Source organism: Primulina huaijiensis, chromosome 11 (assembly GCF_012295235.1).
Source record: "Primulina huaijiensis isolate GDHJ02 chromosome 11, ASM1229523v2, whole genome shotgun sequence".
Lineage (NCBI taxonomy): Eukaryota > Viridiplantae > Streptophyta > Magnoliopsida > Lamiales > Gesneriaceae > Primulina > Primulina huaijiensis.
The window spans coordinates 17,945,473-18,017,561 of record NC_133316.1 but is presented as its reverse complement, the minus strand read 5'-3'; the positions used below and the strand labels follow the sequence as shown (position 1 = coordinate 18,017,561).

Below are 72,089 nucleotides of genomic sequence, written 5' to 3'. Positions count from 1 at the left end.
TCCTACTATTAAAATTGCTTTGACAGACAATGCATTTAGTATCTTGTCATCAAATTTATTTATTTCTATAGGTAGTGNTAATTTTCTTAGTTTTAAGTTTTTACATGAAATTGGACTAAAATTAGGGATTATATTTTGGGGTTTTGGGATTTTTTTGGTATGTCAAAAGACTTTTAACCGTTATTTTAACTATTAAACTGATGAAAGAACCAATTTGGTCAAAACTTTGAAACATTTATGATTAAATGGGGAATGCCAAGCATTTGGGATATAATCGAAAAAGATCCAAATACCTGGGATTAAACAAGGTCTTTTCCGAAAGCCACACTATTAAAAGTGGCAAAAATTTGTGTGAGACGGTCTCACGAGTCGTATTTTATGAGACATATTTCTTATTTGGATCATCCATGAAAAAATATTACTTTTTATGCTAAGAGTATTACTTTTTATTCTGAATCTCGGTAGGGTTGACTCGTCTCACAGATAAAGATTCGTGAGACCGTATCACAAGAGACCTACTCTTAAAAAGGTTAAATTTTCGATTGCAAATCTTTGATGATCAAGACATTATAATAATTGAAAAATATGAGAAAAATCGGGGTATTTACTCATAGATAAAGGCAAATAACCAAAAAAAAAAGGAAAGGCATACAAGTGACATTTTTTAAAAAGTAAAAATTTGTTTATTTTCAAAGTTAGTTAAATATGAATCACAAAAATAAAAGTAAATAAAAGAGGTACAAATCATTGATGTGCGAAATATAATAATTGAGATTGAATATGATAACAAAATATATGTATTCATTCAAAAAAGATAAAAAAAGACAAAATAAAAACATGCGAGCAAGAGGTAAAATATTTAAAATTTAGAGATGAAAACAAAAGGTTTAAAAACATGTTTCTTGTTCAAAATTAATATCGTAAAACATGTTTTTTGTTCAAAATTAAAAAAATTAAAAGTTTAAAAAATGTTTCTTGTAAAATATTTAAATTTAGTGATCTAAAATCCTAGATCCACACGTATCATACATGTCTTCTTTATGTAAAATAATTATTATACATTGTCAACCTTTAAAAATTTACACATTATGATAAGATGGATTACGAGATAGTTATTGAGCTACAATAACTCGTTTCTTGAAATATTGAGTACCGATGAATTAAATCGAGTTTGATTTTTAAACTAAGCAGAAGAGAATCAAAATAATCTTTCGTAGAAAACGATTAAGCATTTTGGTAAAATATTTAAAAAATTTGTAAGTTGAATGTGTAATAATATTTTTGGTTGAAGCATTTTATCGAACTTGATATGCAATTTTTGGTATTTAAAATACACATAAAATGATTCAACAACACATATTAAAAACAGTAACAAGAATAAATAAATGCGATAAATAAAGAGACATAAATTTGTTTAAGGATGTTCGCAGATTAACAACTCGTACATCATCTCGTCTTCTCATTGGAAAATATCTACTAGAAGACTTTGATTTATAAGACTCCTTGTACAAATCAATTTCAACTTAGAACTTATCTATTGCTTAATTAAAACTCCTAGCACACTCTCGATTGTAGGCCGCAATCTCACAATCCGCATAATGTTTATCTTATGTCAAGACTACAAAAACAATCTTAATTGTTTTTGTATGAAGACCCACTCATCTAAACTTTGAAGCTCAACTTTGGTGTATATGTGTGGGTAATTGTGTGAGAATTTTTAAAGTGTATGTATATATCAAATGTATCTTCACACTTGGGCTTGCTCTCATTCTAACTAATTTCTTCATGTAACCTGTCCATATTTCAAATCCCATTAAAAATCTTGTATTTTATCTTCAAGATATTATATTTTTTGCTCCAAGAATGATATATAAGTTAGACACAAGAATATGAACGTTTGGAAAATTTCTGTAGTGTTTCTGATATTGAAACGGTCATTTCTGCATTATTGGCCACTTTTCCCGAGCCTAACTTATTTTGATGTCCGATGCCAGTTGGTCTCTTCAGCTAGACTAATCATTCAGTTGGGCTCTTCAGCTAGATAGAACCAAACTGATGACGTCTGCTGAAATCAGATTGTGAAGAACTAATATCTTCATCATAATTTATCAGCATCTTAAACTCCGATTCAGACTTCGACTTATTAATATGATTTATAGATCATTGTCTTAGTTTCGTAACGCATACTAAATCGTTTTATTTGGATAATTGAGCTATTCAGCCTGACCAAAATACCGCAACAAATACCGCAACTGCTCATGCCCAATTTATCCTTGCTGATAAGCCAAACTGATGAGCCTTGATGTCATTAGTTTCCATAAATAGCTTTTGATTTAGTCCAACTGATGTAAAATACATATACCAAATAAGGTTTTCTCTTCAATAATTTGGGTGGTTGGTCGTTTGCATCAGAGATCTGTGAGATATCATCAAATCACTATAGCTCGCCAAATTTTCAGTTTGGCTAAATTCGAATTTCAACTTTCATCTTAAATTACCAACTTCACACTTGAGTAAATATGTTATAAACACAATAACAATTTTTTAAATCATCAAAATCAAAATTATTAAAGTTTCTAAACCCAACACGAAAAAAATAAATAATTCAAAGAAACTCGGGCACCGAAAATCCGAGATCAACCTTCAAAAAATTTTCAGTTCCCATAATCCCTCGTAGACAATGGTCCGCATGAAAGCATAGAAATATCAAAATCAGTTCAAATAAATGTCTATTATCACAGATTCTCCACCACAAAATCGCAATATGAAGATTAATTAACTTCACAACTAGCATCATCGACATGAATTCAACAAATTAACAGCTCATTATAGAACCAATTACTCAGAACACTCAGTCAAATAAACGATAAAAAAATATGCTAAGAAACACAAGATTAACATAAATATTTTTTCTCTAACAGAGAAGTAAAAAACGAAAAATAGTACTTGAAGAAGCAGAAGTAGCAGATTGGTTAAAGAAAAAAAATCTAAGATAATGACCGAGTGATGTTAATTTTAATGTAAAAATTAGATAACTAAGAAGGAAAAATATGCAATCTGACATCAGATTTGGAGCTGTAAAAAAAGCCTTGTCTTGCGGTTCCTTGACATGTATCAAAACAAAATATAATGATGTAAATGGGCAGATCTTGGTGCATAAACAAACTGCCTTAACTTGTTTACTATATCATCCACATAGATTAATAAAGCCAAAAACACATCACCATGTGTGCGAACAAAATTGTCCACATGGGATTGAACGAAACCAATCTTGAGAAGGGTGGAAGGAAGCTTAGCAACCATTGTCGAAAAGTTTTTTGAGCCCGTATAGAGATTTTTGTAGATTACAAACAACATTAGATTACAAAGATTCCCCCTTTCGTTTATACTCAGGAGGAAGTGACATATACACTTCTTCAAACAAGTCACCATGCAAAAAAGCATTGTTCACATCAAGTTGCATCAAAGACCATCCTCAAATGGCGGCTAAAGCTAACAAAGTTCGAACAGTAACTAACTTTGCAACTGGTCAAAAAGTTTCAAGGTAATTCACACCTTGTTGAGTATATCTTTTCGCTACTAATCATGCTTTGTATCGTTCTACAGTCCCATCCGCTAGGAACTTGGCTTTGTATACCCACTTACAACCCACTGCACGCTTCCCTGGTGGAAAAGGAATAGTGGATCAAGTCCCATTGCTTTCTAAAGCACGCAACTCATCGGTCATGGCCTGACGCTATTCCGAATGTTGGAAAGCCTGAGAAAAGGTGTGAAGCTCATGAATAAATGAAATTCTGTTAACAAAGGTCTGATAAGGAGGAGATAGCTTATGGGTGCTAAGAGCCAAAGATAGGGGTGGGCAGTAGATTGATTGATTGAGCATGAGAAAGTTGCAAAACAATGATAGTCACTTAAGTGGCTAGGCTTGGTGGATACTCTTTTGTAACAAGTTTGAAGAAGTTGATTGGAAGCAAAATCAAGAACTGGTAATGACAGATCAATATGAGTAGGAATAACGTTTTCAGAAGGAACAAAATGTAAAGAAGAATCAGGAGGAGAAGATTGGTCTGCAAAAGGAAAAAACTTTTTCATGAAAAACCACATCCCAAGATATATAAACTTCATTATTATCAATATCAAGGAGTTTATAAGCCTTATAACCCATGGGATATTCAAGGAATAAAGATTTGGTGGAACGAGGAGAGAATTTGAACGTTGACTCAAAAGAGTGGAAACATAACAAAGGCACACGAATGATTTAAGATGAAGATAAGAAGGGAGTTTCTTAAACGTTCAAGCTGCCATCAATCTCACTATGGAGCGAGTAAATCAAATCGCCATAAAAAAGATGGACGAGTTTGACAGTTGGGTCGATGATATGTGCCATTTTTGCGTGTTTTTATCTTATCATTTCGTCACATTCATGCACGTGTCATGAGATTTCGTGTAAATTTAGTTATTTTTATTATATATTTAGGAATAAAAATTGTTTTTCATGTGTTTGGGTTGATTTGCAGGTGATATAGGCAAGAAAAATGGATTAATTCGATAAAGACCGCTAGAGAGGAAGAAAAAGTCTGTCCCAGCAAGCATATGAAGAAAAATAGACAGGAAAGCCGAGACAGGCGCGCTGGGGCGAAGAAATCTAACCGCCTTAGCATGCCTAAGGAAAGTTTTCTGTGTCACAAGCGTGTTGGGGTGGGTAATTCCATTAGCCATAGTGCGCACAAGAAGGAATAAATTCTCTATCGATTTCTTTCCGCTTTTTTGATGTTAACTACTTGAATACAGCCCTAGCNAAAAAAAAAAAAAAAAAAAAAAAAAAAAAAAAAAGAGATCAGTTTTATCACAAGGGTAGCAACCGCACGCAAGGAGAAAACACCAGGAGTCAAGGGAACTTGAAGATTCCGGCATTTTCGAGCAGTGTATCTTCTGTTATTCAATTACACTAGTATTTTTAGTTTAAGAACATTTATTAAATTATTGTATTGCACAAGTCAGCATGAATTCTAGTAGCTAAACATCTTTTATTTGGGATTAAAAGGGATCCTACCCCAAATCGTTGTTTGAATTAATTAAATACTCGACTTGTGCTTCATTCTTGATTATATTATTTTTTTATTTTAATTATTAAAGTCTAGATAACTTTGATAATAATTTATATTTTGAGTGAGTTTGAGAGAATAATTTATATAATCCGTGAATTTACAATTTAAATAGGCACATGAAATTGAATACACGTTGATAGTTGTAGTCCAATAGGTCGAAAGCTAAAGGAGTCTGTCGATCGTCTATGCAATTCACCATTGATAAATAATTAAAGACATTTAGTTATTTCATTGTGAAGAATTAGTTTAATGTATCTTGATAAAAAGTGTTAATTATTTAGAGAATCCCGTCAAAAGAAATGAAAAATGGTCGAGAGTAATTATCAAAATAACTAGAGGTAAGTGAATTGAAATTCTCAACAAATTTACTTCGTATTTTATTTTAGTTATTCATTTTATTTTGCATATTTAACCTTTGGACAATTTAGTTAAATTCTAGTAGTTAAAAAATCAATTCAACATATCGTTTCTAAATAATAGAAAATTGACAATAATATTTGTGTAATACAGTCTAGGTAGAACGATATCCGTATTTTTATATACTATACTATAACTTGCATCATGCACTGAGCTTGAAATTTTCAATAATTTTTTCTGTAGATTCATAGTGCAAGAAAAGCTGGATAAAGTTTTTGGCAACTCTGCTGGGGATTGTTAATTCACGATTTTGTTTTTAGTTTCTTTCTTCATTATCATTTTAATTTCTTGATCTGATACCCATCATTTATTTCAGATATCTCTTCCAGTGCATGGCAGAAGAAGACAATAGTAGAAAATCAAAAAGATAGAATGAACATGAACGAGCATGAGGAAGAGCGTAATGAAGAGCGACGTCGAGGAGCCAAGGTATATACCCATGCTAGAGTATGCACAACCTTCTTTGGATGGAACACGCCCAAGCATAGTGAGATCAACTGTGCAGGAAAATCAATTCGAAATCAAGCCAACTATCATCCAAATGATTCAGAATACGGTCCAATTTGGGGGAAACACACTAGATGATCCCAACACTCACCATAACAGATTTTCTTGAAATTTGCGATAATTTTAAACACAATGGCGTTTCTGATGATGTTATACATTTACTCTTATTCTTTTTTTTTTACTCAGAGATAAAGCTAAGGCTTGGTTGAATTGTTTACTTGTAGGTTCAATCACGACTTGAGAAGACATGGCCAAAGTATTCCTATTTAAATATTTTCCTCCATCGAAGACTATGAGGTTGCGAGCTGACATAACCACTTTCGCCCAGTTTGAGCAAGAGTCACTCTATGAAGCATGAGAGCCTTACAAGGATTTACTGCGATGATGCCCTCATCATGAGTTGCCTCTTGAGTTAGTAGTACAAACTTTTCATTATGGCCTGATTACTTCTAATCGCACTATGATAGATATTGATGCCTGTGGAAATCTGTTGAGAAAGACTACTGAAGAGAGATACGAGTTGCTGGAGGAAATGACTGCTAGCAGTTATCATCCTCAATATGAGATAAACAATCAGAGTAAGAGTGTGGGATTGCACCAAGTAACTTAATTTCTACTGTTACTGCTCAACTTGAGGCATTGAACAGAAAGATAGATAGTCTGAATGTGGGTGTTATGGCGATGCGCCTTCAAGAGATATTTTGTGACAAATGTGGAGGTGAACATTTTGATAAGGAATGTCAAGATGGAAATCCTTTCTACAGGAAATATGAGGCACCAGCGAGTCATGTGAGGACTCAAAACCGTCCTAGGAACGACCCGTACTCGAACACATATAATCTTAGATGGAGGCAATACTCCAACTTCTCATGGGGTACACAAAACAGTCAGAGTCTTCCACAAGGAGGATAGCAATATGGAAAGCAACTGATGTATAGATTAAGCCTAGAGAGGAAAGTCTAGTTTGGAACAGATGATGTCAAAAGTCATCTCATCTACTGAAACTAGACTACAAACCCATAATGCATCGATAAAGGGACTGGAAAATCAAATAAGGTAGTTGGCCAAGATGATTGCGAGTAGAGAACCGGGAACCTTGCCAAACAACGCTGAAACAAATCAAAAAGAGCAAGTGAAGGCCGTTGAACTGAGAAATGGAAAAGTTCTAGAACAAGAAGAGAGCGAAAAGTGAATGAAAAAGGATGAAGAAGTTGAAAGCCAACAGGTAAGCCTCCTAACTCTTTACTTGCACTCAGACATAGTCAAAAATTGTTATTCTTCCACCTTTTCGTGCAGCACTAAAAAAAGGCAAAGATTGATGCTCAATTCGGTAAGTTTCTTGAAATTTGAAAAAATTTCATATTAATATTCCTTTTGCTGAAGCTTTGATTCAAATGCGTAGTTATACGAAATTTTTGAAGGATATCTTAGCCAATAACAGGAAATTAGATGATCATATGACTGTGAACTTAATTGAGAATTGATCCGCACTTGTACAGAACAAGATCTCACCTAAGCTAAAAGATCCAGGGAGTTTTTTTATATTCTTTGCATGATTGGTGATATCGTGTTTCAAAAAGCTCTATGTGACCTTGGTGCAAGTATTAATCTGATGTTCTTTTCTGTGTTTAGGAAACTTGGTCTGGCAGAGCCGAAGTCTACAAGGATGTCATTGTAGCTGGTAGACAGATCCGTCAAGTACCCACGTGGAGTGATCGAAGATGTCTTTGTCAAATTAGAGAAAATATGTTCACTGCAGACTTTGTAGTGCTTGACATGGAATACGACTTGGAGATGCCCTGATTTTAGGAAGGTCATTTCTTGCAAAAGGCAAGGCTCTCATTGACGTCCAAGAAGGGAAGTTGAGATTAAGAGTGAGAGAAAAAGATATTATTTTTAATGTATTTAATGCCCTTAAACACACCAATGATGATTGCTTTAGAATTCACGTTTTTGATTCACTAGTTTGCAACTTTGTGCAAGACGTTGTGAATGATCCACTTGAAGCCACACTCACGAGTAAGTTGCATGAAGAAGAGCTAGACGAGATACAATCTGATATTGTGGCACACTTGAATGGCAACCTCCATGGAAGAAACTAGTCAAACTGAGACTACAAGACTTGGGAGATCGACAAGACTTGGCCCCTCAGAAGTCAAGTATAGAGGAGCCTAGCCTTGAGCTCAAACCCCTCCCTCCATATCTAAAGTACATATATTTAGGTGAGAATATTAATTTTCCAGTTATTATTTCTTCTTCTTCGATATATGCGATGGAGGGGCAAATTGTTGCGAGTTCTCAAAGAGCACACGAGTGCATTTTATTGGAAGGTGGCTGACATCAAGGGAATAAATCCATCGATTTGCATGCATAAAATTTTGATGGAGGAGAAGTATACACCTTTGGTGCAACCTCAGCGGAGTCCAATATGTCGAAAGCTAAGGGATACCATCGATTGTGCATACAATTTACCGTTGATAAATAATTAAAGACATTTAATTATTTCATTTTGTAGAATTAGTTTAACATACATTGAGAAAGAGTGTTAATAATTTAGGGAATCCCGTCAAAAGAAATGAAAGATGGTCGAGAGTAATGATCAAAACAACGAGAGGTAGGTAAACCAAAATTCTCAACAAATTTACTTCATATTTTATTTTAATTATTCATTTTTTCCCATATTTAACCTTTGGACAATTTATTTACTCAAATTCTAGTAATTAACAAATCAATTCAACATATCGTTTGCCAAAGAATAGACAATTGACAATAATATTTATGTAATACAATCTCCATAAAACGATATTCATATTTTTATACACTATACTATAATTTACATCGTGCAATTGCAATCATTTTTAGCTTGAACTTTTCAATAATTTTTCTTGGAGATTCATAGTGCAAGAAAAGCCCAATCAGTCGACTATCGGACCGTTGTCCACTTTGCGGTAATTCATGAGGATAATAAATTCAAGGAAATGTCAGATCTTGAGCATAAGATGCTGCGATGGGCTAAAACAAAAGTTATTTCTGAACTTTTCCAACAACGAGAATTCACCGAGATGGAACTGAAGGAGAGTGCCTTGCGTTACTTTATTCAACAAAAAAAGAGATAACTTAGTTGTTCACGGTCCAACAATCAAAGATGATGCATTTGTAATCAGTCAGCTGAAAATTGATGATCTCTCTGTCTATGAGAGTAAAATTGATGAGACAAAAGTATGTACTTTCTGCTGTCGAGGAAGCAACATTCGAAGAATTTATGATCTTGGATAAAGTCAAACCGGGAACTAGCTCGAAGATATTCAAGTTGAAGCTCCTGAAGACCATACTCTTGTTGAGATTGTTATGCTTGATAAAGAGGTTAACCTCTCCATTCAAATAGACTCAGAGGTCGAGATACTCACTACTGTGGAATAACTCCCTGATAATCCGAACGTAGATGAATTTGTTCTTCAGACTTGTGGTCAAGTGGATCAGTCTGAACCATTGAATTAACAAGCTCTTCCATCCTTTACGCAAAAACAAGTGCCGTCAAAAGAACTCCAAGAGATTCCTCTAATCTCTTTATATGAAGTGTTCATATTCTTATCCCAATTCGAATTTGATTAAAGAAAGACGGACCCCTCCTCTCCCATGCTTGAAGTTTTCGCCGTCCAAAAAGAAGAAGGTTGATGAATATTTGAACCCGGAATCATTGGCAACCACTCCTGCCAGTGAAAAACAGATTGAAAATTCGGTGCTCTCTCTTGTGAACTTGTCTGGTAAAGAGTTTTCCATTCACGATGAAGAAACCGCGCATGTCAAATTACTTGAAAAAATGGAAGATATGGCTGATCTGCAGCCATAACAAGTTCTTTCCCGTCCATGCCATTATTAAAAGACCAACCAGCGGTACTATGGCACACCAAGTTGGTCCTTTCTCCCCTCATTTGGATGATTTTTTTAACCAAAAGAGACTCTCCAGCAAAGACTCCATTCGATCATCTCATGTCTCAACTTATCAACATCTCTCAATCGGTGAATGACATAGAAATCAAAAACTATGCTCATCGGGTGTAGTTCAATAGTTTCAAGTCTCAAGTAGTCAACAACTTAAATTCTATTGAATCTCAATTCAGACTGACCAACGCCAATCGAACCCAAATAAAGAATAGAGCTGTTACCATGAACACAAAACTATCAGCTTAGATCTCTCTAAGTCAAGATCATATGGACACTGAGTTGAAAGCTCAAGTTTCTCAAATCAGACAATATATGGATTAGAAGTTCGATACATTGGACGAACAGTTGCAAGAAATTCTTGATTATATGCAACGTGGTAATGTTAAAAAAGAGGAAGAGATGTATCACAAAAAGATAGAAGTGTAGAAACGTCGAGGTGAGAGAGCTAGATACGAAGAATCAAATAGAATGAACGAAAGAAAGAGAAAGTAAGAAGAAGAAAGAAGAAATAGAGGAAGAAACCATATAAATAAGTTTCTATTTCTTTGTAGGTGTATTAAGATTTAAATTTTTCTACATCTGTAAAATGACATTCATCCACTCGTTAAAATTCATTCTTTTCAATCATCTCATATATTGTTTAAATGTTAATTTCTATACAAAAAAACAGCTTGATTTTGTCATCGTCAAAAAAGGAGAAATTTTTAGAAATTTCTGTTACCCTAATTTTTGGTTATCAACAAATAACAATATCAAGTTGCTCATTAATTGCGATTTCAGGTTTTCAGATTGTTGGATCATTACAAGTAGTTCAGACAAGAATATCAGAATATCAAGCCGTTTTGGCAAGAATGTCAAGCCACGTATTATATGAACTCTACCTGCCAGACATCATTTATCAAACTGACCGGAAGTACATGTGTTCAAACTATTGAATCTCAACTACACTGCAATAAATTAGAATTGCGTAATTTCAAAAAGGATACTGCAAGTCAAGCTGTTCAACATCTGTTCTATTTAGAATAATTACACGGTATCTTACCAAATCTTGAATGACAGAAAGCTACATATTTCAGACATGGTATGTCGGCTTTATGAAAAGCAAGGAGCTTAAAGTCTCCAAAGCACGAGGAATATTAAATGAGCATTTAATGATAAGTACGGAGAATGAAAGTGACATGTCCATTTTTTCGGGTAACAATACATATTATTATTGAAAAGTGAATCTGACCGTTGGAGCTTTTCAACTATATATGCAGATTTCAAAGATAAAAGATAAACTGAAACTATTGAAATATTTATTATTCTTTCAAAGACTATATATTTTCATGAACTTCAAGTACGCTCAAACTTTCAATCTCAATCTGATCAATTAGCACACTCTTATTATAATATATCAAATCTTAAGAGATTATTTTGTACTACACTACCAACTCAAGCTGTCAAGTTGATCTTAAGATTATTTTATTTTGTTTTCTGGTGAACCAATGGTTCTTAAACATTCAAATATTGTAAAGTGATTACTAAGAGTTTCAAATTAGGTAGTGAAAAGTCTTAACTGAATGGGTTGTTACAAGTCGTTGTAAAACCAAAATATTTTAGTGAAAAATTTTGTAAGTGAAACGGTGACGTAGGAGTTTTATTTCTTAACATCCATAAAAATATTTGACTCATTTCATTACTCACTTATTCTCAAGGCGTTTCTTGTTAACTCTCAGTTGTATCATATAGTTCATCACTAATCAAGTCGGATGACTTCCACACTTATTATTTTTCAATTTACACTAAAATAAATCTTAACATTCTCTCATGGTTTACCACACACTCTCTCTCACACATATATATAATATCACTCGAATGGTGCAGGTTGATGTAACACACAATTTCCCTTCATAAGTGCATTTCTATAAAGTATTATAAATATTAATGAACTATAGTAATGACTTTAATTTATATAAGTAAAGTGCTAATATATTTTGATCGATCGGTTCGGGCACCTGAGAAGGTGCTTCAAACACAATATTCTCAATGAGCTTCAATAGCTCGTGTTCTATGAATGTAAACACCGATAAATTAAATCGAGTTTGATTTTAAACCAAGCGGAAAATACTCGAAATAATCATTCGTTAAGAAAGCTGATCAGTTTGAAAGCCTTTTAACTTATGTGAACTGAATAACTGAAATAAGGGGGATCAGTTCGAGCTTTTATCAGTTCAGTTATGAAAAGAACTGAACTGATATCAGCTGAACTGATCAAATCAGTTTTAAAACAATAGTTAAACAGTTAAGAACACAAAATATATTTATGGATGTTCGGAGAGTTCAACTGCTCCTACGTCATAATTTCTACCTCCTCGGGTAGAATCCACTCGAAGAATTTGATTTATACAATACTTTGTACAAACCCACTTAGCTTAGGACTTACCCTACTGCCTAACTGAACTCCTAGCCTAGACTGAAGGCAGCACCTTCCAGCCAACACTTGTTTTATGTCTATGTGTTAAATACTACATACACAAATTTATTGTCTTTGTGCAAGACTCACTCAACTTATCAATACGCTTTATTTTCTGTATATGTGAGTGATGGTGTGTGTTCGTGTGTGAGAATGAATACAACACGAAAGTGTTCTCACACACACTGAGGGAAAAATTCTTCTAAACTAAGCTGATAACACTTTGAAGTGTTCCCTCAAATCTGGGCTGATTGCTTCTGTAAGCATATATGAGTTGAGTGTACCCTTCTTCTTTCTTCTGTTTTTCACACCCCTGTATATTGACGATCTTGGTATGCTATTTATAGAAGCAATGTGACCGTACATCAAGACTCATAAAATATGTTCGTTGCAATTTGAATTCCTTCCTCGAAATATTTCTATACTTTCTAACAGCCATTTTGGAACGTTTTGGCTTTAAGCTCTGCTGCAACGTCCATTATTGTCCTTTTACTGGACAAAAGCTTTTCCTCAATGCGCACAACTAGATTCCATTTGAATAAGCTTGTCGTGTTCTGCAAACTGATTGATTTCTAACTGATGTTCTGAACTGGTCAGTTGAACTGATCTTGAACTGGTTTGGTGAAATCAGTTTGCTCGTCAGCTGAACTGTTTCGCTGCTTCAGTTGAACTAGTCAGCTGGGCTCTTAATCAGCTGACCGGGCTTCTGAAGGTTTTCTACTGAACTACCTATCAGCTCGTCAATCAGTTGAATTGGCCTTTTGATATATCAGTTGAACTGGTTCAGTGTGGGCAATCAGTTGACACTTTCAACTTGCGTCTCGGTAGCTTCAGTTTTGGCTCGATAACTGATCAGTTTTAGTTTCTGCGCACTTAGGTAAATTCATTAGAAAAAAAAATAACAAGTTTTGTTAACATCAAAATCAAGATTGCGAACATGAAATATTCCAACATATTTTTTTATTTCATTAAAAAATTATTTTTATATCCTTTTCTTCAACTATAAATACATGTGAGTTATGACAAAATATGTATGAGTAAGCTAATAAAAATTGATAATTGATCTTATTAAATTTGAAAGAAAGAGAGAAAAAAAGTTATAGGAATATTAGATAAAAATAAGGATAATTTATTAATTTGAGATTTAACTTAGAGAAGATGAGTTGAATTTTGGGGTAAAATGGAAAGATATTTTGGTGTGATTTGACACACCTAAATGATTAGTATAGATCTTTAACTATTATATAATATTAATATAGATTACTGGGTAAATTGGATATAAATTCTTAAACCTAAAAATAAATTTATCCTAACTCCCTACACCCAAAAAACTTTGTTTCAACTCCCTAAAATAATAATAATGACAAAAAAAACCCTTATATATGTTGATTTTAATTGATTTTTACTGGGCTAAAAATAGTATCAGATCCTAAGTAAAATTATTTCAAACATAAAAAATTATTATTACTATGTAATTAAATGTTTGAGGAAGAAAATTTTCATAAATAATATAGATCCAAATCGAGGTTCGAGATTAATTATTTGTAGGGTTTATTCCAAAACTTTGGAATATTTGAAACAAGAAGATCTAACAAATGTTAGATATCAAGAAACAAGTGGAACTAATCAGAGTCTTAATATAAACTTATGATTCAAAATAATAAATTCTTATAAATAGTACCAGATTCCTCTAAACTCTCCGAAGATCTTAGAGAAATTCAAAAACAGTACAAAATTATGACAATATGTTGTATTATGTATAAAAAATGTGGAGAAAATACTTGAAAAACAGGAATAAATTATTGGAACATTAAAGAAGATTCAAACAAGAATTCAAATCTTAGAACAATCAAGTTCTAGTAAAAAGACTTACGAAGGAAGGTTATCATTATCCTTTGGTACTGAACATTTATTACACCAAAGGGGGAAGGCCAAATTAATGCCAAAAATCTTTAACTGGCGAAGAAAAAATGATCTATCTAATTAAAACTGTCTCATAAAATAAATTAATCTGATGACAAGTTTAGAATGATTGGTCTCGATGATCTCCAAGACCTTGCAGAATCTTTTGCAAATCTCAAGGTCGTAGATCTAAAGATGAACTCAACTGGGGGTGAACCACCTGCAATAATCTAGTCATCTTCTCATGAACCACCTAGAGAAAGTGTGGATCTCAAAATACAAATATGAGAGGACACCAAACAAATTTTCAGACTGGTGGAGAATCACGGACGTGACTTCGGTCGAAACCAAAGAGTCGGTCATAGCCGTAAAATCTCTTAATGGGATAGCCGAAAAAATGGCTACCCTATATAAAGCACAATTTATAGGGATAGAATATTTTAACAGTCAAGACATAGAGGAGAAAAAAAAATATACTCAAGCTCCGTGTAGTATGGAATTACATGACATCTGTTTAGTGGATGAATATATTATGTTATTTACTAAATATAGATGAAATTTAGGAGTCGGAAAAAATATAGCAATGTAATTTTTCTTCGCCAAAATGTCAAGTGTCTGGAGAGAAATGCTAATTAGAGAATATGCTCCGGGCAATCCAGATATTTCGTGCCTCTTTTCTCAAAGAAAAATTAACAGAATGGTGTCATATGACATTATTACAAAGAATTACAAATGGCTAAAAGGTATTAACAAATGTCACAACTTTGATTGTTGCACTCCCAAGAGCAGGTTGACTACAAGTAGTATAATTCATTGAGCTCGAATGTCGTATCCAATGAGAAACTAAGGTAAATACAAGTCAACTATAATGTTTTTTTGTTTTTGTTTTTTTAAAAAAAATTATTTTAACCTTAGATGATGATTTTTATATGTTTAAATTAAATAGTTGATCACTCTAGGTATTTAAATAAAGTTAAAATAAATGAACATAATTAAAATCCACTTAATAAAATGGTTACAATATATTAAATAATCATTATTTATATTATTGTTATATATTATTCTCTTATTCATATATTATATACACCAAAACTTATTGCATCTTGCACTTCATCTTTGACAATTTTGTCAAAGGATTTGATTCTTCTACATAAAACAAATGTTGTTCATTATTGAGTTTTCTAAATTGTGGTAAATTTTCGTATTTTGTTACCAAGAATTTTGACATATATGGTTAAAATACTCAAGCTTTGTAAAATGGTAATTCCATTTGTACCACTTTTACTTGTTGCTCAATTTGACCTCAATTGTGAGAAGAATTTTAGTGGACATTGAAATCAACTTTATACAGGTTAAGTATAATCTTATTCTCATTTTTCTATCCAAAGTTGTTCTTATTTTTCGAACCTGTAAAAATAACAAAAATAATACAATTATACAACACATATATTTTTATACAAGTTATTATAAAACTTATAAAAGTTAAATATTTAATATACTTTAAACTATAAAATATTATATAAAACATTTAATAAAAATACATTTTTTATATATTAATTACACCCCCAACTAATTTATTGCTAGTCCCTAGCAATTTAAGCGTTAATAAAAAAAATAAATTGATTAATCTAAACATAAATGCAATAAAAAACTATCTAGGTGTTTAAAATCAATTTAATGAATGTTAAAGTTATATCAAAATTACTGTAATTATAATTTATGAAATAAAGGGAGTGATCAATCCAAAGAATATTTTATATTAATTAAATATACACGACCATCAGAAATTCCTAATAATAGTCTCAACTTCATGTCCTCACAGGTTAATAAATGTTTTGATGGGAACGATTCCTCTTGTAGAGTTGGAATACAAATAAACACTTAAGAAAATGGTTACGAAATGTAGACAGACAAACGAGTCAAATTAATCAAAATATAGAAAATCCATTAATTCAAAATCTAGTCATTTTAATTTTTTCCTGATTTTCGTTTGAGTTTTTTTTAATAACTCGGTCATACCGAGGTTACTCTCCTTGACCACATATTTATTCAATTTGTATAATATTTTTTTTTCTCTCTTTTTTTTCAATATTTTTTATGAGAGAGAAATTTCATAGCATACTTTCGAAATGACATTGATCCTTGACATTTTTTTCAGGATATATTAATATTTTCAAAATAAAAACTCAAGATTTAAACAATAAATAGCTTCTCTCATTATCAATAAAGGCTCGAAAGCTGTTTTCTCAATCTTTTCCACTCGATCACAAAATATGTGTGAGTTTAAAATTTAAGACACTCTTATAAAGTATATTTTTGGTCATATACTTTAATAACTAATCTACTCACAATATTAATCACTCAAAAAGATTTCATAAATTATATTTTTCTAAAGATTAAGATATTGAAATTGACTTTAATTAAATAAAAATTTAAAAATCCTCATATATATTAATAAATTTTTTAATTTAAATCCTTTCAATAATTTAAACAACCCCAGAACATCATATGCCTTATATTTGTAAAATAAAAAACATAGGCTCAAATATAATTTGCATGACATTTTCTAAGGATTTTCTAATAATCATTAAATCAGGGTTATTTTGAGCATTATTTGAAATATTTATGCTTGAAGGAACAAATTAAGAAAAAAAATTGAAAGATAAAGGATTAAGTTGAGAAAAAAATATTTGAATTGAGGTTTTGTTAAATATCAGTTTGAGTTTTTAACCCAATATATACCTTAAATCTAGTACTATAAGACGCAAAATTCACGATGTTGTCTATCCAACATCAAGTTTAATTTTGATTAAAATTAGGACAATATGTTATTTTCCTTGGAATGCATGGATCATTATTAATACTTTTCATAATTACATGTGATATCATAATCTTTATATCTGTTAAAAAAAAAAAAAAAAACCCCCCCAATAAATTTGCTATTTTTATTACCTTTTAATAATAAAATACAATTAATTAAGACAAATTTCCAAAATTATTGGTCAAATCACATCCCCATATATTTCAAATAGAAAAATGTTATACATACAATGAACGTTACTTGCATCTATTATATTGTTTTTTGAAATTTCAAAATGACCCCAAATGCACTTTAATTGAAATAACTCTTTTTAAAATACTTTTGGGTAGTTTATAATATTAAAAACCATTTGTTTAACTTTAATTGTACTTGTAACATAACTTTTTCAAATAATTTTGATCAATTAAATAACCACTTACAAAATCACTTCAAATATATAAACACAAGCAAGATTTCATTTTTTTTCATATTCATTTTCATCTATTCGCCATGGAAACCAAGAAAACCAATTTTCTTTTCGTTGAACTCTTTTGCATGGTCTTGTCATTCATCTCTGATAAAAAAAAATTTAAATTTTTTTTTTACAAATTTATTTAAATATTCAAATATATAAGAATCTTAATTAAATGAATGGCTTTTTAAATAGATTTTCCTTGACACAAGGATTGAACAAAAAGTTCAGTTTATATTTTCGGCAATTTACCCAAGTTATAATTCACATATTTTTTTATATTTATAGATATTATATATTTTTGAATTAATGAATTCACATATTTTTTTATATTTATATATATTATATATTTTTGAATTAATGAATTCACATATTTTTTTATATTTATATATATTATATATTTTTGAATTAATGAATTCACATATTTTTTTATATTTATATATATTATATATTTTTGAAGTAATGAATTCACATATTTTTTTATATTTATATATATTATATATTTTTGAATTAATGAACTTATTATATCAATTACAGTCAGTCTAAGATTCGAATTCTGACTTTCACCTTAAAATTCACCCGAGACCGCGTAAAATGTGCCGAATCGATGGTGTCTATCTGAATGCGTCGAATATAAGCCGCAGGATTTGAGGTTTGTGTGGCTGAAACGTGGAAGGCTGTTTATGCTGTAAATTGGTGACACATAACTTTGGTACAATTGTGAGCCAAGTGTTAGGGGCACCTGGCCAAATTAAAATTCTGGCTACTTCTCTCGGCATTTGTTTAATGGATGGAGGAGTGGTATATATGAGTTGTTTAAATTTAAATTTAAATTTAAATTTAAATTTATTTTTAGGTGAACTTTAAATATTATTTTGTATATATGTTTTTGTTTTAATTATTTCATAGATTTAATAAATTATATGATTCAGAATATTAGTTTCTTAGAAATAGTTTTGGACTCTTTTAAAATATTATGAGATAAATTCATAAGACGATACAAGATTATTACAATCAGTTAAATTACGTACCGCAACAAATTAAATATTTTAGGATCAGAAACATGTTTAGAGGGGGATATGAATAAACTTTTCTAAAATATTTGAAAACTTTAAAACGTATTTAGCAGTTTTTATAACTGTTAAATAATATTCTTGAATGACTAGATTTATTGGACTACTGTTAATGTAAAACAAGTGTGATAACGGTCCGATTAGGCTAGTAATAAACCCGATCGCTAGCAATTTAAACAAGTGTTTAGAAAGGTTTCACTAAAAGATTTTGGGTTTACAATGTATTGTAACTGGCCGCTTCGGTTAAGACTTATCACAATGCTAAACTTAAACTCTTAGTGATCACTTTACAATGCTTGGTTGTTTAAGAACTCTTGGTTAACCACAACACAACAAATAAAAATGATGACCCAACGATCAGCTTTGTAACGACTTGACTTTGTTGAGGTAGCATGGATTGATTCTTGAAGATCTGAAATATTCTGATAAACATGTGCTTTGGTTGAGCAGTGAGATATTAAGACTCTTAATTGTGCTAAAAAATCTTGAAAATATGCAAACTTAGACTTCTTGAAAGTTTCAGCGATTTGAAGTAGTTTTGGTAGTCTTTCTCTATGAAATGCATTGCCTATTTAAAGTTGAATGCTCAACGATCGAAATTTCTTTTCAACGATCATCTGTACTGTTTCTCGACAATATGGACATACTCAGTACTTATCATTAAATGTTCTCTACACTTTAATTCCATGATTTTGATAAAGCTTATACATCGTATCCAAATAGAGTGGCTTCCTGTCATTTCAGGATTTGGTAGGATGCTGTGTAATATTTCTATATTGAGCTTTCAACTGAACGGCTTGAAAAGCACCATTTTTTTGGGAATCCTTAATGCTGACCTTTCGGCAATGTGGTTGGAAAACAATGGTTTGAACTCATGCACTGGATTTAATAGTTTGGATTGATCCCTTGTCAAAGGATGTCTTGAAACCGGAGTTTAATGGAGTACGACAGTTGGATTTCTAGATAGAACGACTTGAATTCCTAAAAGGCTTGAAATAAACTATCGGTTTGAAAAATCCGTTACACATAAAGTGAACGACTAGATCCTGAAACAACGTGATGCTATTAATTTTTTCAATCACCAAAATTTAAGGGTAATAAAAAATATTTTAACAAAAGATATCCTTATGAAACAAAAAGAAATTCTTGAAGCTTTAAAAAATTCAAACAAGGATCCTGAGCATAGAACACCAATCTAGTTCAAGTAATAGGATCGATGGAGGAAGGTTATCATCCTATTTTGGTACCAAATCCTTATTACTTCAAAGATGGAATGCCAAAGTAGTGCAAAAACCTTTAATCGAACAAAATGATCAATCTTTTTAAGATAAATCATAAAAGAGAATAATATGATGACAACTGTAGAAATGATTGGTCTCAATGATCTTCAGGACCTTGCAGAATCTTTTACAAATCTCAAGGTTGTAAATTTGAAAATGAAAACAACTGGTGGCGACCAATCCTTGGTTAATAGGATACCTTCTCGATAATGACAGAGAGAAATTGTGACCTCCTATGGTACAAATATGGGAAGAACCCAAAGCGATTTCTAGCTAGTTCGGTAGAGAGGCACATCCAGTGGGAACAAGGTCAAGAAAGAATTAAATTCTCTAGCACCAAACACCTTATGTGAAGGCTATTTGAGAACCGATACTTCATAATGGGGTATATTTAACCTTGATGTACTAGACTTAAAAAATGGAAAAGATCTCAAAGATGATTAGACCTCATAGCTGAAACACTTAATCTCAACAGAGAATAATTTATTGAAATTTTAGAAATGAGTCGTATGAAATCAGTTAAAATCGCATGGGACATGACTTCGGCATAGACCAAAGGGTCGGTCCTAATCGGAGAATATTTTAATGAGATAGCCGCAAGAATGACTACCCTATTTAGAGCGCAATTTATAGAGATTGATTAGTCATGATACATAGAAGAAAAAGAAATATATTCAAGCTCTTTATAGTCTTGAATTAAATGAAATTTGTTTGGTGAATGAACATATTATGTTATTCACTAAATATTGATGGAATTTAGGAGTTGAAGAAAACAAAACAATGCAACTTTTCTTCTCAAAAATGTCAAGTAGTAAGGGAATACATCATTGGTAATCCAAATTCTTTGGCTAGAAAATGCCTCTTTGCTTAAAGAAAATTAGCAAAAAGGTGTCATTTGACAGCATTACAAAATAACTACAAAATATTAAGGGATATTCACAAATGTAATGTGGGGCCCAGGGTCCGATATCTAATACTAATAATTATAATTGTCCCACACCAAATGATTGAATAAAATACATAATTTGTTGTTCACAAACTTACATAAACATCGTCAAAATAATTTAATTGTCTCAAATGTTTGAAATATAAATTTTCAACATGCCAACATGAAGTAGTGAACCAAAGAAATCCAAACATCATCACATAGCTCCTAAGACCCGAGAATCCCACTCTAACTCGTATCTCCTCGCCTTGAGCTGGACTCTGGCATCCCAAGCCTCGCCTCACCTACCGTCAAGCACATGAAAACAAGAGGTACCGGACATGCCGGTGAGTATAAACCCAGTATGATACAATCAATCACAAATGAGAGTTAAATTTTCAAATATTTCATATAAATTCATAAAGATGCAATATAATGCAATGCATGATCAGAAGCTGTGGGCTATCAATAAATCTCAAGATCAAGTGAATCATCTGGTCATAGGGTACCCAAGGGAATAGAATCACCCAGCAACATCCACCGACTCATCCGCTCGGGGTGGGGTGCTGTGTTCTACAATCCCAGGACTATGGTGCGCCTATAGAGAGTGTTCAGGCCATAGCAGCGACCTCCGCATACACTATGCCAACTCAACTATAGCCCCATACGTCCAACAAATCAATATATCAAGGCGACCTCCGCCATATCAAATCTGAATCAACAAGTGGCTCAATATGCAATGTCATGATGCAAATCAATATCATCATCTCGATATCATAATCAACTCATCTCAATACAACAATCATCATCAAATCACCAATAGTTCATCAAGCCATAGAGTTTTCAATTTAAAATAAAAATGATACTTTTACCTCGTATGTTATCGACCGTAACATACCTTTCAAATATTACCAAAAGAAGATCGAAATGTGTAGATGAGAAGTCTTGAACCTTTGAATTCTACTATAACTCAAGGACTTTGATCATCTATCAAAACAGAGTAATTTCTGTTCAAAATTCATAATTAGTTCAATACTGTTTTGAATCAAGATCCGTAAAATTCTTAACCTTAATATGCCATAAAAACATTCATTGAATCATTTCATCAAACACATAGCATGCGTGCTAAAGAAATTAGCTCCTATACTTTGCCATTGGCTTCAATTCCATTTTAAATTCAAACCAACACAATTTCAACATCTCCAACATCTCAAATATCAACACAAATATCAATTCTAAACTTCATCCCATTTCCAAACTTGAATAAAAATATAACATACTTACACCATCTTGAAGATCTTGGAGAGAGGATCACAAATCTAACTTCATTTCATAATTTCCTTGAACAAATCTCCCATAGATTGAAGAAGAAATTAGAAGATGAAAGGAAAAATGAAGAACCCTAGCTCTAAACCGATGGAGTAGGAAAAAGAGAAGAGAAAATGATACAAAAATCATTCCCCAATCAAATATATACCATCCAAACCTCAAAACACGTTTTTTGTACAAGTGCTGGGCGCCATGGCGCGTGATTTTGGCGCAGCCGCGCGCCCCTTGCTGCCCAAACACCAAAATTTCAGCACTGCGCGCGCTAGGGCGCCGGATCCTGCGCAGGGGCGCGCAGTATTCTGCCAAGAACTCATTTTTAACTTCAGAATTTGCGAAAGTGGTAAACTACAAAGTTGTAGCCCTATGTCTTGGCTTGCATCTCCAATTAGTCTCATGTCATTTGGAGATCTGAGTAAAAAGTTATGATAAATCTCCCAACATGTGTCATTGTAGGAACGACGATACGCACGACACACTTCGGGGCGCTTTTGGCTCATCTTCCCAAATGATTTGAACAAAACTCAAAACATGAAAGTTATAGCCTTATGTCATATCTTTTTAATGAAAGTAGCCTCACATCAATTGGATCAATATACAAAACATTATGCTAAAAACCACAACTACTGCCACATTTTTCATACCGTTTCTGCACTTCCATCACCTATTTAGCCCAATTCAACCTTTGATTCTACCCATAAATTTTCTATTCCATTCTATAACATTCATTACCATTTATACCACAACGTAAAGTCATAAACCATCACAACTAATGCCACAATATTTCAAAATTCGGGCATTACATGTACTCTTTTATGTTATAGAGAAAATGATCTCCCAATAGTTATTGGAATTAAATCAGAAAGGTAGAAAATGAAGAATTTTATATCTCATCCTTATGTCTAAAGTGATAAAATGGAAGAAGTTATTAGAAAACAAGAACAATATGGTGTAAAAAAAGTCAGATGTTATAAATTTGGACAAGAAGTAGACCATCACGAAGTAGGATGTCGTCTCAAACATCAAATTCATCTCTAAGCATTAACACCAACAAGAAAAAATTTTAGAAGAGCTCACACAAAAGTTAATGAAAGTTTTAAATATTGTAGTATCTAGACATGTGGAGTAAGATATCACACTTCGACCAACTGTCCAGAAAATAAGAATAAGGTGTTTTAAACCAACTCCAGATGTTGAAAAACTATTTTACCAAGACTCAGTTCAAGTATGCAAGTTTGAAGATTTTCCTTCAGACGAGAGTTTATATGAATAATGGTAAGTCTTGTGTCAAGAAGAATCTCATGGAGAGATAGAGATATAGAGTCTGAGTCCGACTGAAGACGAAGTGTTTCGACACTAAACATATAAACATTTGTCTTGATTCTTTATCCATACAATTATATCTCATAACATGATCCAAAAGATCATGAAAGAAAACCCTAACTTAGAGAGATATCAAATATTCTCTACAGTACAAGTAGAAAAGTTCTTAGGAAATCTTGGCCTAAGAAACAAATAGGATTATCTAATCTATAAGATTTTAAGAAGGGAAATGACAATCTTAATGGAAATTACAAGAAATCAAATGAAAATGCAATTAATTTCTTTTGAAGAAATAAAAAAACTACAAAAACGCAAGCTAGAAGTAGCAGAAACCATGTCCTGGATTTGTATTGGAGCATTCTAAATCATGATAAAAACTACTTTTAAGGAAGGAATAGATTCACCCACTGATATTACTAAATGCGATAAACGATGAGTAATCTTCAAGATTTAATACTCAGAACTATTCAGAGAATATCTGTGCAGGAAAATTGTAGTAGTAATTTATCCAATTGTCTAAAACCTGGCATATCAAGATTTTAACCAAGCCTTAATGTTACATCAAAACATGTAGGAAAAATGTTGATGAAGAAGGTAATATAGCATATTTTATGACCTATTGGGCTTCATACGCTCTTTCTAATACACATCATTAAAAATTATTTATTAGAAACTATTTTATGGAAATACCATAAATATTCGAAAAAGTTTCTCAGTAAATCCATCCAAAAAAAATCAAGTTTCCCTTAAAATATGAAGCAAATACCCAGTTCCAAGATAAACCGATTTTACAAAGAAATCAGAGTTATAGAAAAGATAGATATATAGTTTTTTATCTTTCTGCATCGCCCAAAATATCATTTTTAGGACGCAACGAAAAGACTATCTTTCCAAGGATCGGAGATAGAATAACAAGTCGCCGATGAGGAAAAACACATGTCCAAGAGACTGAATTAACATCAAAAAAATTTCACCATAGAAAGCTTAGATATCCAGAATGATGGAGATAAGTAGAAATAATATTTGATATTAAAAAATAAAAAAATCTCTTCCCTTTTAATACAATATATTATTTGGAACAAATATTGATGAGAATATACCAAAAAGTGATAAATATCGGAGAATTGGAGGTTCATATCAAAGTAATTCCAAGAAAAGAACCTGATTATATGGTTTTGGACTAAATTTTTTCGAGGAACATAAACCTTGAAAATGACTCAGAGACGAAATGAAATTCATGGCAGAAGATCGGATGTGAAAAATCCAATTACCATGAGTCCATTCTTATACATCTTAGTGGGATGTTATATGAACATTATTAAGCACATTACTTTGATGCTTATATTGATTCAAGAGCTGGAATTTGTATAACAAAACAAAGAATCTTTCCCAAAGAATTGGAGGAAGAATTACCTTACATAGATGGACGAGATTTCTCAAAGTAAATTTTAATCTTATACAAATGGATTAAGTAAGCAGAAAATAAAGGAACCTAGAAGTTTCGGAGGAAAAATGCTCCAAATAAATAATAAAAAAACCTCCAACAAGAAGAAATTAGATTCCTCAAATAACTTTACACCAGAAAGATGTAAAGCTTGAATGAAAAGTTTCATTATATGAAGTTAAGAGATTGATCAAAGAAAAATTCAATGAGGATCCCTTAGCATGGTGGGAGAGGAACCAGCTCTAAGCCAACCTTAAAACTAAGGAAGGCAATGAATATTACTTCGTCAGTTGAATGCCTATACCAATTAACATAGTTGATCAAAAAGATATGTATATTATTATAATATATATATATATATATATATATTTGGATTATGGTTTAATAAAATTAAAAATATCACCATACAATAGCCCATGTTTTCTGGTAAGAAATCATGGAGAAATCAAAAGAACTAAACCCGGGTTAATGATTAATTATCGAGAAATTAATAAAATCTCAGAGTTTGTGGGTATTTTATTGCTAGTAGAGATAATTTAACTAGTTGTATATGCAACGCTAAAATGTTTGCTAATTTGATTGTAAGTCTGGTTCTATCGGATTCAGATGAAGAAATAAATCAAGAAATTTACTTTATTCACCACACCACAAGGTCATTATATTTTAGAAGCATTACCAATGAGATTGGCTAATGCACCTTAGATATTTCAAACAAAGATAAATAATCTATTTATAAATTATCTTTAATTTACGTTTGTCTATAGTGATGACATTTAATAGCATATAAAGATATAGATGAACATGTTAAACATTTAGAAATTTTCTCTAAATTTTGTAAACAAGAAAGATTGGTCGCATCTAAAAAGAAGACACTCAATGTACAAAAGAAATTGAATTTTTTGGAGTATATATATATATATATGAGCCAAGAATAGTTTTTGCAAGAAGACATTGCCGAAAAAATGCATAATTTTCCAAAAAGACTTGAAAACAAGAGACTATTCCAAAGTTTCTTAGGAGTTTTTAAATTTACTGGAGTGTTTATAAAAATCTAGCAAAACACATAAAAATGTTTATTCCATTAATGAGGAAAGATGTAAGATTCATATAGACACAACACAATAAAGGACTTAATTAGCCAACTGAAAATGATTTGCGAAAATCTTCTAAAAATGACTATCCCTCAGGATGAAGATATAATATTATACATAGATGACAGTGATTAATGGTGGATAGCAGTTCTTACAAAGCTCACACCAGAAATAAAACAACCATGAAGATATTGCAATGGACTATTATCATATACATAAGTCATACGATGACATGACATCAATAAAAAAAATTTATGCAGTAAAAAATATTTTTGAAAAATGACAATTATTTTTATTTGCTAAGAATATACTTTGAAAGTTGATAATACACAAGTTAAAGTTTTCTTGAAATAAAATTGCATCTAAACCAGTGAATACTATATTATTAAGATGGAAATCTTTATGTCAAAATTATATATTTGTTATAGTTATTATTAAATATCATGAAAATAATCTTCGATATTTTCATCAAGAGATGGACATCGTTGTTGTCTATGTCATCATGAAAATGCAGAGACATTTTGTGACGAACCGTGTCTTAAAAGACTACTTCTTTAATATTTGCGAAAAAATTTAAATTTTTTTATTAAATAATTTATTATAAATATAACTCCCAAAATAAATTAACGGTCACCACTTGTACTAAAATAAAGTTAAAATTAAAACTCCGTCATTTTTAAATTCCACAACCAAAATATCCAAGTTAAAACATCCACCTAACTTTGAAAAAGAACCAACATAATAATAAAAAGTCTCAACGTACTAGCTAGTCACCAATACTAAGGCATAAAATTTAAGAAAACGTTTTAAACTTACATAATAAAAACTCTATTGAACTACAAGGTCCTCAGATTTGTAGTACCGTTAGTCCGAGCCTGCTCACTGGTCACTGCCTCCCGTCTCCTCAACTACATCATCTGCATGGATCAAGTCTAGTGAGCCTAATGACTCAACATGCATAAACCGTGAATAACAAGTAATACGTAACAAAAATTCATGCACTTTTAACATAACTCGTACATAACATAATCTAAGCATAAATATGTATAACACGACTTTCTTACATAAAAATTTTCATAAAATCATACTTTCATGCTCGTCATAGTAATCGTAATCGTAAATCATTTTACGTATAGTTATGTTCAATGCAAGTGACTCATAACATAATTCGTATGATCAAACTAAACCGCAGTACTAGGTCGACAGGGATCACCACATTCCTTGAACTTGATGTCCAGTCCTTGGCATAACATAAGTCCTCCGAAGAGATTGGAGAGGTCTCCAGACACGTTTTTCGGCTTCCAAACCCGTAACATAATTTGGTCACAAGACAAATCGCATACCTCAAAAATAATTATTTTGCACATCATACATACTTATGAATATCGTGAACCTCGTTGGATCGTCCTTGGACATGTTGTCCTAACATACTAAAATGTATACCGAAAACAGCACTTAAGTGCATTCATACACGTACGACTCTCGAATTAAATAGAACCACTTTGGACGTACCAATCGACTCGGGACTCGACCCATATGTAAAATAGATCTTAACCTACTGCTCAAGGCCCTAAAACAGCCCCGAACCCACGTACCATGCTTAACGAACAATATAGACACAAGCTGCCCAAAGAGTGACACTATGATACTTATGTGTTCCATACGAATTCCTATCAACTCTAACTCAAACCAAGCCCTAGACTCGACCTTTAGACATAACTTAAACCTCTGGTCTAGCCCGTTCCGGCCCCTAACACACCACAGCCCACTATAACCCCCAAAGTCGTGGCCCTAGCACGCCTTCTCCTACGCGTGCAGCCCAAGTTTCGGCTCCAGCAGCTTTTCCACCCAACCAGCCCTTAACCAACCCATACCAGGCTTACCCCGAGACCCTAAGACCCCACTTAGACCCTAGCCACGAGCCCTAGTCCAGCCCTATACTGAACCCAATGCCCACCAAGCCGAGATCGCCCCATATACGCGGCCATGCACACTATTCATTTTCTGTTGTACCAGCAGCCCTTTGTCCCATAATTTTGAACCTAACGGCATCTAAACACACCCTAAAAACATAACCATATGTAGCAGAAAGCCATAGGATCGGTCCAACGAAGACGATGATGAAAAACTCGAGGAAAAATTTGAAGTTCATGCAATATATATATTGAAACGATTTTTAATAACGTTCTAGCATACATATAATCAAACCAAGTTTTCATGCATATTTTATATCAAAATACATTAATATAACATGATCGATGCATAAAGAAAATGTTTAGACATAACCGTTGTGAGGAAGAACGGAGGCCGAACAGAGACGGGTTGCTGCGTTTAATGGCTCGAAAAGTGGCTAAATTTATCATATATGGTGGTGTGTGTGTTCGGATTTAGCTTCTGATAGAAGAAGATAAACAAAATCCATGCTTGAAGAATTTCGTCCGAACTATGTGTAACTAGTGTGTGTTCTTGGTGTTTTTATGTGTGTGTTGTGTGTGTGCATGCTTTGTATTGTGTTAGGGTAGGACTCGTACTAGTATTTAAATAAAATAATGAGTAAGGTTTAGTTTAATTAAATCACCATTTAAAATTACTAACTAAGCCCTCCAATTTTTTAAATTAAGAGTCCTACAACTTAAAATTCTACCCATAGTTAAATACTATATAATTTAATTAATTAAGTCATAAAAATAGTTATTAAAATATTGTATTTCGAGTATACGTATTTAAATATCTTATTTCGAATTTTGTTAATTTAAATGCTTAACATACTTTTATTTCACTCGATAAATTAAATTTGATAAATTAAATTTAACCCTTAAATGCTAAAATTCATATATCCTAAAAATACTATTTTCTTGAATTAAAATAAAAATTATAACTTTAAATTTTAACATATTAATCGTTTCAGGTCTCCATTCCCGGTTCGGCGTTGAATAATCGTCTGAAAGATAAAACTTGAGAAAACATTTTAAATTACATAATAAAATAAATATATATATATATTTAAAATAATTTAACATATAAGTAACATGCACCATGATGAGTGCAAGAATTTCACTTAATGTATATGTGAATCCATATGAATTATGTTAGTTTCAGATAGAATTATGCTTGGTATTTGTTGTTTTCGTGTCGTGCAGGAGATGAACAACAATTGGATGATTGAGGACGATTAGAGGTGTTTTTGATGCTGAACTGTTGATGGACAAGCGCCGCAGTACTAAGGCATCACAGGAGGAAAAGAAGAGCCTAGGCGCGACAACTTAGCACCGCAGTGCCAGCATTGCCCAAGCTCAAGCGCTTAGGTGCTACATTACCAGCGCCACGTCGCTACATCTGTACTTTACGGGCGCCTAAGCGCTGCTTGACAATCGCTGCGGCGCCAACGAATGCGAGAAAAAATAATTGGGCTTTATTTTACAGGCTCGGGAGAAGGATAAAAAGAAAAATAGGGTTTCATAACAAAGGAGCAGCCATTTTTGTGAGAGAAAAGACATGAGAGACAAAGAGCACTCATTGGAGAAGGATTTGAAACGCAATGATTGATCTCAATGACGAAGAACGACGAATCTGGGGACAGAGACGTCGCTTCTGATTTGTTATCTAATCTTTTGCCTTTTAAATTCTTGTGTTGAGATGTCTAAATCTTCAAACATGCCTTGTTTTCGTTTATATTTCGTTATACACTAACTTTTAAATTCTAGAGGATGATGTAGCTTCGTTGACACGATAATTTTGACTCTGTCGTTTATATGATTGAATTCATGTTAGTTTAATTGTGTTTACTAGTTATATTTGATTTTAGTTTACTGGCCATAAATTGATTGTTATCATATTAATTCTACAACTCGAGGAAGAATAGAATAATGGGTCATTAGAGACACATCATTAAATGTTTATAAAGTTCGGAAGGCGCATAACTTTAGTGGGGTTTAGGTAAGATCATCAGTTTAATATATCAGTTGAACTTAGATTTTTATTAGGAATGTTTGAATCAAAATTTGAATGATACACTTTATTCGTCACTTGAAAAACGGGGAATAACATAATTAAGCGTTCTTGGCCATTAAACGATTGGAATTCATGAATATAAATTCAACCGAGAATAGTTTCCGTGGAAAATAAGTGAAATCATTCCTCTAGATGTTTTGTCTCGTTGATATTTACTAAATTCGGTTATTCGACTCATATTTATTTTCACTTAATTCGTTTTCAGTAAACTCAACATTTTATTGATTCTTCTAGATAAAGTTGTGACTATTTTAATTACAAACACTTATACTGTTATATATACATTCTTCGTGGGAACAATACTTTACTCTCGTATATTAAAACTTGACAACCGTGTGCTTGTAAGCGGAAAATACGCAACACATCACCTAAATATTAATTAAATAATTAAATTAATTCAATAATACATTGGGTTTGCATGTGCTAGTTTTTTGGACACTACACATTTTGAGGGAATACCTAGAAATAATTCAAAACGAGTTCAATAAACTTTCCTTAAATATAAAAATTGCGGGTAGGATACAAAAAAGTTTATAAGAGCACTGTATCTGATCGTAATAGAAGTTGTTCATAGGCTTATACTCAATTATGTTCTGTATTGTAAAATTCTATCCTCCAAGTTATAGAAAAACCACTAGTTTCTCAAAAGGATATTTTTTCGAGTACATGGCTCTATAACTGGAGAAAGGGATTCAAGTATCCCTTGCACAAGTATTAAGTCGGGATCATATTTAGATGAGTCGATCCAAGAAAAATTTGAGATTCCATATCCTTATCTCGAGCCATCAAAGCAACCATTCGCCTTGGCGATTGAAGAAGGAAATATCAAGCTTAGACCTCAAACATACAACATAAAATCTAAGGTTGGTACTAATAAGTTTAAAGTTTCTCCATTCAATGTATATCAACAGAACTAAAAGAAATTGAAAACTAAAGCAGGGATTAACCCAGCTACAGATTCGGTTGACATAACGAGAAAATATCCAAGGATGTGAATGAACCCAAAGCCCATCCTAAGGAGGTAAAGTCGTGGTATGAATTTTCGGTTATTGCCCCAATCAATATCACAACACCCATTTTCTCAGAGATATCAACACTATAAAAATGGATCTAGGAAGATGTTCATGATACATGAACGAATAACGATTATTTGTAGAGAGGAGATATTTTAGAACTATACTTCTTTAGTGTAGCACCAGAACTAGCTGGAAAAGGATCACACGAGGTTTTCCATTTAATTAATCTCGGGAGAACGAATATGAATGTCCAGAAATTCATTAAGGATCATCCAATAAATTAAACACCCTTGTTGCTTCACTTCCTGAAGATGAGATCTCCACCAGAAAAGCTCGTGGATTATGGGTATGCCTCACAAAGATGGAAAAGCCAAGTTTCTGTTTAAATTTCATCAAAATTCAGTAAACGATTCTTACTACAAGAATTGCGGAATAAACATTTGAAAAGAAAATAAATATTCAGTGGAATAGCAAGATTCTAGGAAGCAAAGAGACTCTCCAGAAATTTTGTACCATGGCTCACATTGGAAGATGGTCGAAAAGGATTCGCTCAAACTAGAAAAAGCCAGAATTCAAGATATATTTTTGACCAATATCTGACCAAAATCATGTTGCGAAAATAAGTCTAAGTGGTGAAGAACCAAACAATAGACGTTTTCTTTGGAGAGCACTAAAAGGTAATAGATTCTCTGAAAAATTTAAAGAGAGCATGTGACTCAACCACTCCAACAATAGTAGATAGGACCATTTGACCACTACCAAGAGTGGTAGACTAAAGAAAATGGGAACCACTTCACAAGTAGCTGCCAACAATAAATCGTAACAACTGGAAAACAATAATGTAAAATTATCGATCAAATTTAAAGTCTAGATTTCAAATCCACCAATGAACTCTATATATATTATGACAGAAGAAAGTTGAAGACATCGATCATTCTTCAAAATAAAATTTTTAATATTTTAGTTTAAGTGTATTTTTTTCTAGCTAAAATAAGTAGTTAAACAAGTTGTCTTCTCCTCTACAGGAGGTTATTGATATAATCATAATTTGAATGTTTGAATGAAAGTACTATGCATTTTCCCCTCTCTTGTTAAATCTATATACAAATTAAATTTGTTACTCTAAGCTTTGAGAAAACAAAACAAAACTATGCTAGTTGCAGTTAAAAGTATCAATGAAATGAACCATCAGTTGCAATTATTAAGCTGTTAGGAGCATTTGTAAAACCCGATAAATACAACCCAACATCATTTTGATCAAAAGGTAAAAATTCTAATTTAATATACGGAAGTATGATGGGTCAGAAAAAAATTTATTGAAAAAATTAAATAAAAAATAAATCAGAAGTAAAATGAGAATTCAAACAAAAATGGTCAAATGTCTAAACCAAGAACACTATTTTAAGAGAATAAAAAGTAAGCACTAAATTAGGAATTTCCTAAAATATAGGATACCAAATTGGGAATCACTCCTCATATATTACTTGAAACTCCAAAAATTGTACCATATTTTAATGTTTGTGTCAAATAAAATAAGGGTAAGAACATATTGTGCTACTTTTCATTAAAAAAATGTGAGGTTGGATTAAAAAAACAAAAACTTATTGTAAGGTAACAACAAAACTTTAATATACTCACATAATCAAGTTATGTTGATACCAAAAATTGGGTACACATATCTTATATTCAAGGACAATGTTGGTAAAATTAGGAACTAAAAATGTAGATTGTGGATATGATGATGTATGACTAATTAGAGTGATCTTGTTGCATTCACAAAATTAAACCATGCATGATTCACTCGAACTAAGGTACATATATTGCAATTTAAGGTATTAAGGACACACATGACTTGGTTACTAATCTCAGATGTTGGGGTCTCTCTACAAATCACCATTTCTTATTGTTGAATGCTATCACCTAGGACAGTAATCTCAATGAAATTTCAAAAATTAGGTTTTGGAACAAGAACGTCAATGCTAGCAATCCAACCTCATAAATAGAGCATGAAAGTCAAATTTATTGAACAAATGTACCTCAAATCGTGCCTATTTTTTGGAGGCAACGAGGCCTATACCCAAATGTTTCAAAATTTTACCTGAATTTTGATATATTGTATCTAATCAAGTAGCTTGCATATCTTTTATCGAGTATGTAAATCAATAAGTAGATGTTTATCATGCAATTGACTAGGGGTGGTATATTGTACCATACCGTACCGAAAATTACGGTATAAAAATATTCATATCGATACTGTACCGAAATTTTCGGTATACCGATTTTCAGTATATCGAAAATTTCGGTACATATAACTAGCATAGCGATTATACTGAAATTGTACGGTATACCAAAATTTCGGTACGGTATCGGTATATACCATTTTATACCGAAAAAAAAACCTTACATTTTAATTTTTTTTATAAATTTATTGTTTTAAAATATTATATATTTTAAAAATTTTGTATATTTTTTCGGTATTCCGGTATATACCGAAATTTTCAAATTGCATACCGTTATCGTACCGAAAAATTCGGTATTGTTACCGTACCGTACCGAAATCTTCGGTATACCGGAAAATCAATAAATTCGGTATTTTTTCGATACGGTAATCTCGGTATATCGAAATTTTCGGTATTTTTTCCCACCCCTACGATTGACCCGATTCCACGTTGTATGAGCAAAGAAACAATGTCATAACANAAAAAAAAAAAAAAAAAAAAAAAAAAAAAAAAAAAAAAAACCACGACCAAGAATCTCTTTTAGGCTTGGTTATATATCTTGCTATATACACATCATGAAGTGATGTCATACAATATGATATGCATTTTCCTCTTCTGCTTATAAAGTATTGCATCTGATATTGGTACCATATAATTGTAATAATATATGAAAAAACATCAACTCATTTTTAATACCCAATTTAAATACATTTTCCCCTAAAACTGCTAATTACTACCTACACACAGTTTATGTGCGTACCTTGGGATCCATCAATTTGTGTTCGTAATGCGCAATTTCGTCAATATCATGTCTAATTTATATTTTACTTAGTATCTTAGTATAGTTATGCGTGTGTCTTGATCATGTTAATAAAATTATTTCCAATTACATTACTAATTGGGTACCATAATGTCATACTCATCAACCTACGTTTCTAATGCTTAATGTTTCCAAAATCATACTTATTTCCAACTAATTCATGTCTTACTGAAGCTATATGGATCGCTTAATAACCCTCAATCGGACTTTCAAAGTAGTTATCATTCATAAGTGGATAAGCCTGAGGTTATGGTTGTACACATTAGTCCTTATGACTTGGGACAACTTAGAGGCTCTACATACTAATGCTATACTTTGACTTATTTACCAGCTCCATGGGTGTCATCAGACGGTGTGGTTGAGTGTAGTTTTGATATGCGTAGGATCCAATTCATTGTAGTAGAGGATTCACCTCATCTATGGATATGTATATCCTATATGATATGATGAGTTAATAGTGCAAGTAATATCTAGCTAGAGTCTGAGATGTACTTTAGGTAAAGTGGTTCCCTATTTATACATACGATGTCACTATGATTATTCAAATATACATTTCATCATTATCAAATTCATATGAAATGTGTTTTAGGTAAAGTGGTTCCATATCTAGAATCGGTGAAGTTTAGTACTTTTGGAGATTTGTTTTGCTGAGACTAATCCTTGTCTGGATCTAGTATGCTAAAATGTTTCTCTAAGGTAGATCACAATCAAAACAAAAATTTCTTCCCTTTGTCGTCTAATTTACAGATTTTTAAATATGAATCTCAGGTTTTTTATGTTCATATATCGTATTGGAACTTACAAAGTGAATTTATTCCCATTTTCATAGGGGTGTCAATCGGGTCGGGTGGGTCGGGTTTCGGGTCAACCCGCGAAATTTTTTTATTTTTTTCCCAACCCGAACCCGAAGCAATCCGAAAACCCCCAACCCGAACACGAACCCGTCTAACTCGCCTAACCCGAATTTTTTTTATTTTTTTAAAAAAAATTAATGAAAAAAATTCGAAAAAATAAAAAAATAATAGTAATATTTTAATTTAAACACATAATAACAAAATTTTCGATTTAAATTTGAAAGTTTAATTGTAGAAAATTAAAAGTATATTTACTAAATCAAATAAACAATTGTTAAAAAAATAAAAAAAATACAAATAAATATTAAATGATGAAAATTTATCATATAAATATACAATAAATTTTGTTCAAACATACAATATATAAAAATATAGGTAATATTTTCAAAAAAAAAAAAATTTCGGGTCAACCCGCGACCCAACCCGAAACTCGTCTAACCTGGCACTAATTCGAACCCACCCGACCCGAACCCGAAAAACCCCAACCCGAACCTGATTTTTTTTCGTGTTGAGTCGTGTCGGATTGACGGGTCGTGTCGCATTTTGACACCCCTACATTTTCATGTGTCCAGATGTGATTGAGTATTATTTTCAGAATATGTGCTGAAATTGTTACTAAACCCGGGATCAGTCATGTTTCTAGATTGATTTTGTAACTCTTACATCTTCTCCATACAAAAAAATATTTATTCAATGCATTTACCAGTAAAACCAAATTTTTGTTCTCATTTAGTAGCATATGGTAATCTTCATTTACGCTTTCATTTTTATTTCCTTTGCTTACTCACTTCAGCCTTAATTTCCTCACAATTGTCCTATAAAAAGTCGGACTTATTGCTTTGGTCAATCAAGCTTCTGTTTTCAGTTTTGACTTTTTTGAATGATTGATAAAGTATAGATTGCTCTTCTACTCTTATATGCAATGCATTAACAAGATACTTGTAAATTCTTCAATGTCAAAGTTGAATACTTCATTCTTTGATGTTTTTATTTCACCATAAGCCATCAGGCATTGAAATTTCTCATCTTCACTTTTCCTAGATTCACTATCTGAACCAGAAGACTCAGAATCTAAGTCAGACCATTTCTCTTTCTTTTTTTTTTTGCAATCATTGCATTTCTATCACTTTTAAATTTCTTAGAACATCCGTAACACCCAATACCTCATCAAAAATCATAAGGTCCACATGCCACATACACATTACATTAACACATCTATCCCCCCAATCATTTTAACATTCACACTCATTATTTCTAGGTCCCGCTGTCCACGCATTCATCTTACTCTTACTTTAAATTAAATATATTCACTTTCAAATTTTTAAGAAATTTGAATTATTATTATTTTATATTAATAATAATATGTTTTTATATATTTAATAAGTAAAATCATTTAACATTATTTTTTAATTTATTTTATTTTTCGAATTTTTTTTTAAAACATACAAATTTGAAATTTAAATTAATATTCATCACGTGTGTGGGGCCCGCGTTCAGCGACGGTTTTTTAAAATCCGTCGCAAATAGTGACGGTTTATCACAAACCGTCGCTAATTATCGAATTTTTTTAAAAAAAAAACTGACACAGGGGCGTTCATATGTATGAACGCCCCACACGCCCACTCACATTGGAGAGTGGGTGTATAACCCAATGTGGGTACCCTTATCACCTCTTTTGAATTTTTTTATGCTTTTTTAATCATCTTTCTTTGTCTTAGAACACTCAACAATTAAATGTAATTTCTTTACACAATTGAAACATGCCATATCATTTTCAGAAGAATCCTTCTTGTAACTCTTGTTTTGATTTTGGAAATTTTCTTTGATTCTTCTTCATAAATCATCCAAATTTCTTCACAAACAGAGACATCTCATAGTTACTGATTTGTTAATAATTCTTCTCACGATATGGTTCAACATTTGCTGATAAGTCTTTGGTTGGATGACTGGAGGAAGATTCTCCTTCACCTCTTGTTTCGAACTCAACTCATATGCCTTCATATTTACAAACAAATTATGTAGTTCCACTTTGTTAAAATCTTATAATTACCTCATATCAGTGGCTTTTCATCCCATTTTTTGGCCAGTGCTTACATGACTTTCAGGTCAACTTCTTTGTTGGTGTATTCCTTGTTGAGAACAACTGACTAAATCACAAAACTGCTGAAGTTATTTATGCGCATTTTGTCTTAACTGGAGCAAAGTTATTTATGCGCATCATGTGTTATTTGGTTTTTACGTGATCTTTTTATATAAGAATCAATAAATAAATTATTTTTTGAATACTTAAATATAGCTCAAATGAAATATTTAATAAATAAGAATTAAAATGTATAACTAAAATCTATTTATAAAAATAAATAAGTTAAAAAATAAAATTTCTAGGGTCGGTGTGACACGAAGATCTATATTCCCGTCAAATGGTATTGAGAATTGCGTCTCTCTCATCCAAGGGACAGCGGAAGACTTGGATGCTTGTAACAATCATCTAATGCATTAGTAAACCATTTATAAGATGTTTATTATTTTACCTCCAAACGAATCACGTTTTGGTATTGGCACCAACAATTTTGGATTTTAAGCAAAGATACAGTTCTCGTAAATCCCTATGAATATAACTCTTTTATTTAATCTCTTTGTAAACTCCTAAATTAGGCCCACGATTGGAATCTGAATTCCCTCACTTTATTGCATTATAAAACAAGTGAGATTATGTATTGAGATGAAGGACAAGCGACACACGAATTCCTAAAATTTAGGACAAGGGGACTACCAATTTTTAGGTTTGAGAGAGAGGATTTTCAATTATTGAATGCTGAAAGCTATGTTCCATATGTTAAGAGTATATTCCATGAAAAAAACCGTTGGATGGGGTTTTATAGACTCTTTGTAACAAACTATCTTTATTTTAATATATTTTATTTTTTATTCATTCTGACATTTATTTATCTGTATATCCATGAAGACTGCATGGATAAAGACATTGAGTATACTGCATTATCAGAAATATAAGATCGTACATAGGATAGCGATTATGAAACAAATATTTTAGTTATTTTATATTCTAAACATCGTTCTTAGTTGAGTGGAACTCCCTAAAGAAGGACAAGGGCCGCTTGAGTTCGAGACTGATATATATATGATGTTGTATACCATGTTTCATTGATAGAAACATAAAGATGTTCAAACAAACATATGAGTGCTTATACGAGGAGTTCACTCAACTATCTTCCCTCAAACTTTCCAAGTTGTTATCATTCATCGAGTTGATAAGACTGTGATTATAGTTGTGCACCATTAATATTTATTACTCGGGACAACACTGAGGTTCTATGTTCTAACATTTTATTGACTCCACGAGGGTTATCAGGTGGCGAGATTAAGTCTCTTCGTAACATATATTGTGGTGCACCAAACCTAGTCACGTAATCATATAATATGTGACATAATTTGCATAAAATTTTATTTCGACTACATAATAATATAATACATATACGAAAAAATGAGTGCATTCAACACACTATTAACATCAGCATATATAAGACAGTACAATCATTACACAATACAAATCAAATACAACAATAAACTATATTATCTCTATCCACTGTCAATTACAAAACTACTTTGACTAGACACACCTGGTCTTTCACCTCTATCATGTTCCAACACTAGTCCTTTAACCTTCTAAAAAAACAGGCCCGAAGGGTGAGAATATACAACAAAAATCATCATAATGCATAACAACATAAGATAATAACTGAAATTAATTATAATAGGAATATTCTCTAACTCATTCGTACTATCCAAACATCCCTATGTTGTTTATGTACAAAGACTAATATCATGACCAATAATGTCAACAAACGTCGCTCCCTTGTTTCAATTCAACTATTAAAATTCCTTGCTATAGTAATTTGGGAATAATTCCAAATAATTCAACTATAATTTTCTATTCTTCTTTAAAATCATACATAATCCAACAATATTCAGATTCGTTATGATTAACATTTTATCGGATTTATTTCAAAAATTTAAGAGTTCCATTCATATCCAGAAATATGAAATTTATGCCTCAAATTGAAGAGCTTGTTTCAACAATCCCAAAACTAATGTCGATTCGTCTATTGGATAAATCGATAAGTCGCGAAGTCGAAAAGAAATTTGAGAATCTTGCTTAATTTTCAATTTTAATATTATAAATTTTATATTATATAATAAAAGATATATATAATATTTAATCCCTCCAAAACATATATATTTTTCTCGACAACTAAAACTATTAAATTTTTCAAAACTCAAAAGATGAAACTTATTTATTCATATATTTTCTACTTCATATTCAAATTTAACCTCATTTGGACTTCATATTACTATGATATGACATATTTCATTATAAACATTGTTAATTATTTAGTAATGTCACATTACTAAATTAAAAAATTGTTGTACTTCTCAGGACACTTCTATCCCTTTAAAAGAATTTTGAAATCTAAATTAAGTAACAAGAATAAAAACATATGTAAATAACAATACATCATATCATTAAAATAAGTAGATGCATAGCTCCTCGTATGTTGCTCTGTCTCCCTAGTGGATATGTTCCCACTGAACCTTCAACATCAGTATGAGCTTACTACGAAGCTTCCATTCAGATCGATCCATAATAAAAACGGGTCTCTATACAAAGATACACCAGGATTTAACTGAACCTCAGTAATCTCCAGCACATGTGAAGGATCTGTCTCATAATTCGGCAACATCGACACATGAAATACATCATGAATCCAAGATAAAGATAGAGATAGAGCCAAACGATAATCCAAAGTGCCTATTCGCTGCAATGTCCCATACAGACCGACATACCTCAATGTAAAATTCTGTTTCATACCAAATTGTATTGGGCAACGAAAATGAGAAACTTTCAAAAATACTTGTTTGCCATGCTGAAATTCTAAGGATCTTCAATCTTTTATCAGTATAGGCATCCTTCCTATCTTGAGCTGCTATCAACCGCTGTTGTATCAACTTTACTTTATGCTTTATCTCTTGAATCATCTAAAGACTGGTAGGTGTTGCTCGATCAACATCACCCCAACATCATCGTGTGCTGTGAAGGAACTAGGGCTATGACTCTTTTATATATATATATATATTGCTTAGAATATTATTAGGTGTTTAGGTTAATTAATCAGGATTTTAAATTATTAATTATGTCCTCCAATTAATTTAATATTTGACAAATTAAGAGTTCTACAATTTTTAAATTTTATTCATTATTAAATACTAACTAATTTAAATTAATTAAGTCATAAAAATAATTATTAAAATATTATATTTCAAGTGAACGTATTTAAATCTCTAATTTTTAAAAATTTCCTAATCAAAATATTTAACGTCTTTATTTAACTCGATAAATTAATTTTAGCCTTTAAATGCTAAAATTCGTAATTAATTTAAAATACTTAATTTCTTGACTTAAAATTAAAATTAGCCATCGTCCAATAAATCGAAAGTTAGAAGATTACACGATTTGTTAATTTGATTGCAATTGTTAAATATCATAAGAACATTTTGTTAATGCATTTTGTTAATTAGACTAATATAGCTTGACATATTTTATTTCTACGTTAGAGAATCTCGTCAAATGCATGACTTATGAATTAAAATTCAATCATTAAAAAAGTTTAAGGGATAGGTGAACTTAGATTTTAACAATTATTTGTTTATTATTTGAATTTATATGTGTTTCATCCTTATTTCAATATTAATTAATTTTCTTATCCTTTTAGTTAATTAAAGAATATTGTTTTAGATAAATTTGTCATATATCAATTTATGTGAGAACGATACTCGTATTTGTTATATTTTTTTAAATTTTAAATTATGCACTTATGAAAATATCGAATAAATTAAAGAGATTTAATTGTTTTAAATTATTATATTAGAAAGTTTTTATAAAAATTATTTTATGAAAGTACTAAATATATATTTGTTTCTGAAAAAATAAAAATAAAGAATATTTCTTATTTTAATACGACGAACTTTATTTCCAATGAAATTAAATGTATATTTGTTACAAAAAAAAAAAAAAAAAACTATACATATAATGAGCTTTGGGCCACCCATGTTCTAGCGACGGAAATGATGGCGGATTCGAGCAAGGAGATGGTTTTCTGCTCTGAAGAAACGCAACATCCTCGTCAGAGAAGGTCCGAAATTAAGAAATTAAAATCGGCTCTGACGCCAGAGCTCGAATCCTATCCAAGGAACACGAAGACGTCCCCGGCGGAGGAAGAAGAAGAAGGAGAACACGGAAAAGGGACGCCGGAGAATGAAACCCGCGGGTTAGTATATGGACACGTTTCGATGATGGGCCGGAGGAGAGTGATGGAGGATGCAGTAACTGTGGCGCCACAGGGGAGTCTCGCCGATGAGTACTCGTTTTTCGCGGTGTATGATGGTCACGGCGGGGCTACGGTGGCCGAAGTGTGCAGCGAGAGGCTTCACAAGTGTCTGGAAAAGTATATAGAGAACGCGAAGAAGCTGCCGGAGGAGGATGATTTTGATTGGAAGACGGTAATGGAGGACTGTTTTGGTAGAATTGACGAGGAATTCGAGGAGAGCAAGGGGAAGGAGGTGGGAGCAAGTAGCGCGGCGGTGGCGAAGAGGATGATGGGGACGACGGCGGTGGTGGTGCTGGTGGGGAGTGGGGATGTGGTGGTTGCAAACTGCGGTAATTCCAGGGCGGTGCTCTGTCGAGGTGGAGCTCCGGTGCCTTTGTCTAGTGATCACAAGGTTCCCTTTTTCGTCCTACTTTGAGTTTTTGGTTTGCAATATTTATTTATTTATTTATTTCCCAAATTATGAAGTGTAAAGAAAAACATTCTAGACCCCTTATCTAAATATAATATATATTATTTTATTTTTTTAACATTACAATCTCGGCCCTCGATTTTATTTTCACAGAATATATAGTGTGATTTAAAAATACAAGATTTTAATTTGAATTTTTGGCATCCACCTTGTCTATATTTAATAATTTAACATTTTATCGAATTTTTGGCATCCACCTTGTCTAAATTTAATAATTTAACATTTTATCTATGTAATATGATAATGTTTTGTAAGCAACTATTATTAACTAACTTTGTATGTATGTGATAAAAAAGTTATTTTTTTTACTCTTTTAACATTGATAAATATAGTTAATTTTATTAGTGTAAATTTAATAGTAATTTTTATACATTTTTCTATTGTTTCTTTAATTTATCTAAAAAGTCAAAATATCTCAATAAATTTTTATAAGTATCATATTTTAATAAAATAATATATATTTTTTAAATAAAAATTATCAAACACAAAAAAAAAAATTTAATATGTCACACATTGTATATCATCGCGAAACACTAGTAATAATAAATGCCGACAAGGCGCTGAGAAAATCCCGATTTTAATTTCACACTAGTTTCATGTTGTTTTGACTTTTCATAGGATAATGAATCTTATTACCTCTATTTTAGTAAGGTTAGTTATCCCACATCGATTGGATAAAATATCTGAAAATTGTATATATGGTTTTGGATAATCTTCTCCCCTTGAACTAGTTTTTGGGGTTGAGTTAGATCCAAGTTCCAATCTTAACAAATAACGTCACCTTTATCCACATTTCACAATGTGTTTCCTTAAAATTCTCGAATATTTGTATCTTTTGTGAATATTTAGCCCGAGCGACCAGACGAGAAGGAGAGGGTTGAGGCTGCGGGAGGAAGTATCATAAACCAGAAGGGTTGGCGTGTGCAAGGGGTTCTTCCCACTTCAAGGTCCATAGGTACATAATAACATAATCCACTCTTTAATTTCTAAATATTTTACAGTACTACTGTATTAAATTAGTATATACACACTGTATGTATGTCTCCACCAACAGGCGATCATCACTTGAAACCATACATCAGCTCCCAGCCGGAAGTCACGGTCACGAAGCGAACCGAATCCGATGACTTCCTAATAATAGCAACGGACGGGCTTTGGGACACGGTATCCAACGAATTAGCATGCCATGTTGTTGAAAAGAGTCTCCGTGGGGGACTAGGGAGCCGGCAGTCAGAGGGACGCTGTGCTTCGGACGCGGCTGCCACCCTAGTCGAGTTGGCCATTGCAAAGGGCAGTAGAGATAATATCACAGTTATCGTCGTACTGCTGCAGTAATAAAAGATGCAACAATTGTACGTGATAACTCGTAGCTCCATGTTTGGTCCTTTTTTTGTAATGTTTTGTGGCATGTTCTTGGTTTTCTAGGAATTTCAGATGTGTTTTTTACGTGTGGTAAAGTTCATTTTGGATTGAGCTTGTTTTTTTGTCGTGCTTGTGAAAAGGTTGCTGACTTGCTGTTGTACTATAAGAAGAAGTGTTTTAAACAGGGATGTCATCTCGTGTGGATCGGGTCGGATTGACGCATAACACTACTTAAAAGTGTTCAACTCTAAATCAAACCAATCCCAAAACTCACAACCCAAACCCAACTCAACCCCATTTTCACTTTTTTTTCATTTTTTTAAAAAATTATACAAAATTGAATAAATAATAATAATAATATTTTAATTTATATACATAATAACAAAATCTCTCATAATTAAATATGAAAGACTAATGATAGAAAATTAAAGTATATTTATTAAATCAAATAAATAACTATTTAAATAATAAAAAATAAAAATTAATTTTGTATATTTATAAATATACCATAAGTATATTTTCAAATATATAATATATAAAAATATAAGCAATATTTATTAAATATATATATATTTTTTAAAATGTAAAATTTTCGGGTCAAACTGTGTCGGTTTGACGGATCAGACACTCTTAGTTTTAAATGAAATATTGTGTTTTGATGGTTTTAAAGTGTGTCATACCTCAATTTTAGAAGCGGGCCAATAAATTGCTACTAAAAATAGAAACAATAGAATTAATTATATCTCATTTTATTAATAATATATGCAAGCATATATCATAACGAGTAATTAAATTTATTTTTGTAAATCAAAATTCAAGAGATTGTGCAACTAATTAATTTTTTGATTAACGAATTTTGTCACGTTTATTCATTTCGACCCTCACGTAATCAAACGGATAAGCGCACATATATATTATACTTACTATTTTATATTACAATGCACGAGGCCACAAAGTAACTATTTTTGGTGATTTGATGTAACAATTTTTAATTTTAAAAAATACATCTATCAAATTACAAAATACTCAATTTTTATTTAATACATCTATCAAATTACAAAATACTCAATTTTTATTTAATAAAAACATACTTTACTAAATTTGGAACTTATATTTAACTCGCATATGTTATCAACTTTTGAAAATCTTTAAAAAATTTAAAAATATTTATTTATCTTTATTCTTATTTTTAAATTTTTAGATGACCATGTAACTCCTAACCAAAAAAATATATATTATAAGGAAATTGCTCCAAAATCTCAAACTCAATCACAAATTTGCTCTCAATTCTCATGTTATGATTTATTTCTTTTTTTCAACTCCCTAAAATATAAATTTCACTCTTTCACCCTCCTCTCTCTCCATCTTGCACGGGAATCCGAGTTTAGAGCTTCTAAACTCAGCCTATAAATATGCCATCCGAGAATCATAATTTCACACTCATTTATATAGCGTAATCTCAAGTGTTTGTGAATTCTAGACTTTTGTATTCATTCCGACAAGCTTCAAAACAATTTCGGAAGATCTGTCAGCGTAGAAAAGAAGTGAAAAACTATCGAACACAAGGGGCTGACGATAGATGAATGTATAATCTGAGGGCCTTAGTTATGATTGAGGGATACTGTATGAGTTATAATCATATCTGAGGAGTAATAGTGTTTATCTGATAATATATAGGCTTGGAACGAGTAGACAACCAGTATAGTACTGTAGCACTATAATAGAGGTACATAAATACTGACTGAGATATCTAGCTTTGCATGCAAGCTTATGTGTTGAATTTTACTTGTCATATGATTATTATGGATGTTTTATCTGTCATGATATTTTATGTGGTATTTTCATATCTTGTCGAGCCTTGAATTCATTGAGATAAGCCTCGATCTAATAAGGGTCGCTCAGCCCTATTTTTTTGGGCGATCGGATCTAACATATTGAAGATCAAACAAAATCTTTTGAAAGAGATTCAAAGCATGGGCAGTTAGCATGAAGAAATTAGCTAGTTGAGAGAACAAACGCATGTGTGATGATACATTTGAGATGTACACTGTAAAGAAAAAATTCCTCACATACAATCACTCACACATATACAAGAGAGTTGAACTTCAAAGATTAATTGAGTGAGTCTTGCACAAAGACAATACACTTGTGTATGTAGTCTTTGCATATGAGACATTAAACAATATGCTGATTGTGATGTGCTGCCTACAATTTTGAGAGCTAGGAGTTCAATTAGTCAGTAGTGTAAGTCCTAAGCTGAGTGAGTTTATACAAATAGTTGTATAAATCAAAGTTTTCTAGTGAATCCTTCCCAATGAGAAGAAAGGGTGATGTAGGAGCATTTGAAGTCTCCGAACATCCATAAACAAATTCGTGTCTATTTATTTATTGCATTTACTTATTATTTCCACTGTTTTGAAGATGCATTGTTGAAACATTTTGTGTTTTTTAAATACCAAAATATTGCATACAAAGTGTTTGATAAAATGCTTTAACTAAAATTTTTTTTACTCATTCAACTTGCATATTTTTTAAATGCTTTACAAAATATTTAATCGATTTCTACGAAGGATTATTTCGAGTGTCTTCTGCTTGGTTTTAAAACCAAAATCGATTTAATTCATCAGTGTTCAATATTTCAAGAACCGAGCTATTGTAGCTCAACGATGATCCCCCTAACTGATCCTAACAATATCAAATCTCTAACTTCTGAGTGCAACATACAACTTATCGAATAAATGTGAGGAAATAGTCCAGCCGAAATTAGTGAACCAAAAGATTATCAAAATCGGCAAACCTAAAACAATTGACAGATACAATAAATGATGTGCTGAAAAGGAATAACACAATAAATTGTTTATGGAATTTTAATTAAGGGCAAAACACTTCTACATCTCTCATTTTTCGGTTTCAAGAATTATTTCACCAATAGAATTTGATAATTAGAATAATTGCTCTATGCACTTCAGCATGACTTACCAAATGCCTTAGTGAAATTGCTAGTATACCTTTCACAACCTTCAGGAATCTGCACAGAAAGACTATTTTTTTCATTTACATATACCCACACTCTAAATGATACAAATTTAATTCACTTTGAGTCGAAAATTAAAACAAAGATCCTTCAAATAGATCATATAAAACTTTATGTTTGTGCTTGATTCTATGTCAACAAAGCTTTATTTTACATTGAAAATCTCATATAGATGAAATTATATAAGCAGTTCATAGAATCGTATTTGAGTCTTGAATTGGCCTTATATAGAGTGATTGCAATGTTCAAATTTGAACGGCTAGAATTGTTCGTAGTAAGACCATAACAAAATAGTACTCGATGTCATGTGTCTTTTGTTTTTATTCAATGTAGAATGCGATAATTAATCTTTGGAGCACTCATATTAATTTTTCCTTTGTGCCCAGAACATTCTCTGAATCATATGATTGCTTATTATTGGGTCTGACCAAATAAGAAAATATTCAAAGTTCAGAAGAAAAAATTATTCAGTACGGTCGAATGACATTAAGTTCATTTTTCTTTATCAAATGCCTCTTCAAATTGATATTGGTTGATCTATATGAATTAGATGAGGTCTCCTGAGTAAGCGCGAACATCTGCAAATATGCTTTTGCTGAATTTACTTATCTGTTGAATTATATTACTTATGTATTTTTCTGTTTGCAACACATCTTCAAACTTATAAATTACCCACAATATATTATCTATATGTTGATTTAAATTATACAATCACAATATATCATATATAAATTGAATAATGTTTTGAAAATTAATATTTTATTAAGTTAATTTGTAATAGTTAATATAGTAATATTTATTTAAATTTGAATTTAAGTGACACGTTAAATAGACAACTATAAAATATTCTTGCAACATATAAATTATTTTTAAAAATATAAAAAGAGAAGTGTTTGAATTTGAATAATTAATTTTACTTACCGAAATAGGAAAGACCGAACGATACAATGTTTTGGGTGTATCAGTGAATAAATTAAACTTCGAGGACAGTTGTGTAATTTAGTTTGTTTTATTAGCCGAATCAACCTTCACCCGCCAAATCCCCCCCTCCCTCGTGTTTTCCCGCCATTTTCACACCTCCGTCTCCACCTTCTGATCTGTATTTCGCTGTTGCTTCCGGCGGAGCAAGGTCTTCGAAGCCCTCTTTCTAGCCGAGAAGAACGGGCACTCAAACCTATCTTTCATTAACCATAAAAGCAAGAAGAGCGGCTTCAGGCTCATTCCAAGGGCTTCCACTTTTAGAGAGGGAAATTTACCTCCTTTCCGATTGGCTCTGGTTCTTTATCATAAGGAGCGGCGTTCGTAAGCCTTTTCAAAGACGGAAGGTCCGCCGTCTCATTTTCTTGTTCGTAAGTTCATCTGATTATATGAATGCTAATCTGCACGTGATTTTGGATATTCAGCTGTAATTTTTCAGACTTAGGGTTATAAAATCTAGTTTTCTATCTGTTGTTTGGGACCAATTGATCCGTATTCTACGCGTGCTTTGCGGGCAAATTGAATTTTCTGAAATGGTTGGAGAAAGAGTTCTGGAAGAAAGGGAAGATGTGGAAATTGACTGCGTTAAAGCAGAGAAAAAGACTAGTAATGAAATTCCTGATGGGTTCAATGCCAATTTCCTCAAAATTTACTATGGTAATTTTGTGGAGTTTGCTTCGAGCCTTACTTTTTGTTAACTTCATTGATTTGAGCGATTTAATTTGATTTGTATGATTTTACCTGTTGCCTCCTATGCACTTTTTGGGTAAAACTGCTGGAAATATTGGACTGAATCTTCGTCTTTGATTTTTTGGATGTTCATGGAAATAATATTGGATTGGATGGAGATTTCGTTCCATTGCTCAGGCGGAAAAATCAAGCGCATCTCTAGAATTGAAATGAATAATTCTTTCTTGAATTTGCATCACTGCATTTGGTTGAAAGTTGAAACACATGCTTGCAGTTATGATCTTGATCATTAAGATGCTTTTTCCTCGAATAAAAGAGTAATTTTTAAAACAAAATATCTGAAGCTTTTTTTAATCTTTTCAGGAAAGTTTTTTCCCTACGCTGATATGCATAAATGGATGTCATATGGAAACGGTGATCCTCATTTTTCATTAGCATGATTTATAGCTACTCGTGTTTCTTTATTGTTTTCCCTTCACTTTTTCGAACTATGTGTTTTGATTGATTACATGTAGATGGAAAACATCCTGGGTGTGATCACTCCTACTTTGGGCGAAGAGAATTTTCTTTTACTTTGGATAATGACATATATTTGCGGTTTCAGTCCTTCAACAGTACTGCTGAACTGGAAAAGGCCATAAAGGAGAAATGCCCTTTCAAAATTGACATAGGTCCTGTTTATAGTGTGGATGTAAGTATAGCTTATTTAACATTTGTATAGATGGTTGGTGGTAGTGGTATCTAAGTTCTTATTTTTTTGATCTCGCTGGAAAATTTTACCGTAGGATTATATAGGATACTATGAATTAAAAAAATGTCGAATTGTATTAGACAATAGTTATACCTTAACACTTTGAAATTGATTTTTTTTTTCATGTTCGTGTCAGTGTAATAGTTTTTATTCTTTTCTTCGCCATCTATATTGTTTCACTTTGTGCTGCAGCCTGCGAAGAGGCATGCTTATTCCCAGTCTGGTGATAATGTTTTCACACCAGTGGAGAGAGAACTTATATTTGACATAGTAAGTCACTGTTTTCTCACACTTGTGATTTGATTGTTAAAATATTATCCAAAACGCAACTGTAACCATTTTTAAGGATGCATAGATTTGACCCCTGCTTGTTTTGTCTGGTAGGATATATCGGATTATGACGATGTTAGATATTGCTGTTCGGGAGCTGATGTCTGCTCAGAATGCTGGCCATTGATGACAGTAGCTATAAAAGTGATTGATACAGCACTTAGAGGTGTGAAGTGAAACATTATAAAAAATATTCAAATGGTTCAACAATCATTTTGAAGTTATGATGGGTAGAATGAGAGTGGTATTTGTTGGGAATGATAAGCAAAAAATACATGCCAAACATGCAAATTACTTCTTCATGAACTTGTACAATCGATGCCACAAAAATAGCCAACTCTGTTATCAAAGAAATAAGGAAACGGGCGGGGCACATTCGTCTATCAAATAAATAGCCGAAACAGTGCAAGGATCTGGACTTTGATCAGCTCGTATTCCGGCTTCAGTCCAGCCAAAAAAAAAATGGGCCTCCTCCTTCGCTTTTGATTCACCGCCTGGGTACCAGTATGAAACAAGAATTCTTGAAGGGAGGGGAGCTCAATCCTGGATCCTAACCATATCCCCGCGAGCCCTCTTGCTTTAGCAACTTACTCGGGAACTAGCTTTGCAACTCCCCCCGGGAACTCAAAGGTGCGTAGTGATCAGGCAATCCAGGCGGCTCCACAAAGGCAAAGTACTTGTCTCGGAGAGGATCGTCCTTCGCCGATTGAGAATTCTTTGATGATAACTCTTTAGAAATAACTATATAGAAGACTTACTAAGTGACTGATCGTAGTCGGAGAACGGAACCAGTTTGGGTCTTTTTATCCTTGCTTTGAGCTCTAACTCAAACAAGAATTTTTTACTCCATTCTGGTAAATGTTCAGTCGTATAAAGATGGTGTTATTCTGGTAATATATGTGGGTGCTTAATCTACAGACCTGTAGAGAAAAAACAATAATATGTTACTCATTTTAACTTCTTCTGGACTAATTACTCTGATGTTAAGGATGCATGACATTGATTGTACTATGATTTGGAAAATTAAACTTTCCATTTCTTAACATCTACGGGGTTTCTTATTGTGTGTATATAATAATTAAGATGGGTTTACTCTGTCTTCTGTTGATGTGACTTTCACTTTTAAGTCCCTTTGCTCTTGTTCGTCAACACAATAAATTCAGCCATTCTGTTGATCGTTTCTTCAGCAACTCTCTCTGCAACAAAAGCAAAAATGCTTGTCTGAGTTCATTTGGATGCTTTGTTTAACGTGTCCATGTCCATGCTATCCTTATATATGCTTCTCTCTGCAGATGATTTTGGATATAAGCACATTTTATGGGTATACAGTGGTCGTCGTGGTGTTCGTTGTTGGGTTTGTGATGGGAAAGCACGAAGGTGAGTAATGGTGCATTATTTTGGGATTATTTCAGCTGATCTACAGTTTCTAGCTACTAAATGCAAACTAAAGTTCTATTAAATACTAGGTTGAGAAATGATCAAAGGGCTGCTATTGCTGAATATTTACACATCCACAAGGTTATTTACATTCATTGTGAACAACTTACTTTCAGCTGTCTATTCAACATATGGTGTTCTGTGTTAAAAGTGTTTTTTTCCTTCAGGGAAATGAAAATAGCCTTAAAAAAGTTTCCCTTGAGGGTGATTTCTCACTTCATCCTTTCTTAGCGTAAGTATGATGCATATGATTTATTAATTAAATGTGTTCCATACCACCAATTACACTCTTTGTTGTGGTGTTGCAGGAGATCATACACTGTTATATTGAAAGACTTTTTTGAAGGAAAAGTGCTTTCAACTCAACAATTGTTTTCGGATGAGGAAAAATGTGAAAAGATACTGGCAATGATTCCCGATGAATGTATGCTAACATGACTTCTTATTGTTTTTCTCTTTCCTGGTTAAGTTATTTACTTCCCAAGTTATGCAGCTATTACTTCTGAGCTGCGAGGTAAGTGGCAGGATAACAAGCGCTCTCGAGATGATGTTAATATTGCTAGATGGGGGCATCTTAAACACCTTCTGCAATCTGGAAAACAGAAGGTAGGCCTCCTGACATTTTATTAGCATTTTATTTTTTCTATGAAGTCACAGCAAGTAAAGGAAACTACAACCATAAAAACAACAAACTCTAGAAGAAACGAGATACTTGATGATTGGCTCCCTCCATTTAAATGACTAATTCGAGTGTTTTGGACTTTTTAGAAGATAAACGTTGAAATGTTCGCAGCTTGATCCAGTTACCTCTCAGTTTCTAATTTCTTTTACTTGTTCTTATAAGCCTACCGTATATTCTTCTAGTTTAACCGAAGGAAAGCATTATCAAGTTTCCTTATCATAACATTATTGTAGCTAGCTTTTTCAAGATGTATATGATGATTTGTCTGAATCCTGAGACTTATTGCCTTACATTTTCAGTTACCGGGTATCCGTAGATGCGTAGAAGAGATTGTATTCTCTTTTACCTATCCAAGACTTGATATGGAGGTTTGAAACATTCTTTTCTCTCTATTCCAATGATTTACATTCCAGTAAGTTGAGACTTGTGAATTGGTCATAATTTTTGTATTAACTGGCTCTTATGACGCCAACCAACTAATTATGTAACTTAGTTTACCATTCAGTAATCAGTACCTATATGATCATCGCTCACATGAAATATTTTTGCTACAATCTCAGGTTTCAAAGCACATGAATCACTTGCTGAAAGCACCATTCTGCATACACCCAAAAACAGGTTTTTATTCTGAATATAGTTTTGTTTCGAGTTAGAGATTTGCCAGGATATGAATGCAAAGAAGATACTTGACTTGAAGCATTCTGGTCTCATTTTTGACTGCATATATTTTTCTCTTTTTTTTGTTCCCTCTAGGTCATGTTTGTGTTCCCATCGATCCCAAGCATTGTGAAAAATTTGATCCCTCTTCTGTTCCAACCCTTTCAAAGGTGCGAAACCTGCCTTATGGCTCGGAAATTACATTGAATTTTTGTTTTGATTTTGTGTTGCAAGTTGTCATATAAAATGCCCAGACATCTTAGTACTCGGCAAGTTAGAGGCAGTTTAAATTAATGGTTGATGTAAATGTTCTCATCAACTCCTTTGAAATAGCTTCAGATTCTGCTGTGGGGTCAATGTTTGTTGGGAGAATTTCTCGAATCAGAATATTTACCTTCCAGATACATACTACATGCTGAGTTAATGTTCTGATGGAATTATGTGATCAAGTGATTGCACTAGCCATCTCAAGCTTAATTCTCATAGAAAGTTTTCAGTAACTTGTCGATTCTGTGCACTGGATTTAATTTACTACATCTTTTGTTTGTTAGTTTCCTGGTTTATCGTGAGGTATAGATAAGGATGACTCATCTGTACAGTGAAGGAAAACAATACTAACGTCAGACTTGATAGTGGCCTGGAAATTATTGTCTACGATGATTTAATTGTGTTATATGTTTAGGCTGCCTACTCCAATAACACCTGAAGTTTGAAAAGATCCTAGTTTTCCAAGTCTTATTAGATTCAGACATTGATGGTTTTGAAGGGATGATTCGGACTTATTTACATGTCATGTCAGTGCTGTATTGACTGAAGTTTTACGACTCATTCACTTTTCGATCAATCTGCAGCTTCTTGAAGAACTTAACATGGGAGCTTTGCGATCAGATGGCGAGGATGGTATGCTGCCAATGTTTCCTAGCTCTACCTCACATTCATAACACGACTGCAATGCGATATATTTTGACATTTTTCTGGGACTTTTGTCCTATGACAGAACTGGAAAACAGCATGCTGGGACAGTCGATCAAAATTTTCAGGTCATCTTTTTTGCAGCCACTGCTCAAGTCCTGCAAGGTACATCAAAACCAGAACTTTACCTTTATTTCTCAGCTGCATTCACCTTTACTCGCAAGGCCTAACGGGCTCTATTTTCAAGCAGGAAGAGATTGAAAGTTCATATGCTGCCAAAATTGAGCAATCAAATAACTCCTTAAGCTGGTGAAATATTATCGATTTTCGTTTGGAAGGTCCTTTCTGTGTATGTATACTATTTCATGTTAAAGAATGTGGAGAAATTCGGTGATTTGTTATTACGTTTCATTTCATAACTTAAGTTGAAACGCAGAAAGAATTAGAAAATGAAAATGATTTGTGCTTGATGTCTCTTGTGTACTATTCATGTTTAAATAATTAAGTATATTGTACTGGTATTGTTATACCAGAACACCTCGTCCGATTGGAGAGTTTTATTTATTTATTTTGTTTTATTTTATTTTGAACATTGAGTTTTACTTCACTATCATTTCATTTTAACTTTCCTTTTGGAAAAGACAATACACCTATTGTTTCAACTTTGNCGTGTCAGATATATTTAGTGATGGATCTTTTCATTAGATTTAATGTAGGCGTTAGATCTTTAAATGGATATGACCACGATATATATTTTATATTTAATCCAGAATAATAATAACATAATCTCAATTAATTAGAGTTGTATGGTTACAAAATCAATTTTTACACATGATATACCAATAATTGCTTAGAAAGAAAAAAAAACCTTTTCCCGAAATAAGAAAATCAATAAGGCCGAGTTTGTTAACACAAGAATCCAACAAGAAGTTAGTTGGACAGTTGTACTAGCTGGGCTGAAACAAACAAAAGCCGTTGGAAGATTCATTTCTTGAAGTCCCCTTATTCTCGTACTGCCCTTGTAAAATTCTAATATATGATAAATAAAATATTGTTCCTACCAGATGTGTGATATTTAAAAATATATTGAAATAATCATAATTTTATTTAAAAATTCAAGAATAATTTGGATCAATTATTTAAAAATCAAATTAGAATCAAGCCAACGTTAATAATAAGAATTCAATGAGACAAAGAATCTAAATGTTCGATTTTACTTGATTATCTTCTATGTTTAATTCATAATGACGTTTGCATTTATAAAATCATCTCATTATTAGTCAAGAATACTTAATTATTTATATTCAATTTCTCAAGTGATAAATATAATTTACTATATAATATTAATTTAGATATTACTATCAAACGATATATGCAAATGATTGTTCTTTCATTATCTTCAATGTGGTTATATATATACATTTTAAACTATATAAACATCCACGATGAGTTTCCTATTATCTTGAAACTTCCACACCATATGTCTTCCACATCCAAAATGTATAATTTAGGGTAAAAACTACTTTATTGAATTTAGATATCCACTTTTCACTACACAGTACATCAACTTTCCCTATAATTTGCCATGTTTTAATATTTAATTATTTTTTTCTCTCTCCTCAATATTTTTTTTTATCATTCTTTGTAATACTTTTATTTTTACAATGACTATATTCCTCCAACGGCTATATATTTTTAGTATAAAATCATATTATAATGTCATCAATATCAACCCATATCATTGATCTCATACAAATATAATTTTTTTCACCAATTTCTGGTAATGTCGTATTTCATTCGTAATTACGAGGCTCTATATTCCTCTGATGATGAGTTGAAATCAATTTTAACTACCTTTTCAATTGGAGATTTATTGGATGATGAAGAATGCGAAAACGGTTTACAAACCACTCCAAGCAATTTATTAGTAGAATTCCTTTGGAGGGTCATATACATCTTTTCAATGACTACTTTGTTCATGCACAGTGTATGCTCCTAAATATTTAGTAGGTTTTTCTTATGAATCATGACCTCTTTCTTCAAATTCTTAATAATGTGCAGAGTCATTAACCATATTTCATTCAAAGAAGAAATGTTGCTGGAATGCTTGGGATTTCATGTTTACAAAAACAGGACCTTAGAATGAGAAGTTAAATGTACATGTCGTAACGGTCTGCGGGATAAGATTGAGTTGCAGAAATTTGAGCATTGACGAATTAAACCTTCAAATGCTTGTTTAGAAAGTCGTATACATGACAAACGATAAAAGAACATTTAAGCCTTCTCCACAATAAGCCTATTCCAAATATCAAACTAAATAATATGACTAGCACAAAAAAGTGTAATATAATAATCCAAAATACCATCAACCCCTACAAAGAGATGTTAAAAACTAACCAATAACTAATCCAAACTAGTAATATGATAGCTCACAACAAGTACAAATAAAACCGTGTAGAAAAAACGTGAATTGGGGCTCAATAAATCTGCTGAATCGAAACAAGAAGCTGAGAGCAATGAGCAACAACTCATCATTTGATAGGTTTATTGCATGCCTTGGAAACATGAATGACATAGGATTCCCCATGACTGGATTGAGCCTTCTTTCATTTTCTTTTTCTTCTGTAAGCCACTCCAAAGGCAAGGAGGGAAAGAACGAAGTGTGCTCCTATGTCCGAAATTTTACCTATTTTCAAATATTTATTGATAAGTTCCTTATTTTCTTTGATCCTACTCTCTGTGAAGAACATTAAGGAGTAGGTGCCAGATGATGTGTTGATATTCGTGATGCATCAATTGGTATAGCAGATAAAAATTTGATTTTCATTTCTATGGTTTGATGGAGTTATCCTTTTCTTTCCCTTCTGTAATGTTGTGTTGTCCATCACCCTTTTACTATGGAAATTTTGTCTCCGTGACTCTCCGTGATGGCCCTCGTTTGTTAGAACTCAAGGAGCTCTTCTTTACGTTTCTCTTATTATAAAGTAAAGTTTCATAATGCCAAAAATCTATAATAAACGTTGTGTCCATATGTGTCTTAGGATACTAAGCACTGGCCTTTAATAGCTCCATTGCCTTCATATGGTAGAGGAAGAGAACGCCCGGGGAGAAGGTGTATGAGCTTCATCCATGGAACTGACCTGCATGATGTCATTATCACAGGTCATTATGTACAATAACATTATCTAACATGTTAGTGGAAACGATTCTTTTGCTAGAGATGTCAAAGGTGACCCTGCGATATGGTTCGGATCAAAAGCCTAGGACCATCCTTGTCCGGAAGCTCTCGCTTATTGGGGTCGACTAAAAATGAATATCTCATGGATACCTTCAAGGAAACTCTACATTATTTCTAAACCAAATTATAGTCAAGTGAGGAAGAAACCATCTTGTTAGATGCTCTCTTTAGCTCATTTTTATGCTTGTTTGAAGGTGAAAACAGGACGATTGATGGGAATACATTTGGTGGAACATGAGGTGGCAAAGAACCCTTGAGTTCACCAGGCCAAACCTAATTGAATTGATGAACTCAAGAAATATAACAATTTCCAATCTAGTCTTCGAGAACTCACCCTTGTAGAACATACACCCTGTCTGTTGCAGGTAATAATCGGCAAGAAAACAACGTACTTTAAATAGAGTTATCACAGTAACAGTCTCTTTTTTAGTTACATTTCCATCCCCCTCTTCACTTTTCAGCAATGTGGTCATTTCATTATGTTACCTTGGTGGCCCATGCCAATTCTCCCAACACCGATGGAACCGATCCAGGTAGGCTCTTGAATACGAGAACATGTTTGTCTAAATTACCCGCGAGCTCAAGAGTTGGTTTTGTGAACAAGNTTTTTTATCAAATAACTCATCTTTATACTACATTTAAATGTTTTATCATTTTAATTCTCTCTCTACATTTTTTTCAAATGATTTTATTGTAATTTTGTAATTATATTTTTAATGTCATTTCTAATTAAGTAATAAATTATAGTATCACAAAAAAATATATGAAAAATTTATAACTATATATGCAATTTTAGAGACAAAATTAACATTCTATACACACTTCAAGAATACAATGTAACTCATATATTAATTTTGNCGTTTCTCTTATTATAAAGTAAAGTTTCATAATGCCAAAAATCTATAATAAACGTTGTGTCCATATGTGTCTTAGGATACTAAGCACTGGCCTTTAATAGCTCCATTGCCTTCATATGGTAGAGGAAGAGAACGCCCGGGGAGAAGGTGTATGAGCTTCATCCATGGAACTGACCTGCATGATGTCATTATCACAGGTCATTATGTACAATAACATTATCTAACATGTTAGTGGAAACGATTCTTTTGCTAGAGATGTCAAAGGTGACCCTGCGATATGGTTCGGATCAAAAGCCTAGGACCATCCTTGTCCGGAAGCTCTCGCTTATTGGGGTCGACTAAAAATGAATATCTCATGGATACCTTCAAGGAAACTCTACATTATTTCTAAACCAAATTATAGTCAAGTGAGGAAGAAACCATCTTGTTAGATGCTCTCTTTAGCTCATTTTTATGCTTGTTTGAAGGTGAAAACAGGACGATTGATGGGAATACATTTGGTGGAACATGAGGTGGCAAAGAACCCTTGAGTTCACCAGGCCAAACCTAATTGAATTGATGAACTCAAGAAATATAACAATTTCCAATCTAGTCTTCGAGAACTCACCCTTGTAGAACATACACCCTGTCTGTTGCAGGTAATAATCGGCAAGAAAACAACGTACTTTAAATAGAGTTATCACAGTAACAGTCTCTTTTTTAGTTACATTTCCATCCCCCTCTTCACTTTTCAGCAATGTGGTCATTTCATTATGTTACCTTGGTGGCCCATGCCAATTCTCCCAACACCGATGGAACCGATCCAGGTAGGCTCTTGAATACGAGAACATGTTTGTCTAAATTACCCGCGAGCTCAAGAGTTGGTTTTGTGAACAAGATGGCCGGTTCCTTTGAGGTGATTCAGTGTATTTTGAAGAGTGGAACTCATAATTTTAAAAGAACAACAAATATATTTTGGAATTTCTTTCATTATTCCCTCGCCCTTCCGCTGAGTTCAATTCTCATCACTTATCATCTGAGTGTTTGATCTCCCATATATACTGTCTTCTGGGTCCGGGCTCTTGATCATACTCGTTGCCACAAACATTACTTGAGCATATATAGATATAAAAAATGCACGATGATCCTCATGATACAGACTCTACCTTCAATGTATCCATTGAGGACTCCTACATATCGACTGGAGATGACCTCGTAGCCATCAAGAGCGGGGATGGGATGTCGGCGATCATCCAGACATGGGATATAATCAAAACGCCCTTCCAGTCATTAAGAATGTCTTGATCAAGGATGTGTGGGGTGAGAAAGTTCAACAACCTGGATTGATTTATGGTCTGAAGAATGCACCATTACAGGTATTTGCCTGTCAAAATATTTATCTCCACGGTAGCCTGGGGTCGAAAAATTTTCCGTGCCAGAGCTATCGGTCTAGAATTTTAAACTCTAAAATCTTTTAATATTTAAATTGATCTACTCGAACTAATATCATATTATTCCAAAATTATACAAAATCTACATATAATTTTTTTTTTAAAAAAAATTGAGCCACTCGGGCTAAAGTCCGGGTACACAAGCATGTGGCTCCGCCACTGCGTGGTGGTGTTCGGCTGTGAGCGGGGCTGCAGATCATGTTATCCCATGGCCATGCCCTGAGCTAACCAGCCGGCAGGAAATGGGTGTCTGCTCGTCTTCTTTCTTAAATTTTATTGCATCAATTTCTACACACACATATGTATATTGTGGTAATCCATATATAAAGCATAAAAAACGGATTAATTTGGTTTTGGTTTTGGTTTTGGTTTTGGTTTAGGTTTATGTCAGTTATGTTCAGTTTACGTTTATTTCGAAATCATATGTATTACAGTCATAATTCATTTACTTTTTTTTCACTTTCTTGATTTCTACGCATGTTTGAAGAGATTTGGACGCAGTTATTTCTCTTTCTACATATTTTTGTTAATTTTTTTGTCGTTGTGATTTCTTACCAAAAATATATGGTGTCAAGTTTTAATATTGTACAGATATCGTCTCGCAGAGGATAGATAATTTAATAGTATACTAATTATTGTAATTAAAATAATTTTAATTTTATTTAGAAAATCAAAAATCAGATTGGTACGTAAAATGAAGACCGCACAATTAATCAATGATAGACAAAGTAATAATTTTGATATATAAATTCGATTTCACTTGACTATCCACTATGTTTAATTCATATTGATGTTTATATCATAAGTTGTTCTAATTTATTAGCCAAAAGTTCTCAATTTTTCCTACTCCTTTTTTCCAAGTGATAAGTAAAAATTTTATTGTTTAATATTGTTTCTAATATTCTTATTAAAAATCATTAAAAAAAATAAGATAGACAACACAATAATTCTTGCGATTGTTTCAATTGAGTTATATGTTTTCCAAACTCTATAAGCACCAATTATGTATAATCTTATGGTCCTATTCAAAATTTTCTCTTTCGAATGCCATATTTCAAATAAATATAGCGATTCAATTAGTGATCAGTTAATTGAACACAAAGGAACACACAAATAAACTGAACGGATGTTTCAAATATATAAATCAAAATATCAAAACCATAGTTTCAAATCAAGTTACGTGCTCTAGACAATGTAATTAGTTCATAACAGAGTTAAAATAAATGTAAATAATGTTCTTGAACATCATTCAAGTATATAAGAGAGAGAGATATAAGACGAAGGTAGACGTTGCATCTCCGTCCCCGGATGAGGCTTTATCCTTCTTCGTGCCAATTTTCTCCTCTTCAATCTCTCCTCTTAGTCGTCTGTCAGTGTTGTTCCAATATTATCTCGTGTCTGATGTGTCTCAATATATGATAATCCCCTCTTAAAGTTGCCCCCCAAATCCTCAAAAAACCACAAGGTGGGTGTTTTACCTTTCAAAACTCGAACAATTCTATTTCCGCACGATTCTAGGCACTAAGGTGCGGCTTTGTGACTATTTATTCTTTCCGGGTATCAATTTGGCAAGGTTGAGGTGTTGACATTGTTTGAAGTCTTCTAAGTACTTCAGACCTAAGTAGATGATGTATTTGTGTCTTGTTATTAGATGTGTGCGTAAGGACCTCAAACATTGCTAATTATAGATCTTCGCATACCATCAATGAGTAAATGCATAAGCATGAATGTCAAAAAGAAGTTGAGCACGCACATCTCAAAAGTCTAAAGTTGAGGTTATATATGCTGGTCTTCTTTCCAAAATTGAGAATGTGGTCGTCGCACTTCAATCTCTATGCAGATGGTGTATTTATATTTTCATTAGATGTATGCTTACAGACCTCAATCGTCGTTATTTACAGACGTTTTCATATCATTAATGAGTAAATGAAAAAACATGAATTTCAAAAAGGAGATGAGTACAAGTGTTTCAGAAGTCCAAAGTTTATATTAGGTATGGATGCTTCCATCCAAAATTGATCAGAATGTGGTCGTCGCCAAGGTCCACTCAATTATTTCTCCTAATTTGATTTTGATATGTGCCACAAGATGATTTATCAAATCAAATATTTGTTAGAGCGCCTCCAATGGGAGGTTCATGGCATGAGGTTTATAAAATAAACCTTATCAAACAAAAAACCTTGCATTGAGAATTGTAGGTTCAAGGTTTATAGGATAAACAGGGTCCATCCACCACAATATAAAAAGTTGTGCCAAAATTTTGTTTTTTTTATTATTTCTTTAGTTTGATATATGGCTCGCACAAACTCATATAATTGTTCATTTCTTTTTGCATGCATTTCGATTCCTTTTTTTTTTTGCATAATTTTTTTTATTTCATTTAAAAAATAATAAAAATAATAATTATTCCATTTTTGGCTATAAATAGGCATAGTCTCATTCTCTACCCAACACTATCATTTTTCTTTCAATTTACACCATTACATTTTCTTTCTTGCTATCCACATATGGATAAAAATTACCATCAATATTGGATGAATTTGTTGAAGTTCTCAATAAAATTTCGATGATGTTTTTATTTTATTATTTTTTTTATAAATTTTTCAAATTTGCTAAATTATAAAAAAAAATGTATGATTAATTAAATAATTTTGAAAATTAAATTGATTAGTATAAATATATATTTAGTCAAATATATAAGTGAAAGTAAAAAATAAAGCTAGTAAATTAAAATGAGTAGATGAATGTGTGATTTGATAGTGGGGTCTACAAAAATTGTGTTTTTGGGTTTATGATTGGGGTGAAAAGGTTTAAAAATAATGAGGTTTTTAACTTTTTGATGTGACAGTGATGTGACACGGAATAAATTTGATGATGAAGTTTATTATTGGAGATGCCCTTAACGCTAGATCACATTAGCTCTTTGAAATGATTGAATATATCATCCTAAAAATACATATTTGGGTTGTTCAAGTATTTTTATTTAACTCAATGGAATCCTATAACAGATAATTGAGCTACGTCAAACCAGATTAATTATTTTGAAAATATCTAGCTTTAATCGAACAGAACTCTTGACAAATACAAGAACATTAACTCTCATGTGCAGGAAGAAGATCAATACAGAATGGACCAAGTACAACATATGACAAGTTCCACATAGAAATTCAAACAAAAAAAAAAACCCAACTCGAAATATTATTAATTCACTTTAGCGATACCAACAATAATTAAACACGCAATCTAGAAATAATGGTCAAAAAATTTGCGCACGCGAATCATGAAACCATCTCTCTCTTTCTTGGTGATACCCATGGATGAACCCATCAAGATCAGGCCCAAACTCCCGACCCATCTCTAGGACCCACAGATGAAGGCCCATGAGCAACCCAGTTATTCTCCTATAAATACCAGGTTTGAGCGTATGATTATTCATTCACTATATTGTTTTCAGCAGCACCCTTAGCTGCTCTCCATATATCCTCAGTCTCTGACTTGAGCGTCGGAGGAGCTACGCCAGGACACCCTCTAGCCCCCTTCTAACGATCTTATTTGTGATTTCAGGCTCAGGGTAATTTCAAAACTTGCGTCTGGACTAGTGACACTTACTGGAAGCGGACCCTAAATTTCCTATGAGTATCACTTGTGATGATGTTCTTCTTCCTCAGCGTTTTCATGGCGGAAGAGCTTCTTTAGTATCTTCAACTTCTTCTCCGCATCAAATCCACCAAAATGCCGGCGTTTCAGTACCATCTTCTTGATCCGATCGTCTTCATCTTCATCATCACTGTCACTGTCACTCTCACTGTCACTGCTCTCGTCATGGTGGTGGTGGTGGTGGTGGTGCTGGTGGTGTTGATGGTGGTGTAGTTTCACCTGCTGCCACGATCCACCGTGCAGAGCTTTCGGATCCTGGAATTCACTGTTCTCACCGGAGGAAACTAGCATGTCGTTGCCGTAGGGTATTTCGAGGGGTCTCATCGGATCATCTTTGTAGAACTTGTGTCGGTGGTGGCAAGGGAATTTCGAAAATAGACGGTAGAACGGGCGGAGAGAGATCTTGGTCAACGGGAGGGCGGTGGACAGGGAGAGAGGGTTGTCATCGGCGTTGACTGGCACGGATTGATCGCTCGTGGTAGCGGGACTGGCATCAGGGAGGGGGGTGGAAACTGCGGTGGCGACGTCGTCATCTTCCGGCGTGTTCAGCGTAGTCAGAGCGAGCGAGAGGGTGAAGAAGCAGAAGAGCACGGCGGTGGTGACGGAGAAGTTGGCCATTACGGAGATGATACATAAGCAGAAATGATTCGTTGAAATTGTTTATATAGTCTCGAGATTGCGTGTTACTCTTCTCCATATACATTTTCTACATTATAGGTGTCATCTTCACCCTCACTCCACTCTTTTCTACTCCACACACACACACACACATATGAAAGGACCGTTGTATATAAACGTACATGAAATAAGTAAAATGTATGTATCAGAATTTAGTGTTGTGCTCGGGTGTTGTCAACACCAGCACACAACATGCAGCGGAATTTAATTATTACCACACAAATATAATTTTAATAAATAAACATCAGATTTAAATTATGCACACGATGCCTCATGGCAAAAAGTTCACTAGAAAAATATGTAAATCGTTTACACAAAACAATACTAGTAAAAATACCAAAACTAAATTCCTTCAACCTCCAAGGAATTAAAATGCATCAAAAAAACTCAAAGTAAATACTAGATGCATGAATCAAACATGTATTGCTTAAAACCAAATGAAATCACTCTTCGATCAACTCTCTGTGTCAGTGTTGTTCTTCGAATGTCGTCAACACCAATCAGCAACATGGTAAATTTGTGAATCAATCACTCAAATTCTTCACACGAAAATCTTCAATATTGAACTTGTGTATATTTAGAAAAACTCCAGCAGCTGCGCAAAGTGACCAACCGATCAAACAAAATCTTCTCATCAAAATAGGCTCGGCTCTTGTATATTCTTCTATGAAAGAACTCTTCTGCCGACCTCTACGTGCACTCCGAAAACCTCCAGCTGATCCTCTCCACAGCACACGATCACACAAAACTTCAGCAGCTGCACAATAAAGTTTCTTCGAAAAACTCTGTCACACCTTCTCTCTAAGTATTCCCCCTATATAGATCCTTTTTCTTTTTCGTTCATATCTTTCCATAAATACCCAAATCCTACAAACAAGAAAAACCAAGAGTTTATTAGGAATCAAAATCTATTTTAAACTAAGATGTTATATTTTAGAGATAAGTTCTTAAATTAAATTATGTGGAATAAATCTCAAGAACATAATTATCTAGGAATGAATCTTATCATCTAATTAATTTAAATTAGTCTAAAATGCAAAATTCTAATATTTCTATTTTGATAGAATATAGATTAAATAGGAATAAAATATTCCTTTCACTCTCTCTCTTTTTGCATTTCTGGAACAAACTTCCAAAAATGATGATCTTGGCAGTAAAGCTCGTAATCAAATAAGCTCCCCCTGAGTTTGAAGTTCATATAAGCTCCCCCTGAGTTTATAGTGCATCTCCCCCTAAATTAGACATGTTAGTTCATTTGGTGGTGTGGACAGTGTTGTCATGCTTCGGTAGTCAGCTATCTGATTTTCGTAGTAAGCAATGACGTCCTTGGCCTATTTAATTTGCTGCAGCCCAAATTCAATTTGTGCGTGGATCTCGAAAGTAGTTAGTAAGATAAGCCCTTCAGGAATGGAGGATGATGAGGGGGCAATGTTGCCAACATCTGGGACAACACCAGGAGCAGACCGGAGAAGATCCAATATCCGATTCCCTTTGAAGTAGGCAGGGACAATTTTCCGTGATTCCCCTATTTCCACCAAGTGTTCATCTTCTTCCTTGCGATTCTAGAATTCCATAGATCAGGGATGGAAAGGGAAGCTTCGTGGACTTCAAACCTCCTTCTACAAATTGCCAAATTGTGTGGAACACCAACTGACCGAAGTTGAATGATCGACCAGTACCAATTGCAAACAAAACGAGGGCCTGCGGCCTTCTTACCACCGTGGTGTTTGAGGAGAGAGTCCAATTTTTTATTGTTGTCTTGTGCAGGACTAAATAAAAAGAAGTTAAGGTAGCAGCAGCAAGGCGATAAGGGCGGACTGGGAACTTGGTGATAACATCCCCAGTCAGTACGGTGGTGATTTCATCAATGTTAGCTGGAGGAGCGTCCTCAGTAGAACTCGGTGTGCCATAGTATTCGTTGATAACTTCAGGGGAGAACTGGTAAATGGCATCGCGCACAAACACTCTGCCGAAGCGGACAGAATTCACATCTCCTACAGCAGCAGTCATATTACCGTAGAATTCTCGCACAAGCCTTTTTGGATAGGGCATTACAGAGGTCACCGTTGCGAGCAGGCATCGGTTGGTGAGGAATGTGATTAAGTTATGCCTCTCATGAGCCTCTATGTCTACATTCCTTTCCTCTACGAATTCTCGATGAGCATACAGACTCCACAGTCCCACAACATTTTCGGAGTAGAAAGCATTCGAGAAGGCAACACCGAGATCATAGTCTTCATCAGAGGTATTGTCCATGGTGTTAGCAACACCACTGCCAACACCAGCAATATATGAAACATCATCATCGGCTGAACCAGAGTCAGCATCAGGGGATCCTCCATCAATTTCTTCCTCATTCTCAAAGTCCGAGGTGGACGAGGGACTAGAGACATGAGTAGAACAATTTTCCTCAAATTCTTGAGCCATTTCTTTATCAGGCTTAATATCAGATTCTTTGTCATCAGTAGGAGTTTGATTTGCAGCTTTTTCTTCTCTTAGGCGATTTAGAAATTCAGCCAAAGATTCCTCATCTTCCGAAGAAAAAAAAGGCTTACCCGGAGCATCCTGTGGCTCAGTCACGACCGTTGGCGTTGTTACGGAGAAGGAACCAATAGTATGCTTAGCAGCAACAGGGGGCGTGGTCTTGCCACCAATTCGAAATCTTCATCGTCTGAGTCATCCCCAGAAGAGAAGTCAGGGTCCAGAATAAAGGAACCAGTGCGGGATTTCTTCGATACGCTTCTCGTTCCTGTGGGTCGTCGATATCAAATGGATTTCCTGGATCGCAAGGAGCTGTTTCTTCCAGTGGTGTTGCCTCAGAGGGCGGAACACCACAGCTCCCAGCCATTTCACTTCGAATATCCAAGGGATCAAATTTGTTGTCAGCCATCTGTAAAGAGTGCAAGAGAGTTCAAGACTTGTACAGTGAAAGATAAGACGAGGGCAAGGGACGATTTGGAGAAATCAGAGAGAACGATCAAGAGTATTTAACCCGGGTTCAATCGATAACAATTGATATAAGCTCTTAATCCAACGGTAAAAAAAAACGTTCCAGAAAATCCGCATAGTAACGGTAAAAAAAAACGTAATCTTCGCAATACCATAACAACCACTCCTAGTGCCAACGGTAACATTTCTGAAATTCACCCGCAACGTTAATTAAAGCTTCCTAATGAAGGGCTCGTATCCTACTGAAATTTCCATACAACACTGAGTGCAATAGTCTGAGTGTGCAACATGTGCCCAATTCTTGCTTACAGATTTTGCTCGCTCTACTAAGGTCATGGACATGATCTGAACCACATAAAGTATATCTTTCGAGCATTTTCCCATAGACCAACATATATTGGAGAATGATAGAGGGACAAGCAATCAGCACTCAAATTAATGATAAAGGAATAATAAAAGCCTGATAATTCACTATTTAGGATATTAATGCTTAAAGGAAAGAAGAGATGAAAAATAAAAATTAGCCCTTTGGTTTTTTTCCCTTCGAACATCAATAATGCGTTCAACAGTTTAGAAACAAATGGATTCCACTCTACCTGTTCAATCGGCCATGTAATAATAGTACATTCTAAATATGTAACATTGAAAAGGAAATTGCCCGGGCTAATATTCACAGATCAAGATCTCTCAAGATGACAAGAAAGTTATGAAATACACAAAATACCAGATCACTTATTAATAGAAGGAAAAATTGAAGCCTTTAGGCGCGAGCTTGATCGTTGTCCCCTTGTTCTTGCTTCAAAAAGCTTTGCCTTTAATGTATTTTCCTTCAAATCATTCAGCAAGTTTGAAGATGACTCGTTGAGATTCATGTCATGGGATGGTAGTTTTTCAGTCCAGTGGCGAACTGGACTAGGATGACTCCTCCAAACGGATGAAACTACCCCATAATCTTGATCAGATTGTACATTTCCACTTTCTGATAACAAATAGTGATTTCTAATCAAATTTTCAATCATATAATTTGTGTTCAACCCAGTGATTCCCTCAGATTCATGCTTCCTCTCGGAGCTATTTACTTTTGCTGCTTCTACTGAGTTCCCAGCGACAGAGTGTTCTGCAACATGGTTTATCTTTTCACCCTGTGACATGGCTTGAGCCATCTGTTCTTCAAACTTCACTTGCAAACTAGATGTGTTTAGACCAGTTTCCCTCTCAGAAGACCCGAGTGTTTTCTTCACCCGCTTTTGCTTCAGTTTTTCGTAATTGCCATTTTTTAGGTATTCATTTTCTTGGGATTTTAGGTTGGATTCACTGGCTTTTTCCAGCTCGAAACAGTTGAACTCACTACCTACAGAGTCATCGTCGTCATCGTCATCTCCGGGAGCACTAACAGCCAGATTTAGAGGGATTGATTCAAGTGATTTTCTTCGGAATATGGGATCCCTTAAAACTTTGTTGCCATTGATCTTTGGATTACAATCATTTTTTTTCTGGATTAAAGCTTCAATTTTAGTGCACAACTTATACACTGCCGACTTATTTTCTCCCGCACCATGTTCCAGCTCTAGCTTCAACTGTACCCGTTCATCAAGCCACGACTCAGATATGTGAAGAATCAAGTCGCGGTTACCTCGCTCATCCAAAGATTTATCTGACTTTTGCCTTAAAACATGCAGTTCTTTTCCGTAATCTCTTATTCCCCATGCAAATTCATCACAAAGATCTTCCAAGAGTTTGCGCGACTTTAATTCTTTCTCCAATTCTTCAGAGACACTGGCAAGAGTAGTTTTCACATCATCAAGCTCGTGGGCTAACTTACGGTGCAGGCTCTCTGATCTCTTCCTCAACTTTCTCTCATCCTCAAGTTCATCCCTCGTAGTCTGAACAGTGGCATTGATTCTATCATGCTCCTTGTTCTTTCTAGTGAGTTTTTCTTCAGCAATCTGCTTCACCAACTCATCTATTTCGTGACGATCAGTTTGCCGGGCTCGCATAAAATCTTTTATCCGTGAACGAGAATGATCCAACTCCTTTTTCAATGCTTTGATAAGAGAGACATTGGATACATGCTGCTCTTCCAGGCTCCAAATACGATTTAAAACTTTAAGCAGTTCAGTCGATGTCTTTAAGCTATAACTCGTCTCTCCGGTTCTTCCCTTCAATTCAATGGAGCTGGTAGGGGTAACTGCAGGATTGTAAGGTGCAAGCTGCAAAGGACAAAAAGTCACTTAAAGATTGAAACAGTATAAACTAGTGAATCATCAAACCATTTCGAAAATCCATTTAGACAATACAACCACACAGTACTGCAGTGCAAACAAATAAGAAATCAAAAGATCGTACGACAAGTGAAACCATCTCTGTTAAGCCAGTATCTGCATGTTAGACAGAGAAATTAAACAAAGTGCAAAACAGGTAAGGCAGAAAGGAATCGATAAATGGTTCCAGGATTTGCTTTGCAGAGTGGTGGAATGCAAACTAAATCGGTCTCATAAAATTCCAAGATCTCTATCAGTTTCATGTATAATCATCGCATAAAAACAAAGGAAATGAAAATAAAATGAAAAAGCATGATAGTACCTCCATTGAGCTACCATAACTTGCTGGTGACACAGGTTGTAGAGCATGATTACTCCTCTCGATTGCACGATGATGTTGCATAAGTGTGGCAGCAACATGCTTTTTCAAACTAGTGGAACTTCCAGGCTGGCATCCGTAAAATCAGAACCATGAGTAACGCAAAACATAAAAACATAACACCTTATCCAGCAAACTCTGTGCCGTGATTATATGTGATAATAGAGTAACTTTAATTTTTGATAATCATAATCAAACATGCATTTATAACTAAGCTTTACGAGTTAAAAAAGTAGACGTAAAATGTAAATGGAATAAATCAAATTCGGGGGGAATTCCTAAAGATAGAATGGAATGTAATAAAATTGAAGACTTAATACCAGGATAATATTGAAGGCAAGCTGGCTCTACCCAAATACGAATAAATATCAAGCTAGCAGCAAAAATTGGCCAGATCAATAAAGTATTTTAAAGCCAAGAAACAATATTGTTACATGAAAATGGCCACCAATCGTAGTAAAACCCCATATATAAATAGGCACGGATAGCACATAATATGTGCGCTTAAGTTAGCTCAGGGTTGCGGAAGAGGCATTTAACAATAACAAACACCATATCTGAAAATGATCAGCCACCCACCAGTATAAATACAAACCCTGAACAAATCAATAGCATACCACATGAAACAGTTTAAAAAACTCGTTGGGACCACAAAAGCTCTTATAATGAAAGATTAAACTTAGATGAAGAAAAAACCGAACTATACTTACAAAGTATATCAAGGGTACAAAATCCAACTTCCAAATTTCAAAATAAAAAGAAAAAAAGAAATACGAACCAATTCTGGAAACAAAAATAAGGTCGGGCGCATCTTTTATGCATGTTTAATTTAATGAGAAAACAAGAATCTTGTGCACTCTACTATTAGCCATTCAAAAGATATAAACAAAAGTATCAAACACTTTACCATGTCTGGTAAACCAGGTGAAGAATCGGGCGGTTCAAGAGCACCCTTCTGCTGGTGGCGCTGGCGGTTGAGGCGGCGGAGCCTATGGTCGTTCATTTTCACCAACGGCAGCTTGTAATGATGAAGCTCCCAGAGGGTGGCAGCAAGTTTTCTCGCTGAAACACGAGGAACCTGAAAAGGGTCATCTCCTACACAAGTGAGCCGTTTTTCTTGCGCTTCCTCATCCCCACCATCACCATGAGGAGATGCTTTAGGCCTCCAAAAGGGTGCCACAGGGGTAGCGTGCCCGCCCCTTTTCCCCACTCTCAACAACTTTTCTCCCAAATTTTCTCGCTTTTTCGCTGGCCCTTCTCCACTTCTATCAATCTCCAACCTTTTCATCGCCCTTTTCTCTCTCTTCTCCGCTACAAAAGTGTTTATTTTCCCACTAGGCTACCCCGCCCCATGTAAACTAAACTCTAGCCACTTTCGTGTTCTCTCACTGTAGAGAAACTAGTAGTGTGATTCTTGGTTTCCTGAAACTGAGTAAACACAAAAAGAAGCGTAAAAAGATTTACCCTTTACAAGTGGAATCTTTGTTCCCGTTCTTTATGCGGGTTTTCTATGATCGTGTAGAGTAATTCTTTGAGGGTCAGACTCCATTGTTTTATCAAGAAAAGAAACGTAGTATTTACCGCGAATAAAGATTTAATTGAGGAAATGAATGGAAATAATTGTCGGCGTAGCGGGGGCCTGATTTGTGCATCACAACACGGCATACGGTACGATACAGTTCGCGAGTAGGTAGCTGTACGAGTTGTGCGCAGGTTTTCTTAGCCTCATAATTAAAAATATTAGTTAATTTTGGGGATGGATATTATACTTTATGTGTCCCGTTTAAGTTCAAGATAATTGTAAAATTTATAAATAGTTAATATATATAAATAATTAATATAATTATTTTAATAAAATATATATGGTTTGATATGAATATAAAACATAACATAAAATTTTTGTATTTCATATAATGATCAAAATGTTCTCTTGTTATGTATTAATTAATTAATATTTTTGAAACAAGCGAATAAATAATAAAATATTAATAAAACAAACTTAATCTAAATATATTTGTTTCTCACGAAAAATTGCAGACATGTCAAACACGTGATCGTGTCAAATATAGAATGATCCGACTTCTTTATCAAGCGTTGTGCGTCCCGATTTGACCGTTAGTTCTAATTCCCTTGTTATGATTTCAAAGCAAAATATATATACTGGGGAATATGATGAAATTGTAGAGAAAATCCATGAACAACATCAAATTTAGTTATGTTGTTATGAACTTGAACGGTATTTTTACAAGAAAATTGGAGGAATATGCCAAAATCTAAAGAACCTAGAATACTGAAAATTGAAAAAATACACAGATAAACTATTGAGAGAATTTGAAGAAGATTTGGTGTTGTTTTTTGTTGAATGTTTGTCGTGTGATTTTTCTGATTCTTCCTCTCAGCTTTTGTTCCACTCCACCAATAAGTTTGGTCATCTTCCAAGATCATTGATCTGGATCGTGGACCAACTCCTCACATCGTGGTCTTCAACTGACTCCTTTTTGGGCTTGTCTATTAGGCTTCTCATATTCTTCGGACTTCTATTGTCAGTGGCTTCAAAGATTTGGGCTAAATAATATTAAATAAATACATTCAAAATATAAATTTAAAAAAAATTAGGCAAATCCATTTAAGTTGGTCGTAGAGTTAATTAGTGAAAATATTTTTTTTTATAAATATTTAACTTTATATTAGATTTTCATTGTATATTTATTAAAATTATAATTTTATTTTTTATTATTTTGTAAAAAAATATATTATAAATTTATTATGCTTATTATATTTAATATCATTATTCTTTCAATCGGTAATTTAATTATAATTTCATTAATAATTTTATTATTGAAATAATCAGTAATTTAATTATAATTCTCATCATTAATTATAATTATAATTAATCAATTAATTTTATTATTAACTAATTTCATATTAATTTAATTAATATTTCTAATTATTTCGTTTTTTACTATTGGTTATTAATATTTATCTTCTAATTAGTACTATTCAAATTATCATCATTTTATATCTTATTATTCATTATTAATATTTTAAATAATATTATAAAAATAATTAAAATTAAATAGTGAGTAGTAAATCCGTTAATTGGGTTTAAAACGATTTTTAAAAAGTGTACAATTATATTTTATTACATAAATTTTTATTTTTAATATTTATTGTTATGATCGATAAAGGTGTTTTAGAGTGGTGTGTGAATAAACACCTTGCAATTATTACTAATATTAATAATACAATATTTATAAATAATAACAACAATAATAACAACATTAATAAATAATAAAAATAAAAATGAATGTTAAGATAAAATTTACATCTAAGTTTTGATGACCACAAAATAAACTAACCAAACTCAAACTTATATTAATGCAGAATATTAAATTGAATTAAATAAAACTACAAGTACGATGATCAACCTATGTTATTGTCAGCTAAACTGAATAGACATATCAAATTGTTCAAATATTTTGATCTAATAGAGTTTTTCATCATCACGACTTGAACCAAGCTGTTCAAACAGGACAGATTAACCTGAAGACCAGTCTGTCAACATTCTCTGAAGACAACAATATATCTCCAAGTTTATAAAAAAAAGTTGTCAACAAGAATAAAAGAAAGAAGATTTGTTGGTTACTCCTTCCAGCTAGTGTCCAAGAAATTTGAATTGGCCGATACTATATTTGACAAAACAACAAGGACATGTGGCAATATCTGCATAAATGTCGGCTACCCAGTATGTCTATGAGTACTGTATATATTATTGATGTTTGAGACCAATACCTATAAATAAGGAATGCATCAAGACTGAAGATCTATCGGAAAAACTAATGATGTTTTATCAATCTTCATCAAGCATTCAAATTATATAGCATCACTCAAAAGCTTTATCTTTAAATTGTTCTTGCCTCTTTATTTACTGCTATTTATTTATCTT

The 72,089-nt window shown here is 33.1% G+C and overlaps 4 protein-coding genes and 1 pseudogene across 4 annotated transcripts; 2 read left to right on the top strand and 3 right to left on the bottom strand.

Annotated features, from left to right (window-relative positions):
• Positions 1-6,335: 6,335 nt before the first annotated feature.
• LOC140989091 (small nucleolar RNA R71) lies at positions 6,336-6,434 on the bottom strand (annotated as a pseudogene).
• A 34,643-nt stretch (positions 6,435-41,077) lies between these two features.
• Positions 41,078-43,412, top strand: LOC140988666 (probable protein phosphatase 2C 8). The gene is made up of 3 exons (XM_073457704.1): positions 41,078-41,783; positions 42,711-42,816; positions 42,916-43,412. The coding sequence occupies exons 1-3, from the start codon at positions 41,130-41,132 to the stop codon at positions 43,194-43,196; spliced, it is 1,041 nt and encodes a 346-aa protein (XP_073313805.1). The 5' UTR covers positions 41,078-41,129; the 3' UTR covers positions 43,197-43,412.
• Positions 43,413-47,309: 3,897 nt separating this feature from the next.
• On the top strand, positions 47,310-53,173 carry LOC140988673 (uncharacterized). Its single transcript, XM_073457711.1, has 16 exons — positions 47,310-47,892; positions 48,289-48,339; positions 48,441-48,616; positions 48,869-48,946; positions 49,061-49,172; positions 50,299-50,383; positions 50,473-50,524; positions 50,611-50,675; positions 50,752-50,867; positions 50,937-51,049; positions 51,425-51,493; positions 51,686-51,743; positions 51,879-51,952; positions 52,634-52,682; positions 52,780-52,859; positions 52,945-53,173. The coding sequence occupies exons 1-16, from the start codon at positions 47,769-47,771 to the stop codon at positions 53,005-53,007; spliced, it is 1,365 nt and encodes a 454-aa protein (XP_073313812.1). The 5' UTR covers positions 47,310-47,768; the 3' UTR covers positions 53,008-53,173.
• An 8,058-nt stretch (positions 53,174-61,231) lies between these two features.
• Positions 61,232-62,573, bottom strand: LOC140988173 (uncharacterized). Its single transcript, XM_073457146.1, has 2 exons — positions 61,866-62,573; positions 61,232-61,523 (listed from the first exon to the last, which is right to left on the bottom strand). Exons 1-2 carry the CDS (start codon positions 62,492-62,494, stop codon positions 61,463-61,465), a joined length of 690 nt encoding a protein of 229 aa, XP_073313247.1. The 5' UTR covers positions 62,495-62,573; the 3' UTR covers positions 61,232-61,462.
• Positions 62,574-65,953: 3,380 nt separating this feature from the next.
• Positions 65,954-69,750, bottom strand: LOC140988706 (uncharacterized protein At5g41620-like). The gene is made up of 3 exons (XM_073457757.1): positions 69,051-69,750; positions 68,087-68,212; positions 65,954-67,713 (listed from the first exon to the last, which is right to left on the bottom strand). Exons 1-3 carry the CDS (start codon positions 69,429-69,431, stop codon positions 66,232-66,234), a joined length of 1,989 nt encoding a protein of 662 aa, XP_073313858.1. The 5' UTR covers positions 69,432-69,750; the 3' UTR covers positions 65,954-66,231.
• Between the last annotated feature and the right edge of the window lie 2,339 nt (positions 69,751-72,089).

Bases quoted from the DNA above. Each gene is read 5' to 3' on its own strand.
- LOC140988666 (XM_073457704.1), top strand. From the start codon at position 41,130: ATGATGGCGGATTCGAGCAAGGAGATGGTTTTCTGCTCTGAAGAAACG. The intron at 41,784-42,710 runs GTTCCCTTTTTC...GTGAATATTTAG, and splicing joins CTTTGTCTAGTGATCACAAG to CCCGAGCGACCAGACGAGAA. The intron at 42,817-42,915 runs GTACATAATAAC...CTCCACCAACAG, and splicing joins TCCCACTTCAAGGTCCATAG to GCGATCATCACTTGAAACCA.
- LOC140988673 (XM_073457711.1), top strand. From the start codon at position 47,769: ATGGTTGGAGAAAGAGTTCTGGAAGAAAGGGAAGATGTGGAAATTGAC. The intron at 48,947-49,060 runs GTAAGTCACTGT...TTTGTCTGGTAG, and splicing joins GAGAACTTATATTTGACATA to GATATATCGGATTATGACGA. The intron at 52,683-52,779 runs GTATGCTGCCAA...GTCCTATGACAG, and splicing joins GCGATCAGATGGCGAGGATG to AACTGGAAAACAGCATGCTG.
- LOC140988173 (XM_073457146.1), bottom strand. From the start codon at position 62,494: ATGGCCAACTTCTCCGTCACCACCGCCGTGCTCTTCTGCTTCTTCACC. The intron at 61,524-61,865 runs CAAGTGATACTC...CATGGGTATCAC, and splicing joins GAGGAAGAAGAACATCATCA to CAAGAAAGAGAGAGATGGTT.
- LOC140988706 (XM_073457757.1), bottom strand. From the start codon at position 69,431: ATGAAAAGGTTGGAGATTGATAGAAGTGGAGAAGGGCCAGCGAAAAAG. The intron at 68,213-69,050 runs GTAAAGTGTTTG...TACGGATGCCAG, and splicing joins CACCTGGTTTACCAGACATG to CCTGGAAGTTCCACTAGTTT. The intron at 67,714-68,086 runs GTACTATCATGC...TGTCCTTTGCAG, and splicing joins GTTATGGTAGCTCAATGGAG to CTTGCACCTTACAATCCTGC.